The sequence below is a fragment of the Oxyura jamaicensis genome, chromosome 2, assembly GCF_011077185.1.
Source record: "Oxyura jamaicensis isolate SHBP4307 breed ruddy duck chromosome 2, BPBGC_Ojam_1.0, whole genome shotgun sequence".
NCBI lineage: Eukaryota > Metazoa > Chordata > Aves > Anseriformes > Anatidae > Oxyura > Oxyura jamaicensis.
The window spans coordinates 68,862,723-68,934,811 of NC_048894.1; the positions used below are offsets into that span (position 1 = coordinate 68,862,723).

Here is a 72,089-nt window from a genome sequence, read left to right on the forward strand (position 1 = left end):
TTTATTTACCGTGGCAAATGGACAGTTGATATTTTTCTTAACCAAGTCTTTTCCACTAAAAAATCTCAAAGAAACAGCCTGCATTATAAATAGTAGAGAAAAATGATAATTGCAATATAGTCTCTTGCTTCCAAATGATGATGTGCAAGGCATGTACATAACTTCTTGGCAAGGATTCACTTTTTAAAATAAAAGAAGCCAACTGCATAGGGGAAAGAGACAATAGATCTTGAAAAACTTGCAGATGCTAGCAAAAATGTAAACAAAAAGTTGCAATGACTGATGTATTCATGTAATGCTGCCAGAGTACTAGCTTCAAAAATTAACAACTGTTGATGCTTTTGTGACTAGTCAAAAGAGCAGGTGTCATGATTTCTGCTATGTTTGACATTTTCTATAGTTTCTACTCAATTTTAATCTGTGTAATACCCAATATTCAGCTTTCTACAGGAAAGACAGAATAAGTAAGATTCCCACAGATGGGATAATACATTTGAAGACAGCTGACCTAAGAAAAGAGATAGCAGAGATGAAAATTTCTTGACATTTTTATGAACTCATCATTTTTGCCATTTAATATATAAAAAGAAAAACCTATTTCCACTGATTGATTACTTTAATGAATAAATGTACTCAATGATTTGGTGGCTTGAGTGAATTAAATTTCCCTTGCTGGCAGGAACTGGCCTTAAATGAAAGTGTTTTGAGGGTTTATTCATTTTTCCCACACCAAAAAGAAAAAAAAAAAAGAAAAAAGAAAAAAGAAAATCAGTATGAATTTCAGACCACTTTGATCTCTGTGTATATTTTATAAACTATTGTCTTAACCTATGTGAGCTCCTGTGGAGTCAAACCCAATTACAGTCCCTCAGTCTCTCAGACTATGTGCTCAAATAATTCTAAACCAGATTTTTCACAATGTCGCTGATGTGTTGAACAACACCCAGCAGCTTATAATCATAACCTTCTTCTCATGCATTGTACTTCCTTGCTGTAATCAATTCAAATACTCATCATCTCATAAGCCTAGCTCCTTACCTCCACAAAATGCTTTCAAAAACACAGCAGCAAATAAACAGCTGGTAAAAAGAAAGGCTGCATTGCGAGGTATAGTTTTGAAAAGTTTTGGAGGCAGACAGGAGGCAAGGCTGAATATCACTGCAGGGAGCAACAGGGGAAAGGAGAAGAAGAGAATTTATTATTTTTTAAAAAATGTTTTGTTTTGTTTTGCTTTGAATTAGGAAAACGTGGAACGGTGTGATTTTGCAGAAGTGCTGGAGGACTGGATAATTTTCTGCTTGTGGCTCTGTTTTCTTACAGTAAATCGATTATCAAACTCATGAGTTACGGTACAGCATAACCTGAAGATCTTAAACTCATAAGTTTGGTGCATAATTCCTCCTGCAGTCCTGGGTGAAGCATCGTGAGTCTTTGTAGCAGAGCATCATGTGACAACTCCATGCTAATAGAGATTTGTGCTAATGTCAAACACACACACTTGCCAGAAGCTAAATGCAAATTTCTTCCCACAAAGGCAGAGTTGGAAGCAGCGCAGGGCTATAACATTCATTCCAAACATATTTTAGCTTTAAGAAAGTTGCTTTAATGGAAAAGAAATACATTAAAAAGTTATACAATGTACTACTTTAATCATAGTTTTATATTTTGAGTATGTTTGCTTACTTTGTAGATTTACGTCTCCCAGTGAAAAAGACTGAGAAGCAAAATAAAACTGAAGGAAAATAACATTTTCATTTTCACTAGCAATACTGGCTTCATTGTGCTTCAGTGCAGATGAACCTGGTGATTACATGTATAAGAAAAGAGACCTCAATCTATGATGTGTCATTTTCTCCATATTTTCATTTGTCTGTTTTTGTCCTGATACTTGCTGCAGTTGTCCCTGTGAAATGTATCACATGGTATTACAGGAGAAAGGGTTTTGTAAGCTTTCTTTTGAGAACGGTTGCCTCCCAGTGAAGGACCCTCTGCATTTTTCCTTTCTCTACCTGTCAGTGTTCATGCCTGTATACATACACCTGCCTATTTACTGTGTCAAGTCTGTATTACTTTTTTTTTTTTTTTTTTTCTAATTTTTCTATTCTGCAGCATTTCCCAGATTTATTGAGTGGTTCCTCATTGACTCAAGAATTTTAAACTAAAAACTTGCTTGTGCATAGTATTTGATCATTTCTGTCATATGTACAGATACTCTAATGTACAGAGGTAATGTACAGAAAATGTTCAGATAATCTAGAAGTGTCAGATGGTTAGATTAGCAACAACTGAAGGCTGATTTCTCTTTTTTGTTGTTGTTGCTACCAATTTAACTAGTGTATTATCTAAACTCTGCAAGATGCAGCACTGAAGACCACAAGGCCTTTCCATCTGGGGTAGAAGCACTAATGAGAGGCAGAATCCTTCACAACAATTAATGATCACAATGCATCTGACACATGGCAATATAAGCAATATCTGCCATGGAGAGCATTCATGCATGGGTGCTGTTTCTCAGATATGCCTCCAGAGCAAGGTGTTTCTCTGTGCAACTTCACATAACTGCAGTCTGTACAGAACTGATGGAATACATGGGGAGCGGGGGAGAGAATTTGCTGGGGTTGTCAACTAGTTGTGTACAATCACGTGCAGCGCAATCATATAGCATCCAAATGCGGTTTTAACCCAGGTCATTATCAATCTGTCTGGAACTCAAAAGACCACCATATTTAGAGGCACTTATAATCTGAAGTTTAAACTTCCTAGTTTCTAATTATGTTTGTTTAGTCAAACTGAGATTTTCCCATTACTTTTCGCGAGTCCTAGCTATTTTACTAGCTAACTGCAGTAGCTGTTTCTTGTACAGACAAGTCTAGGGAAAAAATAAAAAATAAAAAAAAAATAAAAAATAAAAAGCAGTTTCTCCACCAAGCTATGCCAAATAGGTTTAGATGAGCTGGCAACAAGATAAAGCAAACTCCCTCAATTTTATAGTGTATCCTTGTTTTAAACAAGATATATTAAACACATATATTAGCTAAAACCCATTAACCAAACACATATATTAGCATGAATCTTTCTATAGGGTAGATGTGTCCTGAAAATCTGGAGATTCTTTGGTAATAAAAATCAGAAGAGGCACACTAGCTCAGAAATTCACATACCACAGCAGGAATCCTAAATCCACCTCATCACAACTCAACCATGAGAAAACTTTTTGTCTGAGGGGAAAAAAAATGCAATGATGGCTACTTATGGTATTCCTAGAAATATCACTAATGGGGAAAAAAAATATTGGAAAAACTATTTTTAAAATGTGGTTTACTCTTAGAGCCCCATGAGACTCACTTATGACATTAGCATAATCTGATAGTGATGTGGCATCTCCTTTCAAATCCATCCTTTCTCTAAGTACATCAAGAGAAGTGAAAGCTGACAGCATTTGTCTTACACTGGCAGAGCTTTGGGTCAAGGTGGCATCATACCAGGTTGTGCAAGGACTGAATTTGAGCTGTGTCACTACAGTCTCCAAAGGATCCTACAGTAAGCACTGATGTATTCAAGGCTGTGTATGTTGGCATCACAACTAGATCTCCACTTTAAGGGCAACATTGAGGGCATCTTTCATCCTGGGGCAAGCACAGAGCATTGGAAAGATGTTCTGCTACAAAAATTTTGCGACAAGCTGCCATCATCTCCTGCAGGGCAAATACAGGAGTCTACTGCTGAAGACAAGCCATCAGAGCCTGCCTCAGGTGCTGACAGCACTTCTTTAACACGTCAGCTTCTCTAACACAAGTCTTATTCTCAAGAACAGCTGCTACTGATCGAGCTGTTACTGATCAGGCATCTTCTCCTTGTCGGCTGAAAGGCAAAAGCAAATCTGTCGGAAACAACATGGCCTAGCATCTCGTGGGCAGAGGGCGAGATCAGCTTCTAGTCTGCTGACTGCTTGCTCACATCCAGTATAGCGATCCAAACGTGCTTTTGGATGGGCCTGAGGAAGACCAATCAATCTTTTGGAAGCAGGAGGGAAGGCTATGTGAGACTGGCAAGACTTGGTTTCAGACACCTGAACCGCCTGCCATCTAGTGTATGTTCAGAGCACATTTCCAGCTGGAGAACAAAGAACAGAATTAATCTGAGCTAATGTGGCACACCACTGGGAGTGCATGCTGAAAATAGCTTAGCGTTTTCATAACGGGACTCTGCGTTGTGGCAGTAGGGCATAGCCCCCAAAAGAGCTCGCTAGCAGCAATTCAGCTACAGTGATTACGCCGCTTTTAAAAACACAACAGACAAAACCCAGCCTACTTATTTAGCTCCAAAAGAAGAAGCAGATTACATTTTTCACGACCAAATGTACCACACCAGTTACACCGGATAAGCTACAGAAGACCTGTGTTCCAGGTATACCACTTTTACCATGTCTGCTCCATCTATTTAGCTGTCTGTCTTGGACAGAGCTGCTTGTACTAGACATGCACAAACACTGAAACAAACAGTGGTCCTCTGCCACACAGAGCCCCAGTGTTCCAATATCATTGTATTAGACAACTGTTTGTTCCGTTCTGTGCCAAAGTATCAGCCGTTTTCCATAATCCTTTATTTCTGTACACCCATCATTTTCAAGACGATTTTTCTTTAATGAAATCCTCTAATTTAGAAGACACATGAATAAAAAAGGATAGCGAATGTGACTTGAGAAACAAGGACTGAACAGATAGAATATGCTTTGCACACCTCACAGTACATTGTCCACATTGGTCCATATTTTCTTGTCTCATTGTGACAATAGTTGCCTAAGAGTTGGTTCTTTCTTTATCGAACAATAAAATTACCTGAGCATTCTGACAAAAATACTTCAAAGAAACAATAAGACATTTTTTATAAATACTATGTGTGTGTGTGTGTGTATTTATATATACATATTCATTGTTGAATTGTCTCCAAACCCATGGAAAATAGTAAAAATGATTTTGGAATTATCAAACCCAAACTCACATCCATGTTCAAACAGATGCTTAATCTCAAAACCAAGTCACAATGTTTCTGAGATCCAAGCACAGACACATCTACAACAGAAAAAGGACAGGGGTCCCTGAGCTGTGAATGACCAAGTCACCTCTGGGAACACAATAAAAACAGGCACAGCAGTGTGGAGCTAATTGCCTCCTACCTGGGTTAATTAGCTTTTATGTAGCACTGCAGTGATGCAGTTATGCTGTCTCTGGATTTGGCCCTGCCTTACAACTAAGACAATGCTTTTAAAACCCTGTAGTGTTGGCACTGACAGGGTACCACTGTGACCTCCCGTCACCTTCCACCAAACAGAAGACAAAAAGAAATCAGTCATTTTTGTACTGGTCGGTGATGAACCTTCTTATTGCTCCAACTTCAATGAATATCTCAATGTTTACATATGCAATTTTTTGCTAAATTAAGACATACATGCGCATACGATCAGTCTTCTCAGGAGTATGACAAATCTCCCTTGCCCTACTTGTGGTGTTGCACTCTCACAGCAGTAATATCATGGCAAGTTTCCCTTCCCTGTTCCCTTCAATAGGTGCTTAGGCTGAAATCAACTGCTGGCTGCTGGAACAGGCACAGCTCTGAGTCATTGCCTGCAAAAAGGCTTCTGATTAGAAGTCCCTTTGTCAGTGTAACCTAGAGGAAATGAGACACAACATGCTTCTTAGGTTTAAAATATTTTTTGGTTGTTTTGTTTTTCTCTTTTTTTTCTGCCTGAAACATACAACAATGGTTAAATTTAAACATGGACTTGGGGCTCATGTTTCTGTTGTACAGCAAAGGGTTGCACAAAAGAAAAGTGAAAAGGTAGCTGTTGCACAAATCATTCTTTTTGTGTTTTTCATTTTCCAAACTTTATAAAAATCCAATTTCATCTTGTCTTCATATGGCCACCACAAGGGCCAGGAACAATTCTGGTGCTTTTAGTTGGGTTGCATGCATTTCCCTCATTTCCGTAAGTGGGAAAAACACCACTAAGTTCTCAGCCTCACTGAACTTTGCTAAAGGAATAGCTCTGCTCACACAGGCTGTAGATGCAGCAGTATAAAGGGTATCAGTCACAAACATTTAGCCAGTTTGTTACATGTATTTAAAAATTAATAGTGTAACTACAGCAATGAAAACTTGCTGCAGCGCTTCACTATAAAATCTTTGCTTGGGGAATTTTTATGAGGTTTGGATTAGGAAGGTCCTACTGGTCCTATTAGTGGGAACTACTGTGGTTTATTGATATTTTTATTTCAACAACTCTGTAGAAGTGTTCATAAGGCAAACCTGCCTTCTCCACTTCCCCAGGGGTACCCGTGAATAAATGAGTGTTAAGCTGAGTGTAGCTCATTGTGAAAAGCAGGGACAGAAAATGCAAACATTGAAAAAAGAAGACACTGCTTCTGGTTTGGGGCAGGAGGAGAAGGGTGTGCAAGAGGGGATCTCCATGGGTCGAGGCAGGAGGAGTGGTACATGTAGCTGTAACCTGGATCCGCCTGTAAAAAGGTATTGCAGGACTACAGCCACTGCTGAATTTAAGCAGGTGGAAGGAATTGTTACTGCAGTGGGTCCAAGGCACAGGGCAGAAAACATTCACCATTTGTATAAAAATAGATATGTAAATATTCAATAATATCTTCTCTAGTAATGAACAAGGAATAAATTGCTTATTTGATGTATGATAAAACCATTATTTTGCACAGATGAGACAGATGACACTTCATTTATATTGTCTTGCAAAAGCTTCAGACAATTTAGGGGAACACTATTCTGAGACTTATTACATTGACAAAATTCTGGTACAGCCAACAGCAATACGATTCACACAAGGATCTTCTGGCGTGTAAAGCTTGTTTTAACAGATACCAATGTGACACACATAAAGCTGTCAGGCTTTTTCTAAAGCACAGTCATCCACTTCGTGTTTCAAGTGCCAAATTAATTATATTTGACATTTAATTTATAACCTAGGGTATTTTAGATTCAGAACTTGACTATGATAACAGCAGATTAGAGCAGCATTCCATTTGACAGGATCGATTTTTCAAGTTATTTTAACTGTGAGCAAGGGTCTTGATTCAGACTTTTGTGTACCATGCCTGCGTACAGGACACTGATACCTCTAAGCAAAGTACACTTCATTCTCCTCCTCCTCCAGCCTTTCTGTGGTGAATTATTTTCACTTTGAAGCAAGTTTCTTTTTCAGTCTTAATCACAAAGCTCCACCTAATGGAGTGAGGAGAGAATTGTACACAGAAAAAGAACACAAATAGAATTATCAAGGGAAAACTGCTACAAAACTGTAAGCAGTTCAACTCCTCCACCTAATTTCTAAAGTTTTTACTTCCAAGGACTTTAAAATGTCAGGCTGGAGTGAAATCCAAAAATGTAATGTTATATTTTCATCTGACTGAAATTGGAGCTCTTTTCTTATTGTTACTGATAAATATTTCAATCCTCTGATACTAGTATTTCATGAAGATGTAACACCTTACCTTCTAGGTTCCAAAGCATTTAAAAATTATAAATATGTAAAGTAGCCTGTAAATGTGTGTGTACATATAATGATTGATGGACAATTTCTACATTATTCAAAGTGAAATTTGTCATTTCAGGAGTCTCGATTAACTAGCTTTAAAAGGAAAAAAAAAAAAAAAAAAAAAAAAAGACAAAATATTTGTATCAGTTTACCCACTGAGACGTATGGTATTTCATACAAATTTAGATCATTCTTTGATATCCCATTGGGACACAGCTGGCACAGCTGGAACCCTGGCAGTGCAAAATACCGCTGCAGGAAAGAAGATGAAGGGCTACACCAAAATGCACTGCCATTTTAAGGCAGAGCAGCTTTTTAAAACTTGAAGTGCTTTGCAGATGTTAATATAAAAGAGCAGATTTTTTCCGCAAAAGCTGAAAAATCCACTCATGGTTTCAGGCTTGCTACCCTTTTCAGATGAAGGCTCTATGGCCACTTTCAGAATTTTTCTGCAACAGAAGGTACAAATCTAAGTGTCGCCTTCTATCAAGACAAGTGTTTCAGTGAAGAACCAGGACACTTGTCAGGATCATCTTATTCAAGATGACTAACACAGCCATGAGCATGTATTTTGAAATTCTCCATACCAGGACAAGATTAGCTCATTGCTTTTAGTAAGAACACTAGCTTGGTATTTAATAGTCTTCTATCAAGAATTGCACTTTGGTATGCTGGACAAATAGGTCTACCAATTAAAAATTGTTTTAATTTCTAACATTTATGAGAGACATAGAGATATGGTATCTGCATCAGAATACCTTCAATTAAAAAGGTGATTAAAGCATGTCTTTAACCAATCTTAATCACAGAATCATTAAGGTTGGAAAAGACCCCCAAGATCATCTGGTCCAACCATTACCATACTACCACTGTCACCCACTAAAGCATGTCCCTAAGCACCACATCCAACCTTTCCTTGAACACCCCCAAGGACAGTGACTCCACCACCTCCCCGGGCAACCTGTTCCAATGCCTGACCGCTCTTTCTGAGAAGAAATGTTTCCTAATTTCCAACCTAAACCTCCCCTGGCGCAACTTGAGGCCGTTCCCTCTAGTCCTACTGCTAGTTATCTGTGAGAAGAGGCCAACCCCCAGTTCCCCACACCTTCCTTTCAGGTAGTTGTAGAGAGCAATAAGGTCTCCCCTGAGCCTCCTCTTCTCCAGGCTGAACAACCCCAGCTCTCTCAGCCGCTCCTCGCAGGACTTGTGTTCCAGTCTCTTCACCTGTTTCTCATCAGCCTCCTTTTTTAAGACACCTGACAGATGGGAGATACGTGTGGTGTGTCGTCTCTCAATATTCCCCAGATACAACACCGACACCACTCAACATGCTGTGGCTTTAATTTATTAAGAGCAATTATTTACTTATTGTGGTGGGGAAAGCTGCTACCACAGCAATGGATGGGACAAGGCATGATACTGACAGGAGGGAATTCTTGAACGTGTTATTGTCCTTTTATTGAGGTATCCAAGGCTCCGCAGGGCCAGCTGACGACACAACACCGTGAGCATGGGACGTTTCTCCCCAGCAAGATTCCACACAGGGGTCTGACAAACACATGAAGCGTCTGGAACCACCACTTCTACACGCGGCAGGGCGCGCTGACCCCCGGTCTCCCTGCATGTCCCTACTGCAAGGGAACAACGCCGAGGCCCGGGGCCGCCCCTCACCCCTTGCACCTCTTCTCCCCCCTCCCCGGGGCCGTCCCCCCGATAGCCGCCACAGCCGCCCAAAGACCGCGGAGACGTCGCGCCGGGAAGCGTGGCTTGAACCTCCCAGCGCGCACATGCGCAGAACACCAAGTGAGGGGAGGGCCTTCTCTGCGCATGCGCCCTCCGCAACCCGAAGAACATCCGCAATCCGGTAAACCCCTGCGCGTGCGTGGGCTGAGCCGAGCGTCTGATTGGCTAGCCCTCTCCCTCAGCCCAATAGTGGCGATGGTTGCTAAGGGGGCGTGGCGCCCGGCCGCCCAACGGTCTCGCTGGTTGTTGGCGGCGGCGGTTGCGAGGGAAGATGGCGGCGGCGGAGCTGGCGCTGCTGGAGGGGACGCTGGGCCTGCGGAAAGGGACCAAGTACGGCGCGCAGGGGGAGCGGCAGGTGAAGGGAGCCGGCGTGGGTCCCCGCGCCACGGCAGCCCCGTCCTGAGCCTTCCCCGGACGGTTCGGCCTCCTCCCACGCTCGCTTCGTGTCCCCCAGGCGAAGGACCGCGCGGCCTGTCCCCAGCCGTTCCCCTCATGTCCGTCCGTCAGGGGGCTGGCGGCTTGGAACAGGCTTGGTCTTGCTGCATCGCCCTACCTGTAGTCAGCACAGCTATGTCCGTGCTGGTGTGGTTAAATCCTGGGAAAGTGATCAGCTCTTAACATTAGAAATGCAGCTACAGCAAGGGGCTGTAGCTGTTAAATACCCTGTTGAAGTAGCTGGCTTGATGTTTTTGAAGCTCATAGGGAAGCACTGCCTTGTGAGATTTAAAAAGCAAACACACGACAAATAACGTGGGTCTGGGGAAGTCACAAACATGTAGTAGCCTTCACATTGCTCCCTCTCTGGGAGGCATAACAGAAACATTGCTGTTCATTTATGCTTTTATGTGTTTTTTGTTTTCATGTAAGAATTTTTTTGGTTTCAAATTTAGTAAGCTTCCATAACTATCTAACAGTCCAGCTGGTATTTTAATGCTATTGCTATAAAGTTTAAGTCTGAAGAAGTGGGTTATGAAATCTGTTCATGGTTTTTCCGACTTCATGTGCAGTGAAAAACAGAACAATCAAGGACTCTGCATAAAAATGCAAAATAAATAGCATGCTTCAAGCTTGCATTGCTTGTTAATTACATCTGAAGGTAGACAGTGTCCTGTGTAGTCATTTGATGCCATAAATGGCTGAATGGGTTTTAGGCTGCTGCATTGAGGTTCATTTCATTTGTAACTCTTAATGGTTCTGTTTCCTTTTCCACTCAAAAAGGCTGGCAGTACTTGTTGTGTTATTTCCTATATCTTCTGAAATAATTTCTTAAGACAAACTGACTTGTTCACTAGTGTACTCGTATACCCCAAAAGTCTGTATGGTGTGTTCAGTCAATTCTATGTGATTTTTTTTTTCTCTCTTTGAAGCAATATTTGTGATACAGTAGCAAGGATCCAGTTCCAAAGTCAACTTGTTTTGATGTGCTCTGAAGCATTTTGTAACTTAGTATGTTGCCTTCAGAAACTCTGTACATCTCACTTGTATTTGTTTCTTTGTAAAATACAAGAGATGTCTTTTCAAATCTTAATCAGTGTTTATGATAACAGGTATCTTTAACTTCAGCATTTAAATTTAAAAACTTTAAAACGCGTATTCTCGCATGCATTTTCGTTATAACAATTAAATTGCATTAAAATCACTTTAACATAGTAACATCATTAACAAAGATGTGATTAAAACTAGAGGCGTATGATACGCTGTTCTTCCCTGCGGTGGGTGAACAAATAACTTCTGTCTTGTTATTTTGTAATATAACAGTAAGTATGAATAAGCATTTCAGTAGATCTGGCTGCTATGACTGAAACTGGATGCTACTGACTTTATAACCTTTGGTCAGAGATCTGAATTTTAAAAATTAGTTAAAAGTTAGTTAATAGGTCTTCTGGCAGGGTCAGAACAAACAGTACTACTTCTTGGTAAGATCAGCATAACTGGATTGTTTTGTGCTGAAGGTGCCCTGAAAGAATAGGTGTCTTGTTTTGTCCACAGGCACGTTAAATGTGTCTCCAGTAAAAACTGAAAGTAAACCACCACAAAGAGTAAAAATACAACCCAAATGTTTTCCTTTTAATATTACTACCTTTTAGCATTAATATTTCTAAATTCTGGTCTCTCTTTAAAGGTCTTTTTGAATGACTGTAAAGAAACAATAGTTACAGTCAATAGAGTACATTTTGAATGAGTTAGAATATTATTATTTTTCTCTTCTAGATTCCTGTTCTGCAGACAAACAATGGTCCTGGTCTGACAGGATTAATTACTATAGCTGCCCACTTGGTCAAACAGGCTAAGAAAGAACAACTGCTTGGAAGCACTGCAGAGGAGAAGGCTGTCGTTCAGCAGTGGTTGGAATACAGAGTGACTCGAGTAGATAGATGTTCTAGTAAAGAAGATACTAGAACAATTCTAAAGGTAAGCAGTACTTAATTAACTTGGCAGTGAATTTTGGAGTGGTTAGACCTTAAAGATTATAGTACTAATGTGTGTAAAAAGAAGCAATTAATAAAAATGGGAAAATGCTGAAGAATTGCTGAAGAATAAAAGCTGCCTTTTATTGATCAACAAAACAAAACCTGAAAACAGGAGGGAAGACGCATTCTAAAATACATGAAGCTGAATTTTTACCATATTCTGTGGCTATAATGCTGTGAACTACTTAAAACATTCCAGATAGCGTAGAGATTATTCAATAGCTTAGTCTCTCTTTAGCCTTGTAAGATACCAGCTTCTTAATATTTCATTAAACCCCACTTACAAACAAGTTGTGTTGCATTTAGAGATAATTCCGCACTAATTTAAGAGCTCTTCTTCCTGATTTGATAATTATGGATGTTGTGACATTGTGGTATGTGCAATAGTAAAAAATGAAATCGTAAGGTAATTCCTGCCAAACTGCCCTTCACATTGAGCTACTTCATGTGGAGGCTTCAGTCCACTCTGCTCAACTTTTCTTGTACTCTGACGCTTCTTCCCCTAATATAGGTGGAAGCAAAAAAATCTCAAGGGTCACCCCATTATTTGAGTAGCCAGATGGCAGTGAGTAGATGGGGGGAAAAAAACTTGCTGTTCTCCTTTTTACTCCTTGTGACTGATAATTATTATCTTTGCAATCTTTTGGGAATAAAGTTTGAAGAGAGAAATCGCTTTATGCTGCTAAGTACTAAGAGCTATGTTTTATTAAGTGTGTATGAAACAGCAGTAAAATTCAGTCAATTATTTTTTTCTAATTTTAAAATATATCAGCTTTAGAATGTACAAAATGCTCAATACTACTAATTAGCCTATGCTGCAAAATAGCTTTGAGCTGCAAGGTATTAGAAAGATTAACTACACTTGTGGATAGAGGTGTCTTAATATTTCTGATTTTTGTTAGGAGCAGCAAAACTGCTTCATACAGAATTTATTTCAGCAAGCCAAAGACTGCTGAAGCAGCAGGCAAGACATAATTTAGGTTGCTTAAAATCAAGGGAAATCTGGATCTTGAAATGGTGCAAAACAAAATCTTGCCGGTAATCTGTTGTTCTTCTCAAACTGACAAGCCTCCTTGCTCTGTAAAAAGGCAGATTTGGTGAACACCCTAAAGAACCATTCCTTTCACTTATCTCAGATTATCTGTGATGTATATTGATCTCGTTTTATCTATGGAATGTCTTCTGCTGGTTAAGCATGAGCTTATTTGCATTGCTTCTTTTTGTGACATCATTGGTCTTACCTTCTATGTGTAGATGCTATCAAAACATTTATGGTCACAGTTATTCTACAAAAACCTCTCCAGAGTTCTCTTTGTCCTTTGAGAGTTTTAAGAAATCGGCTGAAGTAGGCATAGAGTAATCAGGATTTAACTTCTAGTTTAGCTGTACTTTGAACAGGAGATATGATTAGGTGGCCCTCAGATGTCCCTTTCAACCTGGATGTTTTTTTCTCGCTAATTTGATAGAAGGCAGTCCAACTGTGTAGAACTGTTGATTGTATAGGAAGCAATTTACCTTCCTAATCTGCTTGGTATCTTCCAAACAAATGAATTAACTTATTGCAAGGACTTCCATTTTGTCAAATTAACGATAAAAGAAAGGCTGAGGAAGAAATCTATTAAAGAGAATCACTTCAACTTTTTGTTATTCTAGTCAGTTGCTGGTCAGCTAGGTACCTGTCCTGATGTAAATCCTTTCCTTTTTTAAAAAAAGTATGGCAGATATGTAATAATTCCATTTGCTTTTTGTAGTTTTAGATAAACCACCTTCTGTTTAGTCCCAAACCGTAAGAAGGCTGTATGAGAATTACTAACTTTTATTTATCTTTGTTTACCATTTCATCATATAAAAACAAAGCAAATTTGTCTTGTTATGATAAAATATCTGCTCTGAATGCCCTAAGTGATGATACCTGCTTTGTTACCACAAGCATGAGTATTTGTAGAATTGCATTTGGGTAGGAATACCAGGCACGGAGGTGTGATGGCTTTGTGCTTATATCTTTTCAGTGTTAGCCTTATATCTTTATATCTAAGTTATATCTTTTTCAGTGTTAGCCTTAGGAGCACTAGTAGTATAGAAAAGAACTGAAATACAAATACATAATAAAATTGTTTCCAAACAGAACTTCCTAACTGAGAAAAAGATTTTCCCTAAAGTTATAGTGACTGCCTAAAAATATATAATATATCCTAAATACATCTTTAAAATTTTCCTACAGACTTTTTTTAGCAGATACTGAATGGCCAGAGTTTATGCAGGACTGTTGTGGAATTGTTCCAGCATTAATAATTTCATAGTGTAGCAATTAATTTTTTTTAATTTGTTCTCTTGCCACCATCATTAATCAGAAAAAGAGGCAGCCTACCATTAAAGTGTACTATGCCAAATGGGAGTATAAGGAGGGGGAAGAAAGGAGACGGGGGCGGGGGAGAACACTAAAATAGGGAGGCAAGTCTGAGATTGTAGTTTTACAACGTGTCTGGAATACACAATGGCAGTCTTGGGACGGTTGCAGCCTAGAGCCACAATTTATAATAAGCTGTGCCAAAAACAGTTCAGTTGCTTCTGCTATAAACGTCAGGCTGCCTCTACTTAACCCTTAAATGAGGTGATCTGTTTCTGAAGAACATCAGATAATAGCTAGGTTAATGTCTGTTCATTTGAACAGGAAAGTTTTTATTATTTTGTTGTTGTTGACCTTAAGAAAATTTCTTACTGGTGTGTTTACTAAAGCTGTTACCTGGCATGAAGACAATTGTCAGGTAGTCAGACCATCTTAACAAGGATTTTTAGTTACTTAGCAAATCCCATATGGTTCTGAACCTGTCAGCAAAAGTATTCTCAAATTTTTGTTCACTTCTGATTTGAGCTCCTGTGCTGGAAAAAAAGAAACAGGATTAATGCCTCTAGACTGTCCTTTGGCAGATAGGAGTAATGTAGGAACAATAAATGTCAGTAGTGGTGATTATATAATGGCCAGTGTATTACACGAACTTTCTTTTTCACAGGATGAGGCAGTATTCCCTTTGCTTTTGGTCAACTGAGTGATGCTTGGTTAGTGGGAAAGGAAGTTGCATGGAAGGCAGGGAGGTGGGTGTCTCTAAATCATTGAGTTGTTTTTCTTGATACGTTGTAGGATTTCTGCTCTTCTCAGGAGGAACTGAGAACCTTTGTATTCTCATGCCACCAAATTTCTACTTGAATATTAATGAAATCCATTCAGTAGATTTGAATGTCTCTGCTTTGTCAGTTTTAGGTATTCAGATGTTGAGGGTTCTAAAATATCTCCTATCCAAAATATTATTAGGAGCTTATACTAGATTTCACAGAAAAGCTTCCACAGAAATGGCAGAAGTACTCTGCAGGATTGTTATAACCAAGAAGTTCCACATAATACTTCCAGTATCTCATACAAAAATATTCCATGATTATGGCTAATTGTCCCAATTTCCTGTGTTATCTGGCTCTAATAATCAAGTTCAATTAGAGATTTAAATAAAAGAGCTTCAGTTATTGTTTAAAGTGCTTGTTTGAAAAATTAGTGTTTCTACCACTGTTTAAGTAGGTTAATCCATTCAGTTCTCTGTCTGTAGAGTTAATCCACAGTTCTTGTATGCTGTTTTTCAACAGACTTCTAAATGGGATGCCTAACCACTTTGGCAAGCTTGTACATCCAGTGTTCTTTAAACATCGTGTCTGTTTTCTCTCATTCCTTTTCTAACAGCACCAGGATATTGTTGCATGCTGACAGGCATAAAAGATTGCACTTTGATTATTTGAGCAACATTTTTAGTTAGAGCTGTTTTTCCTCTGTCCTTCACATGAAGTGCAATATAATGAGCGTAATATTCCTCCAAAACAGGTTTAGCTCATGGTTTCAGTTAGATAAGGGTCTTCCATTATAGTTAAAAATAAGGCTATACACTAGCCATGAAGTTATGCCTTTCTTGGATATGGCTGCAAAATCTTCATCTTGGGTTTTGTATTGCCCAAGGCTTTCCTGGGCTTTCTAAGGCTCTTTGCCTTTGTGTGCTGTCATAAAAAGGCAGTTAGGGTGGAAATGGTCTTGTGACTATTGCTGACTGAAAGCACATGGTTTTGTATGTAAAGGAAGTGTGTACACCAGCAGTGCATTCTTAGGGACAGAATATCCAGAACACAATTAGGGGATACATCGTAAGCTATGGAGCTGTTGTAAGAATCGACTGTTACTTATCTGAGCTACAGTGATGGGCAGTGTCTCAACTTGTGGTGTCTTAACAGATGAATTGAATTGCAGACAATTGTACTACATACCTATAGTATCCAATGCTGGGGGGTAGCCAGCTATGTGCTGTGGATGAGACGTGTTGAGCTCTTGCTCTAGATAAGGGCTATACATCACACATCTATTCGTAAAACAAGCAAACTGAAATCCATCAGATAGTACATGAGTAACATAACTTGCTTCTCTCCCGTATTCCCCTACTCCAAAATGGAATTTGAATTGCTGCAGTCATTCAGTGCATACAGCAAACTGCAGTTATGCCTTAAGGACTGACAGTTATTTAACACTAAATTGTATGTACGTAATCAGTCTAAGTAGTGACGTTAAGTACATGAAAGCTAACAGACCTGAATCTTCAGGATATCCTAGAAATTTTAATATAGTATTGTATTCATATTTCCAGTAAACTCTCCATGACAGAAAGACTGTTCCAATTTAATAGTGTGGTCACTTAAGAAAGCTTCACTTTCAGGAATTTTACCACAGTTGGCTATTAGCCAATAATATAACAATATATGGGAAGTATAGCCCATGAAGCAAGATCTTCTACATGTTCTAATGCACATGGAAAAAACTGTACTGTGATGTTTTTGAATTAGCTTGCCTTTTATGATATGAAATTGGAGTATCTTCTTATTCTTCCCTTATGGGTGTAATGTATATATTCAAAAACAGATTTACAAACTAATGCTCATTTATCCAAGACTCCACTACATTTGTCAGACTCCATTTGTTCAGTTAACTGACTTGATAAAATTTGATGAGCTAGAATAAATAATCGTTCAAACTGTAATAGCTTACTTTGCCTTAAGACTTGAATTTGTTCTTAGTGATAAATATTTTGAGGCTGCAAATATTCTGTGCAGGTATTGTGATGGTGTTAACCCATCCTGAACTATGAGCTATGCAAACCAATATTTCTGTGTACAAACTAGCCTACCTCTTGAAGATACGTAAAACTAAGAATCAGCATGCTGTAACTTCTTCAGCCAAAATTCTGGATTTTAACAGTGAAATAACTGCATTAACTGTACTCTCATAGTTAACAGGATGTTATAAAGTAAAAAGCTTATTTGTATAGCCAAGAATATGAAATAAGGTCATGGCAGAGGAGCAAAATTTCAGTGGCATTACTTTTCACAATAAAGTGTTATTTCCAATTAATCCAAGTAAAATGCTGGTCAGATAACTTGTGTCAGAAGGGGTTTATGATTTCTTCCTAGTATATTGACTTACAGATTTTCTTTTGTGAAAGCTGTTTTTTAACAATTTATTTGCCTTTGTGTTCTGTAAATAAAATCCCACAGAACGGTAGTTACAAGTTTAAAGTAATTTGAGACCTAACTAATATGAAGAAAGCAGCAACCAAGTGTAAAGGAAAAAGCTGCGTAGCCAGGGGCAGATGAACTTAGAGTCTTAAATGTGTAGGGGTTAATATTTTTCCCTGATTTGCTCTAATAAAAGAAAACCAAAGCAGACATTAAGATGTTTCAGTCTTAGAGAAGTACGGGAGTCCCGTAAAAATGCAAGGTCAGAGGCTGTAAAGTGTCAGTGTTTTGAGTTGTTTTTTTACAAACTAACTGCAGAATATGTCAATATATTTGAGACAGTAGAATTAGAAACCCACAGAAATTGTAATACACTACAGTCTAAATTATTTTTTAATTGTTCATTAATGAATAAACCCCTTTTCCTTGCCCTACCCTTTTTTTGAAAAATAAAGAGTTCTATTAAAATGAAATGTGCTGTAATTGAGACTGAATCGTTTTAGGGACATTTTGAAAAACATTATGTTTAAGCTGTTTACCAGTTTCCAGAAGGGAATAAATGGCCTAAGAAAACTGGCAGGAGTGCTCTGAGCAGAAACTTACTGTAAGCTTGTTTGTTTTTCTTGGGTGTTTGGTGGTATTTTTTTTTTTTTTCCAAACCAGTAGAGGAATATTAACTGGGAATTTCTACCATCAAGGAAAAGCTAGGAGAGACTTTTCCTACGCTTCAGAAAAGAATGTCATAAAACTAGAACTTGCTTATGCTGTAGTTTATCCCCAGGATTGAAGTAACTTTTGCTTGCTGTTACATTTTCCTCTTTAGCGTCAAGTAGGGGGCACAAAGGTGTTTGACTAAGATGAGGAGTAGGTAAGGTATTGAGGGAAGGAAGCGAGACCTGTCCATAAGCAATACCTGTGTTCTCAGGCATAATAGTTGACCAACAGTGAGTCTCTCTGCCTTCTGTTTTCCTGCAGAGAACAACTACATATGAAAAGTCTTCAGTAATGCAGACTTGAAATACTTATTCATTGAACCCAAATGGAAGTCTTCTACTACCCATCCTTATACCATCTGATATGGAGTTGTTGAGAGAGATGATCTTAGAGTGCTGAAACAGTGCTCCATATGATCTTAGGTAATGACTGAGTTGACTGTATCAGTCAGTAAGATTCGCTAGCAATGATTTCAACATTAATAAAAGCAGGTGTCAAATGGTACCAGTTGATGGGTATCAAATTTCAGGCATGAGTTAAGCATGTTTATCTCCTATGTCATTATCCCTTTATGTTTCTCTCCCTTCTTACAGATTTGCAGTTTGAGAACTTCTTGAAACACTGATGCTTTTATGAGTCATATGCACTAGTCAATAAAATGCAAGTTTCTTGCTTTTTTTATTTGAGTAACTTGAAGCCAGGAGAAGAGGGTTGAAAGTATATCTGTGGGGTCAGGTTAATATGTAAAATAATACTTGTATTTACAAAAACTTGAGTGGATGTCAGTAAATAGGGGAATGATGGAAAATTGTGGGACAGCAACAAATTGTCTCGCACTTTGTTTAGAGACGAACACTTAAATTTTGTTGAAAACTCACTGTCAAGGAACAATGACTGAAGTAATTATCTTGATGCTTTTAAGAAACTTTTCTTTTAGTGTTTTTCTCCTACACTGAGTTTAGCTAAATTAAAGGTGGCACTTATTTAAATACCTGGTCTCCAGAGGAAGGTCTCAATCTTACAAAGTCCGTATTACAATGGTATAATAACTTTTTCCTTTTTAGGATCTTAACACACACCTCGAAGATAAAGTCTACCTTGTAGGAAACAGTTTTACCTTAGCAGATATTTTGATGTACTATGGATTGCATCATGTCATGGTAAGTGCTATTTGAATTTCTTTTATGCATAGAGCTATCATAATTGTTTATTTATCTCAAGGGCAGTTTATTGTTGTAGAAGCTAAACTATAGGATCAGTGATAATTGCAGAACAAAAAAAAAAGTGAGATTTCTTATGAGGAACTTCATATATAACTTGCCTATAAGTGTATATTTTACTTTTTTAATGTTTAGCTATGGACCTGTGAAAATGAAAATAAGTGTATTATCTGTAGTACTCAGAGTACTTCAGTTGCCTGTATGGACAGTAACATAAGGATGATACCTGTCCCTCTGTTTCTAGAGCTTACCTGTTCAAGTTTGAAATGTGACTGCTTACAAAACTACAGGGGAAATAGATAAATGAAACTCAAAGAATGTGTCAGAACTGGACATACTAAAATTGTTAGAATAGAAGTGCTACTGGTGCTATAAAAGTTGCCCATAAATAAAGTTCCTGAAGGATAAATGCATATAAGTGTCAGCTATAATGACATGTCATTCTTGTTTCAAGGTTTAGTGATAAGGCTTGATAACATACAGAATATGAAAATAACACGTGAAGGCTGATGCTTAAGGGGAAAAAGGTTGTACTGAATAGAAGTGATGTTGAGATTCTTCATACGTAGCTCAGGGTTTACTGCAAAGTGCTTATAGATCACTGCACATCAATTTTGAACCCCAAGAGGTAATTTGAAAATAAAACAATAGCAGTTATTTGTATTTGGGTGGCTGGAACGTGGTTGTGAATGAGCGTTCATTCTTTGGAGTGAGTGTTTCTAAACAAACCAAACCAAATGGTCTGCTGAAATCTTGGTGGAGGATAAAATCATGGAGTTTGCCAACAGAAAATGGCAGGGAAACAAATATCTAAAAAAGTGCCTCTGATTAAATGCCTGTGTCTGATCTGTGAATTCAGTCAGCTGGTAAACTGTTAGTTTATACAATTAAAAGCAGAGTACCAGGAGAAGAGTGCAACAGGACTTGTGCTTCAAAAGGGAATATGAAGAGGAAGGGCAAGAGATCAGGTAATGAAATATTACTAAAAATTAGAGATCTTATGTATCTCTTGACTGTCCAGGAATAAATCTTCGAATAAGACAGTGCAAGTAGTGGAGAGGAAAAGAAAGCTTCATTTCAGGTTTTTGAAAACACGTTAAAATCACTTAGAATTAATTATGTTGAGAAGTTATACTTAAATCATGTTTTCCTTGTAGGGGATGGATGTGTTGACTGGAACGTCAAATGGGTTACTTTTCACTCATTATATGAAAACATGCATATAAACATTTTTTTTCAATATGGCTATGTACTGTGAGACAATAGAAGTTCAAATAAGACTTTTTTTTTTAAATTAAGCAGGGGAAACTCAAGCATATTTTATATTTAGTTTGCTCTAGAGTAGGCCACCTAATCAAGAAGAAAAGATACAAGTTGTTGCTTTGGGAAATAGAACAGATGGTAAAAACAAATGACTTAGTGCTCCTGGGTGCCTGCAACCATCTAGACACTACTTGGGACAAGTTTATAGTACAACATCTGTTTCTGAAATGCTTGATTTTGGCAGAAGATAATTTTCTGACTCAGAAAAGTATAAAGGGCAAATAATGGGGTTGCTATCCTAAACAGAAGAAAATCTAGAAACTGCTAGTTAAGAATTACATATTTTTAAGGTTTCAGAATTTGTTAATGTTGTTATTTAACTTGAGAGGTAAGATCTTGAACTGGCATTTTTTTTTACTCCAGTAATGAGAGCAGAGTACTTTGAGCTGCTTCTCTGCCCCAAGCATTAGGCAGGAGGGAAAGATGCTCTAATATGATGCAGTTGAGAGAAGCAGTTTGTCATATCTACCACTGTTTCAGCTAAGCCTGAAAAATGTGCAAAATGTCAGTAAGGTTTTCTTCCTATAATCATTCCAGAGAAAAGGTGGGGAGGATGGGAGAAGGGGATCCACAGTTGCTGTCTAGAAAATGAATGTGAAAATAGTACTGATAAGGGCCTTTAGGATTAATCTATGCTTTTGATGGGCTAACAACTACATACAAATACAGTCATCACTAATAGAATACTATAAATAGTAGTGACATACCATGATTGTCCTGAATGAGCCAAGTATTACTAAAACTTTTCAGACCTTCTGATGAACTAGAAAAGTTTTTAAGACCACATGCCCTTACTGCTTGCTGTTTCACCTTCCTTCATTGGTGTTTCTGAGAATATATGATAAACTTTAGAATATATGATAAACTTTTGTATTCCTCCCCACCTCTAATTTGCGCGCACACACCCCACATTATCCAGGTGGAATTCTGCAACCTGATTCTTCACTGTTCAATAGTCAAACTGTAATTCAGATAGACTAACAGTAACTCTTCATTTTGTAGTTGAATGCTTTTTATTTGTTCTTCATTTCTATCCTAGTTATCTTAATAAGGATGATAGTGATAAATGTTTAAAAATCCATACCGTGGCAAAAGAATTAGTATTTTAATGAGTGAAGGTATTCAGAGGTAGCATTTGGGGTTTCATGCCAGGGTTGTAGGAAAAAAAAAACAGTTTATTAATTAGAAATACACATAATGATGAGGCAGTAACTAAATTATGTACATTGTTCTGCATCACAGTGTAGGTCACAAACACCCAAAAAGCGTAATGCTTGATGCTGGCTGTCTAAATGGACTTTCAAGCTGGTGTTACTTACAGTCATGTAATTCTGGGTCTCTGTGTGTCTAGTATAAATATTGTTGTTTTGTCTTTTGACATTTTGATTACTTAAATACATATGTAAATGGTTTTGATGAACAATGAAGTTCTGCTAGGCTAAAGCATGGATTGCAGAGAAAACATGAATTTGGAAGCATTGCTTGAGGATAACTCAGGCAATCAGTAAGCACTAAATTCCTCTGTGGTAATGAACTTGTTTTCATATCAGAGCTAATATATTTTTTTTCGCATTATTTTTTTTCATAAATAGAACTAAACTAGTAAAGTGATGTTTGAAAATATTTAAGAGATATAATCAATACAAAGCTTGATCTAACTTTACTTTGTAGACTTTGGTAGAACTGAAATGGTAGTCTCAAGTCTATATGTTTGAGTTTAAAATTTCTGTAATAAGCACTGGAATATAACTTACGGGTGAAGTGTATATCTACAAATAGAAGAAATCTCAGTCTAAATTTTGGAGTCAAATTAAATGTAATCTAGTACAAAAATTAAGTTAATTAAGCTACTAATACTGATGTGCGAGACTGCAGTAATATTTTTTTTCCTGTATGAATGTTTCCAGTAATAAACAAATTGTTTTTTTTTGATATTCATTGATACACTGCTTATCTTAGTACTGGGGTAATGGGCTTTCCTTTTAAAGAATAATGCTAGGAGTGGTTCTTAGACTAAATTTAGAAGAAATGGCTTTACGTTAAAGGTTTCTTAATTCTTAACATGTTACTTTAAACCAAAGATGCCTCAAAACCATGTGAAAGTATTTTACAAAACACAGCATTCAGCTGTTGTTTTCCACTTGTATGTAAAAGCTAAATTAAAAGGTGAAATAGTATCTGTTCTTCTCTTGATGCTGAAGAGCTTTAGACATACACAGGTAATTTTAGACTTCCCATGTACATGTAGGGATATAGGCATGGGAATTTATGCCCGCATTCCCAGTGCTACTGAAAGCAAATATAATTAAAGCTTGTGTATTTATATCCCTTCTAGAAACTCTTCTAGTATGCATTGTGTGATGAACACCTTTGTTATCCTTCATGAGCTGTGTGGTGGAAAGCTAAGACTTTTTTTCATAATTTAAAAAAAAAATCAAATTGAACGTCTGCTTCTTTGCTGTTGAAATAATTGCTTTAATAGCAAATAATTATTTTATCAGTAGAATAGCAGCCTTCCTTAACTTGGGGGAATTGTCTAATTTAATGAGGAAGAATAGAAAATACCCATCTAACAAAATGTTGTAAAAATGCCATGGAAGTGATCTCTAAACAATTAACCTAAGAGTTATGTTCTGAGTAAAAAGTAGAGCATGCCACAGAGTGCTTTTTAATATATTTCACTGATAGAGTACATTATGTAAATAAGCAAAAAATATCTTGCTTGTTCTGCCTGGAGTACAAAGAAGGGTTTTATTATTAGAGTACTGCCTATTTTGCCCTTCAGATGTTTTTCCACTATGCTAACAGGATGGAGAAGGACTCATTTTCCAAACCTTATTTTTGATTTACTTCAGAAATGTATTTTTGAGACTGTAAATCATAATTTTATTGTAATTAAAATTAACTGTAATTGTAATGTTAAAAAATGAAATTGAGTATTATCAATATAAAATTACAGGGAGAGGAAATAGCTGCAAAATCTGAAGTTCAGTTCAGGATTTTCATAACCAAGCGCTTACCCAGTAAAGATGTTAGGGAAAAGGGGTATTGTAATTCTGTCAGTGTACAATAATCACTGAAGTTATAGTATTTTTAGTACCTGCTCATACTTTACTGAAAATTGGGATAAGTATTAATCGTAGATAGTCTTTAGGGTGTATGTTGTTTTTTACGTACTCTGGTATGAAGCTGTAGAGCCATTTACAAACACCAACTTCAAATTGCAATTAATTGTAACAAACTGCATGTGATCAAAAGCACCTTCTGGTAAATGGAGTTGCATGTTTTTGTCTGTCCTGTATTACTGTCTGAAGAACCTCAGGCAGTTTACGAAGTATCTTAATTTAAAAAAAAAAAAAAAAGTTTTTAATACCTTCCACTACCTTTTGCTTGTAATGCCTAATACAACTTTAGAGTTTTTCTTCTTACAAATGTTTTTTCTCCACTTGACTAATGTTGGTTAGCCATGTTAATTTTAATTTTAGAGCTCTGTGACTATATGTCTGTGCTTTAATTGATTTGGCTGTACACTTTGATCGGACTGTATACAGCTGTAGGAACAGTGTTTACATCTCCTGCCAGCAGCAAGGAGGAGGATGCAACAGCTTTTCTCATACTGCCTGAACTGGGGTACATAACAGTTTAAAACTGCACATGTTTTGTGGAAATGTGTGCAGTAGTATGCTTATGTTTTGGCAAGTGAGTTCTATAGGAAGAAGAGCATCTTCTTGTGGGGAGCAGCTGAAAGATCCCCACTTCTCGGTTTTTGCTGCAGTTACTTGTGCAGCAAGTGCTCCTTGCTGTTAATACAGCTTTATTCTCATAGAGAACAGAAAATTATGTGACATTGGTTTAGAATTCTTTCCTGTAATTCTTCAAAATTCTTTCTCTTTTTGTTCCTCTAGCCAGTTCATTGTAGTAGATATCCTTATGGTGTGGGGATTTTTTTGTTTGGATTTTTTTTTTTACCTCTACATGTTTAAAGCTTTCTGATTCTAAGCCAAGTGCTGGCCTGTGTGAGAGAATAGTAAGGGGAACCAGTGGCTGTTATAGCCAACTCTTAAAATCCAAAAGGCTGGTTTGTCACAAGGTAAAATTCACCATGAGGCTTAGTTTTGAACACTGGCTTTTCATTTGTACAGCTGAATTAAATGAATTCATATAGTTTTTATTGTAATTTAAAGTCTATTCGAACATACTTGTGTCCAGCTGTCCTGTGCCCATGATGAAACTGGCAATGACCTTGCATTACCCATGAAATCTGGTGTTTGTAGAACAAGGCATAAGGAGTATTCTATCTGTTTAGCTGTTGAGGAGGGGATTAACCTTGTTTGGCTGTAGGAGTCTAAGCATGAAAAAAGCAGGCATGTCTACCTAGTGATTTGTCTGTTAAGACTATCCTCTACAGGTGTGCTCCCTTTTTGTTTATTGCAGGTGTTGTCAAAGTGAATCAGTGAAGCTTGATGGCTGACTGAAGTGAGATGAGTCCTACACTGCATGGGTTAAATATTAGGGAGATGAGAAAGAGGAGTTCACATGAAGATGATGGTTTTTTTTCCTGATAGTTTTAGTAGTTTGTTTTGAGGCTTACCTATTTCTAAATAGTTTTTGTTGTAGGTTAACATGAGGAAGCAGGTTATTGTCTAAATTGATACACTAACTTGGTTCCAGAGGAATGAAGACTTAGAACTGGTTATCAGGGAAAGGTAATACAGGTGATACAGTATGGAGGTAGTTATATTACTGCTGGCTTTAAAGAGACTGAGGTTATAAAAAGACTTTATTGAAAATATTTAAGGATGTTGCTGACTTTAACGTAGAAGACTCTGAAAGGTATAGCTGACATGTAGTTATAGATGACTGCATTTGATCTAGTTGTACAGTAAAAGCAGAGGTAGACTAGAGCTATTGCAGTAGGTATATAACACTTGGAAGCTTCTCCCTGGCTGCTCTTGTTGCTATTCAGGTAACTATTGTATGACTATTGATCAAAATGGAATATAGTCAGTTTTACTAACCAGTCTGAAATGGCCTGAAAAAATGTATTCCTGCACTTTTAATATACGTTACACGTTGCCTGTGAAGCAGGACTTCCTGCTGGGTTAGAGGAGCGTGTAAGACTTGTGCATAATTAGGAACTCTTCCCTGTATCTTGACACTATATGTTAACCATGAGTAGATAAAAGTTTTAAAGCATGCTGACAACCTTTCTTCCCACCCCCAAGTATAATATAAAAATGTATAATCCACCTTCCAGATTTCTTCATTTGAATAAATGAAGAACGCATACATAATTTAGACTGTGAAATTAAGGTATTAAGGAAATTCTATTGCTCTGTAACAACTCCCTGTGAGTTGAAATTGTCTATAAAACTATACACTTCTAATTTGTCTTACCACATATGATACTAATAATGCGACCTTGTGTTTCTTCTCCATGCAGGTGGACCTCACAGTGCAAGAAAAGGAGAAATACCTTAACGTGTCTCGCTGGTTCAACCACATTCAACATTATCCAGGTGTCCGACAACAGCTGTCTAATGTCGTCTTTATCAAGAACAGATTATATACTAATGTTCCTTAAGGAAAATTTTAATGTCATGTTGGAATGATGTTGAGAGTCTAGAAGTTATGTCCAAAACCACTAAGTTGAAAATACTGGTTTGTAACCTTCTATATGTGAACCAAAACTGGCAATGCCTCAAATAATACTTGCATTGAATCGCTATTGCTTGTTCAAGAATTTGAACTAGTTACAGAATTGTATCATGTATCTGATTAAATGGAACAATGGCAGAAAGATGGAAATTGAGTTTTAATTCACTATTTTTAAAAAAAAAAGTTCTTTCAATTAAACATTCAACTGTAATTGCATGGCCTTTGTAGGAACAAATTACTTAATTTCCTTTCATTTTTCACTCCTATTTATTGAATTTATGCATATGTCCCCCTTTTCCATTTTATTTTCCATGAATGTTTACACTAGTTTTGTAAAAGTTAAGAGCTATATTATGTGCCAAGGATGTGAAAAAGGGAACATGCAAATGTTACAAAGTATTTAAGTGACTGAATAAATTATTTTGAAACTGTAGTCTTAATTTGGCTGTGAAACTTTTTAGTTTATTTAAAAGGCACATAAAATCTTAGTTGACTTCTTACTTCATTTTATGATATTATGGACCTCTGCTGAGACTCTAGAAGCATTTTATTTCAAAGATTCTGCATGTCTTGCTTCTATGCTATTTACATGTAAGTAAAATAACAAGATCCTAAAAAGAAAGTTGGGGGAAAAACATGCAAGATCATGAGTAGTAAATTCAATTTGCAAAAGTTTATTTTAAAACCAAGGACACTTGCTGAATCAAACACTTCACAGGTCACTTCACCCTAGAACCATGGTCTTTTTTTCATAATGAATTTCAAAATGGTAACAATGGTCTAAGGTGTGTATCTGGGTTTGGTAACTACATTTTCCACAATTCAGTTAACATTTCCTTTAAAGCACCGGAAAAATAGAAAAGTATTTAATCGATAAACTTGTATGTTAGTTTCTACAACAGTGTTCAGCAAACACCTTCTGCAACTAGTATGCAGTCTGTTGTACATTCTTTTCTCTTAATTTGTGTGCTACACACAATAAAGTAGAGACACATCTGAATTATTCAAGGTTTTAAGAAATAAGTAGTTAATGAGGCAAGATAATTAAAATATATCCTAATAGATGAGGACAAAAGAAAGTTGCACAAATCAGCAGTAAGCTTAACCTGAACAATGTCAGGCTCTCTTACAGGTATTTTCTATATATATATATACACACACGACTTCTTATAAAGGGTTTTTACAGGCACATAGTGTTACTTTTAGGAATGTTTTATATTGATTAAAAAAAATCATTTGCTTTGAAAAGGCTATAAGTTTACAGGAAGCTTAATTCCCAGCTTCTACAGTTTCTGTTGATAGTTACTTTTGTCCCTTGCTATCTAGAAGCAGGCCTTCTATGCTTAAGTTTTCAGTGAGATCTTCATAATTAAGATCTGTCTGAGGATTGTGCAGACATGTACACTGAAATAAGATGCAGTTATTAGAAGCTTCATATGCTCATCTTTTTATAGTTTGCTGCCTGGGGGCTTCAGGTTTTTACTGTCATTTCTTGTGCCATTGATTCCCAGTTCATTCAAACTATTGTGAGCTTGCCTTTTTTTTTTGTTTCCAACTTATAACTGGAAGCAATACTGTCATCTTTTCAGATAAGTTTTGTAGGGATGGTGTGTAGAGAATGAGGTGGCTTTTTGTTTTTGTTTTATTCCAAACAGCTGCTGTTTCCAAGTGTTAAGATTTCTCAAGGTAGCTACATGCTGTGACTCCAGTATCCCCTAGCCTCTTGTGCCAATTTTATTTTCTCTGGTTTAGAATGGAAGTGTTGATTGAAGTCATTGTGTGTTTGGGGGGGGGGGGGTGATCAAGTAACATTAAAAGTTTAGAAGTCATTAGTAAAATTTAACTATATACCATCTAAAAGGCACTTGGTCATTGTCATATTGTGAACTTGAACACTAACTCTATGTAGAGGACAAAAGTTGTTAAGAGGCATAGAGGTTTAAAAGCAAAGAAGGTGAATTGAGACTTTGCTACAGAGAGGAGACTGGGAAAACCAGATTATAGTGATTATTTTTCCACGCTTCCACTTTCTGTTTAATACCTTATGTTCATTAAGGGCAACTAAATATATTTTTAAAATGAAAAATCAATATAAATGTACCTCAGCCTGAGATGCAAGGTACATTTTTAAAGATGAAACTTCATATTATTTACAGATCAGAGACAGTGTACTTTGCTCTGTCAAATTAATGATGATGGTCTGTTTAAAGAGTACATGCGTAAATATCCTTCTATTTTGTTTAAAAACAAACAAAAAGCTCAATTCTCTGTTTCTGTATTTTCTGTTTACTGTTACAGGTGGGTGGCCAAGCTCCACCACAGCCTCCACCCCTCGCCTCTGTGAAAAGCATATTCAAGAACAATCACGCTATATTCTTACTTTACAATCATCAGTCTTCACAAACTTCACTTACAGCAAAAAGAAAAAGAATTCCCCACATCAAAATAAACATAACATCACGACAACACCAAAGTGGACAATTTACACACACCACCCCTCCTCCCTTCACAACACTAACATGAAATATATTCCTCACAATTACGACTTTATTGAATTCTTCACAACAGTTACATTCATTAAAAAAAAATAAAATAATAATAATAAAAAAAATCCAGTCCATGTTTTGTCCATTACTTCTCTCAACTATCATTCTTATCTCAAATTCCTTGAGCACTATGTTGGGCTCCAAAAAGGACTGTGGTGGTTTTACTCAGGTGTGCGGCCAAGCTCCACCACAACTGCTCTCACTCCCCCTCCTCAAAGAGGAAGGGGGAGAAAATCCTATGAAAAGAGTTAAGGACGGGGAGATCGTGACAGGCAAAAATTATCATGATGGGCAAAACAGACTCAGCGTAGGGAGATGGTAAGATTTATTGCCTATTGCTAACAAGTTAGAGAAGTGAGAAACAAAGGGGAAAAAAAACAAAAACACCTTCCCCCCATCCGCCCTCTTCCACCTCCTCCCCCCAAGCAGCACGGGGGAATGGGGGCTGTGGTCAGTCTACGGCACTTCGTCTCTGCCGCTTCTTCTCAGTCACTCTCTTCCCCTTCTCCAACATGGGGTCCCTCCCATGGGATGCAGTCCTTGCTGAACTGATCCGGCGTGGGCTTCCCACAGACAGCAGCAGCTCTTCAAGAACTGCTCCAGATATGGGTCCGTACCACGGGGTCCATCCATCAGGAGGAAACTGCTCCAGCACAAGTCCCCCACGGGCAGCAGCTCCTGCCAGGTCACCTGCTCCTGCGTGGTCTCCTTTCCACAGGCTACAGGTCTGGGCTGGAATCTGCTCCGGCAGGGGTCTTCCACAGGCCACGGTCTCCATTGGTGCAGGCCCACCTGCTCCATCGTGGTCTCCGCCACGGGCTGCAGCGTGGATCCCTGCTCCACCGTGGTACTCCATGGGCTGCAGGGGGACAGCCTGCTTCACCATGGTCCTCACCACAGGCCACCCCTGGTCTGACTTCTGGTCTGGCACCTGGAGCACCTCTCCCCCTCCTTCTTCACTGACCTTGGCACCTGCAAGGCTGTTCCTCACTCCTCTTACTCTCCCAGCTGCTGTGTAACTGCCCTTTTTTCCCAGCTGCTGTGTAACAGTGCCTCTTTCTTTCTTTCTTTCTTTCTTTCTTTCTTTCTTTCTTTCTTTCTTTCTTTCTTTCTTTCTTTCTTTCTTTCTTTCTTTCTTTCTTTCTTTCTTTCTTTCTTTCTTTCTTTTTCTTTCTTTTCCCATTTTTAAATATGCTCTCACAGAGGTGCAAACAGCTCGGCTCTGGTCAGCAGCGGGGCCCTTACCTAACATGGGGCAGCTTCTGGATTCTTCTCACAGAAGCCACCCCTATGGGCCCCTGCTACCAAAACCTTGCCACATAAACCCATGACATACTTCCACTGGATATTAGTAAAAAGTGACTTGCTTCACTTGCAACCCCTTCTCCTTTCAGAAAATTCCAGTTGCTGAAGGGCACAGTAAATGCTGTGATGTTGTTTTACTTTTGTTGTTTTGCAGTTTGATGATGATGATGGCCACGGTGATGTGTGGAATTTGTTTTCATGGCATTTCATGAGAAATGACACTCTCATTTGTTAATGTATCCCATCATTGCAGTATTATTATTTTGCATAATTGTTCTATCTAATTTATTCAAGGGGCCTGACATGTTATGGTCTTTTAAGTATGTGCCTCTAGGACTTGAGGTTGTTGCCATATGGTGAGATAGTACTGCATGACAACCTTTCAGCAGCAAGAAGAATTCAACAGCAAAATAAATATGATAATTGTAAGTGTTCAGTGAAAACTTACACTTAGCTCTTTGTCTTGTCTTTCTCCCCTTCATCCCAAGATGACCACCGCTTGCTGACATGCCAGGTTGAAACATGTTCAAGTGTGAATATATTAGAAATGTGCTGATGATTTTTAGCTGTCTTTGGATGATTAACTTCACTTTCAAGTGAGATGTCAGACTTCAGTTTGGCTTCAGAAGCCTCTAGGGGCAGCTCTTGCACAGACTCACAATTGGGCAACAGTGATTTATAGAGAAGTCCAGATTTAATATAGGAAGATCAGAGAAGAGTGTGTAGGACTGAGAAATTCAAAGTCTGTGTTACACTGAACAAAAAAAAAAAAAAAAAAGTTTCAGTTTCAGTTTAGACCAGGGTACTAAGAAAACCTGAGCATTCAGACGTAACAGAAATGTAAACTTTACAGCATCATAACTCTAAAGAAATTTTTGGTAATAGCTTGAATGTGTGACATGCTTTTTGTTAAGTTCTTTTTGTGTCATAAATGGTCTACCTACCAGCATCCCAGTTTTCCACACAGAATCCTATTTATGTAAGTATCACTTCTGGTTAACAGCAGGAACAGCCAACGCAAACAAATCTTGTTAACTTTCTTTGCTGCCCACCACTAGTAGACAGTTGCTTTCAAGAGCCAGTGAATTGTTGAATTGCCAGTGATTCTTTGGGTAGAAGGGTAGAAAGTACAATTACTGAACTCTGACATGTCCTAGCTGTTTGCCTGTAAGAGGTGATATTTTCAAATCCTTTTCATCTTTTTTTTTTCTTTTTTTTTTTTTTTTTTTTTTGCTTGTAGCCCTTCTCTATAGTCTACCTACTCCCCCGTCTTCTAAGTATTTTTAAAATGAGGTAGATCCCAGGAATTTCTTAATAGCATCTGGTACTTTGAAAGAATATAGCCCTAGAAATGGGTAAATTAAGTATGAGCAAATTTTGTATAAGCAGGCAATACATTGATTATCATGATTTTTCTCCAGGTAAATGTGATTGGTATGACTATAAATCGATTTTTAATTTTATATGTGTACAGAACTTATTTTAAGTATGTAAGATACATTCTAACCAACAGATATCATAACTCATTGGTGTATCTTGACAAAATAATTCTTTGACCTCCCTTTCTGTCTCTCTCACACAGAGAGAGAAAGATTAAAGTGGTTTATTTTAATTATAGCTGATAGAAGAGTAATCTAGACACATCAGCATGGGTGTGGATCCTGAATTAGTAGCAGGGAGTTGAAACTAAGGTTTAAGATGAACGTGAGTGTTTTGCAATTCGAAGAGGATGGTTGTGTGTACTAGCTATTTTAAATGAAAATGTGATTTTGAAGTGTTAACGTGGTTCCATCCATGAAATAAAATACACTTAAGTAACACCATAGCAAAGATTGATCTAAAACTTGGGCATCTTTATTCTCTTGGTTAGAAAGCAATAGATAATCAAAATTGCTCCTCAGTGCTGTGGCTTTGGAAAGGAGTGGGATGAGGTACTTGCAAAGGCATTAGCTGAGAGAGATAAGGAATAGATAAACCTGTAAAATTATTATCAAGGAATCCAGTGTAAATTCTTGTATTAGAGATCCAGTTTATACGTTGTTGTCTAGCATCATCTGTTTGCATCTCTTTAGTTTGCAACAGGAATGCTGAAGCAGGCAATAGAGAGATTATCATGATTTTTTCTTCAAGTAAATTTCCTTGGTATGACTATAAATTGATTTTATAATTATACATGTGTACAAAACCTATTTAGCAATGCAATAACAACAAAAATCCTTGAGTTGAAATTGAGGGGGGATCTTTAGGGCTATTGGTGTCTTTTTTCCTTTTGGTTTTAAATTTCATCTTTTCTTTTAATTTTTGGTATATTTCATGGTCTTTAACTTCAATGTATGATTGCAGTACATTGTATGGAGCTGTTTAATGGATTACTACATTTAATATTTTCCCCCAAAGAGTGCTATTGCTTCTTTGAATCTATAATTAGACTGTGCTGCTGCTATTCCTAATGGAAACACCAGGTTTCATTTACACCATACACCTGAGCACATGCTTATGCACTTGGTAATCTTATTTTTTGTTCTTGATTCATTGAAACTGAACTGCATTCCTCACACTTTTGTCCATGAATATTATTGCAAAAGAAGTGCAGGGGGATTTGCCATCATGTGCCTCTGTTGCACTGAGCTTTTAGAGTCAGACTGGGTCTTTGTATCCCTCTGCTGCGTGTCTTGAATATTTTGAGTATTAGATTTATAGTACTTTAGACCCCAGCTCTAGGGTGACATATAGAGATATCACAGATTTGGGAGGGAATTTGATTTTGTAGAAATGGTTACTTGTTGCTGCTGTATGCACGTTCCAGCAGGCATCGCCCTTTTTTCCTGTGCTGGTAGTGACTACAGTAATTCCCGCTGCTGTATAATGCAGCCAACCTCATCTTTCCTTGTGCAGGCAGGAGGGAAGCTAGTAATTTTTCATTGTTGTTGCATGTTAAGGATTCCCCCTTCCCCTCCCACATTACCTTGGCCCCTTTAGGAAGATTTTCGTCTATTAAACTTTCCATCTTCTGTTGGAAGAACTAAATCTCTTTCAGCGTTTCCAGGCTGGTGATCTAATTTGACAGCTCGTCGGTGATGTCTCTTCCACTTCAAAGAGGCAGGTAGCCTAGGGCTAGCCAGCTGTATTGTGGATTCTGCAGATTTGGCTCGCTGTTCCTGCTGGGTGTCATCTGTATTCTTAGTCTTGCAGTGGATAATTTTTGTCCTCCCCAGCATCATCTGCCTGAGCAGTTTCTGCCTGGCAGGCCTGTCTGTCCAGGTTGAGCATCACATACAGTAGCCGTGTGGCTAATGTGACAAGGCACCGCTCCAAAGAGCGCAGCCCCAGGCCTGCTCTGACCAGGATCAGCATCACAGCCCACAAACTTCCAGCTATCACGATCACGGTCGCGGTCTTCCATCACAGGCACAGCCCATGGACTTGCTCTGCTCAGGCAGAGTGTGTCTCCGCCTCCCGCCCCTACGGGCTGTCGCTCCAATTCCTCGCGTCTCAGCAGAAGTCTGCCTCAACAGGTTTGGGTTTCCCTGCCTGTTGCCAGCGTTTGACTTGGATACCGCCACTCGGATGAAACAATCCTTTCATGGATTATCATCGCCAGACAGCCTGTGGGAAAAATGACAAGATACGGCATGTTAATCTAAAGATTTTGCAATTCGGAGCACTGCTAACACTAATAGGAAATGGCATGGTGATCCCTAAAAGAGAAAGCGGGTTCTAGTGCAAGGCAAAAGTGTCAGAGTTTGTTTAGTCTATCTTCCAGAAAAACACATGATGACTGCATATGTTGATTTTCATGCTCCAAGCCATAGATATTTCCATATTTTTGTGAATTGATGACTACTTCCTGCAAACTGACAGGTTAGGAGCTCCACAAGTATTGTCTTTTCATAGTCATTGCCTCTTTAAGTCCTCCTTAATTTTTTAAAATATGTTTGAGAATAAGCTTGATGGGGCAGTAAGAGTAAGCAAGGGAAAGAAAGAAAAAAAAAAAAAAAAAGGAAGAAAGAAAGAAAAAAAGCATAAGTGCAGCAAATAAAGCATATTCTTAAAAACAAACAAACAAGCAGCATTATTCAAACAAAAAGGAAAAATAGTTTCAGGACAGTGGACCTAGAAACCAAGGCATTTATCTGTCACAGGATTTGCCCTTGTAGCAGTCCTGTAATTCTGAACTTGACATTATACATGATGTAAAAAAAGAGTATTTCCTAGAAATGTAGCAGTTATAAATCCCCTTAGCTAAGGATTTCCTCCATAGCAAATTTTTAAAAATAGCATTTGGCTTGGAGGGTTAAATAACTTGTCTGAGGGACAGACTAGCCCTTGGGGAGGACTGCAGATAGGCTGGACAGGGATAAAATCAACATCTGAATGATTCTACCCCTAATCATCAGTGATCATTAAGCCATCTGGAATATCCTACAGATATTTTTAAAATGTGAGCTCTCGTAATTTATTGGTGGTTGTCAAGCATTGAAGTGTTTAAGATCCAAGTGGAAAAATCTAAATACTAATATATAGATTGCAAGAGATGGTTACTTTGGGAGGGGAAAAAAAAAAAAAAGTATGTGAAAGGGAACAGAATTTTGTTTTAATGATTCTTATCTCTGCTAATTATTGTCTATTTAACATGTCATATTTACAGACTATGCAACAGTGAAGGAGTGAGAAAGTATTTTAGTCTACATATTTATGCTGAACTTAAGTATAACTTTTGTTGAAGTATTCACCACCTCCCAATGTAAGATTCATTTTATTATTTAAGCAGATTTTACCCATAGTGGATAACAGATTTTTGGGGAGAGAATGATTCTAGTTCACTCATTTTCAAGGCTGACTTTGGAAGATTCTAAATATTATTATTATTATATTTTTTTTTTTTTTTCAGTGAGCAATTTCTGAGCTTTGATGATGGGATACAGAAATGAGTAATGGGATATTTTTGTTTATTGTAATGGCTTCATACATCAACGAAGTCCTAATTTTTCTCACTCAGGCAATTGTTCCTACTTACAAATGCTAGGCAGAATAGAATGTGGGCAAAAGTAAATTCTAAAAGCAACAAAAAGGCTATTTGTTTTCTACTAATAAAATAATAACCATGGCAGCGAAACTGGCTCCTTTCATGCACTCCAAGTCTGAATGTTGTATGTGGCAGCTGCTTTAGCAGAATTTGTGGTTCAGTTCTACCTTCATAACAAAAACATGTTTATAAGTATATTAATGGCAAGAGGAGGGCCAAAGAGAATCTTCATTCTCTACTGAACACAGTGGGGAACATGACTACAGAGGATAAGGAAAAGGCTGAGGTTCTTGATGCCTTCTTTGCATCTGCCTTTACTAGCCAGACCACTTATCCTCGGGGTACTCAGCCTCCCGACCTGGAAGTCTGGGATGAGGAGCAGAAGAACCCCCCCAAGGTTCAGGTGGAAACAGTCAGAGACCTGCTGCTCCACCTGGACAGCCACAAGTCCATGGGGCCAGATGAGATCCACCCAAGGGTGCTGAGGAAGTTGGCAGATGTAATTGCCAGGCCACCTTCCATCATCTATCAATGGTTGTGGTCATCTGGAGAGATGCCGGATGACTGAAGACTTGCCCATCTATAAGAAGGGTTGTAAGGAGGACCTGAGGAACTACAGGCCTGTCAGCCCAACCTCAGTGCCAGGAAAGGTGATAGAACAGGTCATCTTGAATGCAATCACACAATGTATGTGGGACCACCGGGGGATCAGGCCCAGCCAGCATGCGTTCATGAAAGGCAAGTCCTGCCTGATCAACCTCATCTCCTTCTATGACTGGGTGACCCACCTGGTGGATGAGGGAAAGCCTGTTGACATAGTCTACCTAGACTTCAGCAAGGCCTTTGACATGGTCTCTCACAGTATTGTCCTGGAGAAGCTGGCAGCCCATGGCTTGGACAGGTACACTCTTTGCTGGGTTAAAAAGTGGCTGAACAGCTGGGCTAAGAGAGTGGTGGTGAACAGGGGGAAATCCAGCTGGCGACCTATCACCAGCGGTGTTCCCCTGGGGTCAGTGTTGGGGCCCATTTTCTTTAATATCTTTATTGATGAGGGAATTGGGTGCACCCTCAGTAAGTTTGCAGACACCAAGTTGGGGGGAAGTGTCGATATGCAGGAGTGTAGGAAGGCCTCGCAGAGGGACCTGGACAGGATGGGTAGAAAAATAAAATAAATATAGATGCAATGAACACTATAGATGCAATGACCTAAGGATATTGGATCATGCTATTGAAAAGAATCATGCTATTCCATAAGTTATTGAGCATATATAGTACAAATCAGAAAGGATAACAAGAAAAACTGTAGTTAATATCTTGTAATTTTTAAGGGTGGTATACAGAACATTTCCTGATGGGTACAAGGAACATATGGGGACTTTAAGTCATTTTTTTCTTTGTTTACGAAGTAGACTACTAGTCTTAATTTTCATAAACCACGACTAATGATTGTTTGGAAGCAAATTGATTTATGCGAATTCGTGCCTTATCTATTAAAACTAGCAACTGCACCTTGTGGTGGTGGTGGTGGGGTTTTTGTTGTTGTTGTTGTTGTTTGTTTGTTATTTTAATTTCGTTTCCAGAACAGCGCGGGGTGCCAGAAGCGAGCAGGACTGCCGAGAAGACCCCCCTGGGAGCCCTCCTTCGGCCCGGCCCGGCAGCTTCAGGCCCCCCACCTGGGCCAGGCCCTACGGTTGCCACAGCAACGGCGGCGGGCGCACGGTGATGGCGTCACGGGGAGGCGTGGCGCCGGGCGCCATGAGCAGGGCAGGCCCCGCGTACCCCGGCCGGAGCGGGGCGGCTCTGCCCCTGCCCTTACCCCTGCCCCTGCCCGGCGATAGGAAGCGGGAGGCGCTGTCTGCCGGGGCCCTCCTTCAGCCTATCATCAAGGGTAGGCCCGCGGGGGTGGTGCGTTTCTTGCTGGGGTGTGGCTCGGGCTGTGGGACAAATGCAGGGGGGTGCAATGGAGAGGGAGAGCCCCAAGGTAGGAAGAGGAAGCGCAGGAGCGTGCCTCTGGGAGGCACTAGCCGCTTGGCATCCTTCTGAAGTGCTTCTTCAAACTGGTGTTGTTTGCCGTGTCACCAAAGTTCTTTAAATGAAGCAGTCTTTTTTTTTTTTTTTTTTTTTTTTCCCTGTTTGAGAGCCCAGCCTACTTCTCATACACACACATATTGTAAATACGTGCATTTTTATGAGTATGTTTCAAATCCTTAGCCCTGAAACACAGCAGACAGTTTTGCTGTATGGTGGGCTTTCCACTTGTCTCTCGCTACAGGAGGCTCCCACATCTCAAGCTGTGAATTTCTGTTGAACAGCAGCCTTTAGTTCTTCTGTGTATCAATTCTTTACTGCCATTAACAGTAAGATCTGGAAGCCATGTACTGAGGAGGAGGTTGAAAACAGGGTGACAGAAGGCTGAGGAGAACGTTCACCTTCACAGCAAGGTGTCTGTGGCACCTGGTCTGTTGACTCGTATTTTATTTAAATCAGTGGTTTGCTGCATAAATAGGATAGCTAACTAACAGAATTCTGCTATTCTTTTGGTTTTGTATGTTTTTGGTGAGCGGAAGTGCCCCTTGCATTTAAGTATGTTGTGTCAGCATGTGTTGTGTAGCCAAGTATGAAACATGAGAGGAAAAACTAACTTTCATTAATCTTCTAGATGTCGGGGAAATCTATTCAAGACTGCTGGATCACAGACCAGTAATTCAGGGAGAAATACGATACTTTGTTAAAGAATTTGAAGTAGGTATTTGTGTCTTACTGGGTGTTGTTAACTGAGACTTCATGCAGTTTTAGCATCTTTTTAGAGCTTTGAATACATATGTAATTTGCTTCAGAAAGACTTGGCATGCATTTCTTGCCCAAAATGGTTACTGCACCTGTAGTATGTGTTTGCATCTTTGGTAAAGAAGGATAAATTTAGGTCTCTGCGTATAATGTATGCCCTGTTCAAAACTTTTTATTTTCTGCAAAAGACTGGTAGGAATATCGATGGAGGGGAATTATGTAGTTCTCATGTCTTAAACAAGCCTCTTAGGTTCAACGAAAATGTTGTTGGTAGGTATATGCTTATGTCTGATAAAGGAACTGGCTTGTACTTCAGATAGATTCAGCTTGCACAGTTGCAATTTAATTTTGCTTTTCTTACCTTCGTGGAACAAAAATTAATGTTTCTGGAAGAGAAGAGGAACACATTATGCTAAGTGAGAAAATCATTAAAAATTGAATGAATGTTGCCTGATTGTCTGAATAAAGCTGAAGTACTGAAGGTATAAAAGTTGTTCTAATACACATTTGCTTTAAAGCTTAATACAGTGTCCACAAGATGGCAGCAAAAGTTTAGAAAAGTTTAATCTTGTGTCAACAGGCTATTTGTAAGAATATATTCTTATTCTTTAAAAGGTTGGGTTTTAAAATCTTAAATTTAATGCTGAAAAATATAGTTATGCTTTAGACTTCTTGTCTGCAGAAATTATTTTTTTAATAAATGACATTAATTTATTTATTTTTTCATCAAGGTTGTAGCTAATATTTCAACCAGACCTAATTTCTCCCAGTACTGGTTTAGCAAAATAAGTATGTGAACTAAGCTCTCATCAGATGTGTGTTGTACAGGTCTGAAAGTCTCAAAGAATGATTTTTCTTTGACTTTCCTGAATAGGATGCACTGAATACATTTGTATATCTTTTCATAGGAAGGGAATTTTGAAACCCAATTACAGAATTGTAACTAAATAAGTTAACTTATTTCTCTCATTGCACCTGATGTCTTGTTCTATTTTTTCCCACAAAACTTATTTTAACAATTGTGCTAAGTAAGCAGAGTAACACTTTAGTAAACAGTGGTACAATTCTTGAGATAAAAGCTATTAGTTTATCAACTGGGAAACTGTCTTAGTTTGGAAAGTGGAATTTCTTGTTAGCCATTCATTGTCTTTCAATTCTTCTGGCAGGAAAAACGTGGCCTCCGAGAACTACGAGTACTTGAAAATCTAAAGAGCACCATATTTGAAGCAAATGAAAACATTCTTCCCAAGTGTGAGCAATCAATGCATGACAATCTGAATGAAGTACTCAAGAGATGTAAGCAAGTTGTTTCTTATTTCCATTGTTGTATCATTTTGAGGAATAATAAATAGTTTGGATTCAAAATATGATTTGTGGAAAGATTACCATCCTTAGGTAAATTTTCTACCACTTACATACTTCGTTCTCATTACTCTGAAAATTTAAAAGGAAAATAACAGACGTTTTTGCTATGTATTGGTCCTGGCCAATTAAAATTACATTAAAGTTTTTGGCTGACTTTAGTCCAACCTATTTCAGGTCAAACTTACGCTATTCACTTAAAAGCAGGATAGTATTTGTTCCATGTTGTCTAAAGCCGCAGACAGAACCTCAAGTTTCTGGTGTGGTGTTGTTGTTGTTTTTTTCTTTTTTGTTTTTTTTGGAAACGTGCTGTGATGTGACCTCCGAGTTTCTTAATTTTTCCATGGGAAAGCATAATCCTGGCTCCTCCCACAATTTAAAACAAATCTTGCTGGTATGTAGATATGAGATATGAAATGTGCTATTATTATTATCTTCAGACACAAATGTGGTAGTTATAATAATTCTTGTTTGCTAATCCTGGTTTCAAAGTTATAAGCATTTATTAAACTTTTTATTGCTTAGATTTTTAGAAGGAAATTTAAAATTCGTTGTAATAAATTTTCAGCATTTTTTTCTTGGATCATTCAGCTTCTGAACAAGATACTCTAAGGGACTGTGGTCATAAAGCTTTAATTACCAAATTTTTGCTGTTGAAACTTATCAGTGTGGCTTTTTCATTTTATGTATAGCTCTTTGTAAACGTTTAATTTCATATAGCTTACTTGTGCAGCATCTGGAATACGTAGAATAGCAAGCGGCAATGATGCTATACACATAACAAGGCTGCATGAAAATATTTGAAAGTTAAAATTTAGTCATGTACATAAGTCATACGTTCTATGACTTCTAAATGGAATGAACTGATGATATTACTCCCTGACTTTCCAATGTATATCTGCACAATACATAGTTCATAATAATGAATGACAGATTGGTTGAGGTTGCAGGGGACCTCTGGAGGTCATTTTGTCCAACTTCCCTGCTCAAGCAGGTTATAGCAGGTTGTTCAGAGCTGTGGCCAGCTGGGTTTTGAATATCTCTACAGATGGAGACTCCACAACCTCCCTGGGCAAGCTGTTCCAGTGTTCAACCACCCTCCCAGGAAAAAAAAAAAAAAAATAGTTTTCTTGTGTTTCTACAGAGAACTTCATGTGCTTCTACAAAGAAGATTCTGGCTCCGTCATCTTCATTCTCTACCATCAGATATTTATTCACATGTATAAGATCTCCTCTGAGCCTCCTTTTCTTCAGGCTGGTCATTCCCAGCTCTTCCAGCCTGCCCTCAAGAGAGGTGCACCAGTCTCTTAATCATCTTTTTGGTACTGCATTAGACTTGCTCCAGTAAGTCCATATCTTTCTTTCTTTCTCTCTGTATGGGGAGCCCAGAAGCAGACAGTAGCACAGGTGTGGCCTCACCAGTGCTGAGCAGAGGTGAAGGATCACCTCCCTTGCCCAGCTGGCAGTACTTTTCCTAATGGAGTCCAGGATGTTGGCCCTCAGTGGGTGGTGGTGCCTGGTGTTATTCCAACATAGATGCAGGACTTGTCATCTTCCCTTTGTGGAACTTTGTAATGCATCGTAGCCCTGTTCTTCAGCCTATTGAGGTCCCTCTGAATAGCAGCACAAGCATACTGTCCATCAGCCACTCCTCCCAATTGTGTATCATCTGCAAACCTGCTGCTGGTGCACTCTGCTCCAACATATTGGTCATTGATGGATATGAATGAGCCCTGCCTCATTCAGCACAGGGCTTGCATTTTCCCTAGTTTTCCATTTTTCTGTTTATGTTCTTTTAGAATGCTATCTTATACTTCACAGCCTTGGCCTTCCAAACCATGTGCCCACAAGATCCATGCTCTTCTTGGGTCCCCTGCCTGTGGTTCCACCTCTTACACACTTCCTTTTTATGGCTGAATTCAGTGAGAAGCAACTTGCTCATCCATTCAAGCCTCCTGCCGCCTTTGTTTGATTTCCTACTTGTTGGGATGGACCTTTCTGGAGCATGGAGGAAGTGGTCCTTGGAAATGAAGCTTTTGACTGGCTCCTGACCCATTCCATGGCAGAGAGCTCTGTGCATTCTTGCTGCTCACTCATATAAAGGGCAACTTCCCCTCCTCACCTTCCCAACCTGTCCTTCTGAAGTGCCTGTACCCACCCACTGCAGCACTCCAGTCACATCATATACCTCTGTGATCCCAGTGAGGTCATAGCCCTGTACACAGACTTCAAACTACTGTTCGTTCCTCATGCTATGTACATTAGCATAGAGACACTTCAGAGAGTCTCCCAAGTCTGACGTTACCCCTAGCACAGGCTTTCCCTGTAGACACTTCTTTAGGTGCCCACACTTGGAGTGGTTTCACTTCATCTCTGTTTTTGTGATTGCTGTGTCCCTTCTGTTATGATTGTCCCAGCCCCTTGGCTTGCCCACCCTGTTCCCAGTTTCCTTACACTTTTTTTTTTTTTTTTTTTTTTTTGAGGAATCACTTCATCTGCTGTCATTCCTAGTCCCAAGCTGTCCCTATCAGTTCGGCCAGCCTGTTGGCAGAGCTATTCTTGCCCTATTTAGTCATGTCAATCCTGTCTTTTTCAAGCGCTGTTGAAACCTCAGAGGAGGTCTTACACTTCTAGAAACAAAACCCTGATGCCAGCATCAGCTGCATAACCAGCTGTTAACCCACAGGATCTGTTAAGTCTCCATCACCAGGAAGGTTTAGGAGAACACGACCAGAATCCTCATGTCCTTGACCCAGAGTCCTGTAGTCATTCTCCCTATTTCGGAGCTCACCCCTGCAGTATCACTGGTATCTATCTGGAAGAGCAGCAGGCGGGGAGCCCAAAGGACAGTTGTGCCTTTGTGGCCTCTTCACAACATCCTGAGTGTGAGCCACCAGCAAGCTGCAAACCTCCCTAGATAACAAATTAGATTGACAAGTGGGAGCCTCTGTTGCTTGCAGTAGGGAGTCTGCCACCACTACCACTTGCTGCTTTATTGTAATGGGCCTGAGTGGCTCAGGCTTAGCCACCAGAGATGCTCCATTTCATGGCACTCCCAGCTCCTTTTCACCTGCAAGGGCAGTGAACCTATTTTGTAACTGCAAGTCCTTTTGGGGGCAGAAGCCTTCCAGCTGGGCTGAGAAGTCACCAGCTAATACGGCTTTAAGGTGATGATAAATGACTAATACACTTCTCATAACTAGGCTGTGTTAGTGAAAGAAATGATTGCTTTGGAGAAATTAGTTAATTTAATTCTGCATTAATTATTTGATGAGTTAGTGGGGAAAAACTATGTAGGAGTACAGTTTCTATTTCCATTGGCAAGTTCTCTTAGACTTAGTCTTAGGATAGAGGAGGCTGGCTCCAGCATAAAGATGTTCTCAGTGCAGATTGTTTTTACTCAATTACTTCTTATATTTGGTGAGGAAAAACAAGAAATGAAGAAAGAACTTAAACATAGTGCCTGGTCATCTGTTCCTACCTACTAACTTGCGAGTTTTTCTTTTGAGGTGCTGTTACACTCCAGCTCGTCAGCAACATTAAGGAATATGGGCACAAAAGGATTTGGCTGCCTTTCTCATTTTGGCTTCTAAAACATGCACAAGGGTTGAAGTCAGTTATATGCCTACATATAGTTAGTAATGTAATGCATTTTCTGCAAGTACTGACAAATCTTTTTTGCAGTGGTTAGTGACACGGTGTCTTACAATATTTGATGAGCAACAGCCTTACGTGTTTTAAGTCCCTTTCAGGCAGAATTATCGTTGATTTAGAACAGCAGACTGATCTACTGTGATTTGTTGTTTCAGTGCAAGCTTCCAACAGTATGATCCACAGACTCCAAGAGAGGGAACATGAAGAGAGGAAGGTAAAGGATGAATGGATAGGTTTTTATAGTGTGACATAAGCAAAAGTCTTATATGCTTCTACAGCAAGTCTACCTGCCTTCAGTATAGCAAATCAAAAATGTACTGTTCTATATTTCATATACTTGGAGTAAAAGATTTGGGGTTATTTTTACGCTTATGAAGTGCATACTGCAGCAGCATGTATGTTTTAGGACTGTAAGCTTAATGGATCACTAGTTCTTCCTACAATCTCCTGATGTGTGGAAACTATTTTTTATTTTACTTCCTTTGCTTTATTTTCCCTCCTTGCTCAGACTATAATATTTGTCACATATAGGGAAAGCTTAAATAAAAAAAAAAATAAAAAAATTCTGTGGAACAAGAAACACCTACTAACCTACCAGAATGGAAATGTAAATCTTTCCTAGTTAGTTGAGAACATTGAGCATATTATATGTATTGCTCCTTGAAAAGGAAGCATTTTTTTCACTTGTGGATGGGTTATTTAATGAAGGGTTGTATTATAGGAACATGCGAATCATTGGAATCTTTTGAGTTGGCTACACTTTGCTCATTTGAAATACATGTGCTGCGAATATAAAATTTGGAAAATTATACAAGAAATTAGTTTCATGTTTTCCCATTAGTCCTTCATGATTGTATTTCAATGTTATCTTTTTATAAATAAAACTTTGCAAGTAATCATGTAGTAGTTGAGAAAAACAGAAGACATTTCTGTGGCCATCACACAAAATAGGCTGTGCATTGATTTATGTAAGCCAATAGTCATGTTTTTCTTTCCTTTTTGTGATCAGTGAAGATGGGCAGTCCAGTTGCAGTTGAATACCAATACTGTGTGAATAGCACACTACTGAACCCTGACACTGGAACGGGCTGCCCAGGGAAGTGGTGGAGTCACCATCCCTGGAGGTCTTTAAAAGACGTTTAGATGTAGAGCTTAGGGATATGGTTTAGTGGGGACTGTTAGTGTTAGGTCAGAGGTTGGACTTGATGATCTTGAGGTCTCTTCCAACCTAGAAAATTCTGTGATTCTGTGAAAGTTTGCTTGTGCCCAGCACAAATGTAGATATTGGGAGAGGGCTGAAGTATAGTTCATATATAACTTCTTATAGTTCTACTCTCTGAAGTAAAACTTTAATGAAAAAAAAAAAAAAAAAACTTATTATAAAATGAACTCACTTAATAAGAACAGTAATTATTCTTTTTTTTTTTTTTTTAGAATATTAGCTCTATGTTTCCATTCAGAAAATTTATAACGCGCTAGAGCAATGCTAAAAGCTATTCAGAATTTGTAATGTTTCTTTTTAAGCTTGTATAGTAAGATTTTTTGGCTTTGAAACTTTCTAAATGTGAATAGTAGCAGGTAGATAAGTTTTTTTTTGAATTACAGATAACAAGCTGTCACCATAGTTCACCCACTCGAGGAGAAATTTTTTTTCCTTACTTTTCTTTCTGAAATCATATGTTTTGTGGAGAAAAAAAAAAAAAGGAGGTTTTTAGTTTGGTTGTTTGTGGTAAGATATGGTGTCAAGTGATTTGTGTTACAGCCCTCGGTGAAATGAATTTCATTTCTGCTGAACAGAATGAATTTGAAAATTATTTGCTTTACCAGCTTTTTTTTTTTTTTTCAGTTCCTTTCTGTTATTAGTATCAGCCAAGTAACAAAAGGGAAATGGTGTAAAATAACTTGTGATTACAGGATTGTCATTAGAAGAAACATTTGAGGAATCTCGTCTCATTGATTTTTTTTTTTTTGTAAACGTGTTTTTGAGTACTATATATTTTTTTTTTATTTATTTATTTCACTCATTTTATTTGGAAGATTGCAGGCTTATACTGGAAGCTGCCTAATGCTTCCGGTTCTAGCCTTACCTCTCATTGCTTGTAACACGAACTAGTATGGTAAGAAAGCTAGTCTGTGCCTCAAATGGTGTGGCATTTGGCTTGATTTTTTGTTTGTTTTCAGTTTCAACAAAAATAGCCTGAGTAATACTAAAAGCTACTGGAAAAAAATATCTGTTTTTACAAATTTTATTTTTTGCATAATCATTGACAGTAAAACAAAACCAGTAATAAATAAAACCAACTTGGGTGATTCAGTACAGCATACAAGAAATTATTACCATCTTTAATACTGAAGTAACATGCAATATTTATTTTGAAAATGGTTTTATAATCATTTGAATTTTTTCAAAAAAAATGCCTTATTTAAATTTATCTTTAAGATAGTTGGGTTAGTTTTGCAAAGTTATGAGTTAAAAAATACAGAAAATAACACTGAATCATTGCTCTTCATGAAATAATAATTTGATTATATATATATAAGTATATATAATAGGATAAAGAGTCTGTTTTCTCATGCAATTGTATCCACATTTTCGAACATTCAGGTGTTATTACCTTCTTCGTGACAGTAGAAACGACTGATTTTATCAAATCAGAAGATATTTATTTATTATTTCCACGAGTACTGTCTGGATTTTAGAAAAAAACATTCTACCTTCCTAAAATATGAATACCTATTTATCCATATATAAATATCCATATATAAATATGCATGCTTTATTTTTGTGCTGTGTGGTAAAGCAGAAGTGCTTCCTAACTGAACATGAGGATGCAAATGCCATTGAGTCTCTTAATGCTGTATGTCATTTAAGGGGTACAGCTACTGAAATTCTTTGGATTATTGTTGGATTTTGGATTATTGGTAAGATATTTGACGAGCGTCATTGATTTGATGAATTCAGATTTGTAAATACATGTAAGTATCTATAGAAATGACAGTGTTACTCTCTTCAACCTACACATAGATAAAGGGCATAGTAGAAAAATGGGAATCTATTAGTTCTGTATTTCTTTGAAATAACTGACATTAAAAAAGCACATAAGAATAAACAACTGTTCTAACATTCAGAATAGTTACAGGCATCACTTATCAAAAGCTTAATTATTCAGTGTATCAGGAACCGGAAATAGGTTCCCACCATCAGGGTTAATGCCATAACCAAAAAAGTTTTCAGTTCTGTCTCCTCACTTGCTCAGTGAATACATCTGGTTAAGGAAATGGTAGAGACTGAACCCGGACCGTTCTGTTGCTCTGTAATATTGAGACTGTCTTGTGAGTTGGTTTATGTGAATTAGATTCTGTAAGTAAAAAGATACTTTCTCAAACAATTCTAACATCTCAAAACAGACTACTCTGCATGTGGTTGGTGTCTTTCCCACATGCATACAGATCACAGTTTTGTACGGATGATAATTCGCTAAAATGTATTTAGAATCTTAGAAGTGAGATATTTTTTATTTTTTCAAACCTACACCAGTAGCATGTTTGAGGTTGCTTGGAATTCTGTTGAACATTTGCTGAATGCAAAAATTCTGACAACATGCAGAAGTCAGAGGGAGAATTATTAACAATTATTTCAGTCGTGATAAATTTTAATTCTAACTTAAGAAAGAATTATTGGAATTATATGTCAGTATCACTGATATATGACATAAATCTCTAGAAAGTGATCGTTCTTCTTACTGTTGTCATACTCAATGTCAGCGAACTGTAGGAGATACCTAGAGCCTTATCTTTGTTTTATTTTTTCAGTTCATTTTTAGCAAGAGAGCGTACGTATTTCAAAGATTTTACCTCTTAAATTATGTTCACTGAAGTTGTGTTCTTCTCTGCTTAGAGAGAATTTAAATGTGAATTGAATTAATTCTTCATAACTAGGGATCCTGAAGCTTGAGGAGATAGTGCCTATTTTTATTAATACTTAAATTTAATATTTCTTCAGGTTTGAGTGGTTAGTCTTTGAGGAGTGAGACATGTAATGCAGGGGCATTGGAAAGCTTCCTAAATAACAAACAGATTAAAAATAACCTGATTTTTTTTAGTCTTAAAATGAGGATGCTATTTTCCTCACCTTTATGAAATCGCCCTGTAAAGTTGTTTGCCAGGCATGTTATCAAAATGTACATGTATTGTTTTCTGGAAAATAAACTTTCCACAAATCTATGTGGAAATTACAAATTGATATTATAAAATGCTCAGTATTGTCTCTACAGATCACTGATTAACCTAATGGTGTTGATTTTTGGAAACTGCTTTTCGAAACTGGCCTTTTGACTTAACCAGTATGCATCCATGCCAAGATGTCTATACATTTGTATTTTAAGGATTTTTCATATCTATCAATGGCACAGTTAATGAGAGATTATTTCATCCACCTTTATGGATCTCAATGCTTTCTAGCTGTGCTTGAGCTACAGTTACAGCTAGAGCACAGTATTTTATAGAGGTGTCTTCATTTCATTAGATTTTCCTCCTTTGTGTTACAGTCAATTGAATAAAGCAGTGAAGTAAATAGCACTGAGTAAAAAGGGGATGTGGTAGGAGTGGAGAATGTTGTAGAAAGAAAACAAAAACAGGGCCAACGTGAAGGGAACTTGCAGAGCTACAATGTGAAAGTCATCTTGTGCTGAGAAACTGAATATTTTAGTGCTTATGTGCTGGAGTTAGCTGTTGGTGTCCTGCGCGGGAGCTCAGGTCCACAAGAGGCTGTTACTGGTGTTCTGAGCAAGAAGAGTCTGTACCACAGTAGCAGCTGCTACAAGACAGCAGTGAATGCGTGGATGATGGAAGGTGTGTAGTGCATTAGCTTCAGAGATAATGTCTGTTGCAGTTTGGGTCTTGCAGTCGGATGTGGGTGTAGGAGAAATCTGTCCTTGGTCACAATTTTTCTCTTTCATTCTTCTCTGATGTCTAACAAGATCGCAGCGCCACCTGAAGCTTTTCCACAGCTGTGGCATTCATAGGTCTCTCCTGCACAGATTCTTTACCTACTAGTAAGAAGCAAACTTACATTGCAGAATACACATCATTTGAAAAGACTGTACGCAAAGACACCCATCTGTTAGCAATTGCACTTGGTTGCACAGTGAATTTTGATAAAATGAACTTAGTTGTTTCATACTCTCTAAATCTCTTCAGTTGTTTTGCCTGGTAAATCATTTTATATCCTTAGGTAGAAGTGGTGCTGTGGAACTTGAAAATAATAAGCAGAAAAATAAGTTTCACGTTCCTTGCAAACTATTTATTTTTTTCCAGAGTGTGGTTTTGTCAAGAGTGTAGTTCAAGTAGCCTCTGTGTAATCCTGTCAGTAAGTGTGTAATGCATCGACAGTTTCAAAAAATAAACAGTGTGCTAGTGGAACTAGTAGTAAACATTAGTATATTTTGTTAGTAGGTGCTATCTGTGGCAGATAAAACAGAACTTGGTGTAATATCATTATAATGTATATGAAATGCTGTGTGTTTAACTTAAAATGGGTGATCTTGGACAGCAGTGCATAGAAGTGTTGAAGACTGTAGAAATAGGTTTCCACTGCATGTAGTTGACAATAATGTCAGATGTCCATTGAAGCCTATAACAGTATTTATTCCTGCTCAGAAGTGCTATACATAGAAAACAAACATTGCTGATATACTAAAAAGAAGAAAAATAAGGAAGATGAATCCTTTCTATTGCTAGAAGACAGTGCATATGTAAGAGCGACTGTCTAGATTTATTGTAACTCAAGCATAAGGAAGACAAACTATTGCATGCAAAAAGTCTGCAGAAGTACATGTCATTTTAACATGCATATTGGATGTGTGTATGATCTCTCTAGATAGCTGGATTTTTTTTCTTCTCTAAGACAAGAGAGTGAAAGGAATCAATCTTACCAGAAACCAAGCAGAATGAAATTCTGAGGGGGAAAATAATTTGTTTATAAAGGAAAACATTAATCGTAGTGAGAGAGAGCTGGCTAGAGCAGAAACACTAACTGCAAGTTTCAAAACATTGTATATTTATGTTGTTATATTGTATTTCGCTATGTTCCTCTTGTGTTAGAGGATTTTTTTAATCAATACTTTCTTTGATCTGATGGCTGTGCTGAACCTCATCATTCTGGTATAACAGAAATGTGGTGTGCTTCTAGTTTTAAAAATGTATTCAGGAATGTGAAAAATGCTTTTGTTTCAACAAATGAGAATGGAGTGGTTGGGGAATGTTTTTTTTTTTTGTTTTCTTTTGTTATTTGATAATGAAGGGGCTAAATACCATGCTTCCAAGATAAAAAATTCGTCTTAAAATCAAGTCTTTGTGAAATAATCCAGGTTTATATCAGATGCTTACAGTGCTTCTAACTTTGTCTGAAGTCAGAAGAGGAAATAATGCAACAAGTATCATCTTTTTAGAAACTAACAAAATTGGACTAGTAATTCTGAAGTGTCTGTTTATTTAGTTAATTTTCACCAGGCTGCAGAAGAAGTGCTGTTGCTGATGCTATCATTAAAAGTATCAAATATTTAACCATTTCTTTTGCATTGACTGTGTTTTATGAATTTTTTTTCCCTTTTTTTTTTTTGTATTATTTTTGTTACTTTCACTTCTACTGAAGTAAAAGCCCAGTTTCTCTGATGAATTAAGATTAGATTTCATTTCATTAGATTTCTATCTGGAAATGATTGCTAAATATTCCCATTTTTCTCTTCAGCTTCAGAATGACAAGCTAATGGCTGATGAAGAAAATCGCATAGCCCACTGGGAGTCATTCATGAAAGAACAACAGAATAAACAAGCAGAGGTGGATGAAGAGCACAGAAAAGCTATGGAGCGCCTCAAAGAGCAGTATTCTGAGATGGAGAAGGAATTGGCCAAATATGTTTCTTTTTAAGACCTTTTTTTTTTTTTTTTTTTAGTAGCACTGGTTTTATGCCATTACGCAATTGCTTCTGACTTAAATTGAAATTCTTTTGGAAAGATGAAACAAGTAAGATAAAGGAAGAATCTCCTCTACATGTTTGGTATGGGAAGAAAAGTTTTGCATACTTTCAACTTAAGTGCCTATCTTTGTTCAGGGCAAGTGGAATGCCAGTATTTCTTAGTTTGTTGGAAGGTGGAATTGAAAATTACGTTGTTACTACATCAGCTCAGGGAGTTGCAAATTGGAATTCTCTTCCATTTGCAGAGTGTATAATATCTTTTGGGAAAGTAGAGCTTAATGTAACATTAACCATCCCAGTGTGCAACCACAGCCCTTTTCCACAAAAGAGTAGGTGTAACAGCCTCCATCCATAGTTAGATGAGAACTCACTGGGAAATCTATAAATCCTGTTTATAAATTTCAGGAAAACCAACTTATTTTGCAGAATAGACTTCGAAACTTCAGTGATGAGAGATCCCAGCAAAGCTGTAAATCCAGTTATAATTCCAACTTCAGATTCCTATAGTCAGTATTATGAAGTAAAATTGAGATTTAAATGTTTTTTCCTTATGTAGAAATGGTGAGTTTTGACAAGAAACACTTTCCTCCCTGTAAATATCTCAGAACTCTGTTTTTAAGTTTTAATGTTCTACACAAAGTTAAAACAAGCTCAAGAGTAATAATGAGAAACATATTGGTCTTGTACTAGCTACATAGCTAATTCAAGTATCTACCTTAAATATTTGACATGCTGTTGGTTTACTTAAGATAAACTTATCAGAACTTTATAAACCAGCTGAGGAAACTTTTGTTTCTTTTTCAGTCTAACAAATGATCACATTAGTGGTAAAATGCTTGTAGTACTGATTTTTTTCTTACTAACCATGACTCATACAGGGTATGTGAAGCTCCTGTATTGCTTTCCTTTATTTAAAACTTTTATTTAACAGCACTGTAACTGAAGAAGTTAACACAATCAGTTCATTAACCAAGCAAAACAAGACATAGTACCTTAATGAAATCTGCTGCAAGCTAACCGGTAATACAGGAAATATGTTTCCATAATTTAACTGGCGTCCAATGTGTAGAATGGAAACAGGTAAAAATAAACTGAATTTACCCTTTACCTGTATTGCAATAGTAATACGGTGACAATGGTTACTTGTGTAAATTTATGGCTTGGTGTCACGGCTCCATCCTGGCAGCATGTTGATAGTGTGATTAAAGTTAGTAGAAGAGATGGAATAAGTATTTGAGATTTCTTTCAGTAACACTGAATTCCTGCCAAGCTGCTCTGCCCGCTACTGTAGGTCTGACAGCTTCATCAATCATCATCATGCATCTGGACTGAAAAAGAGAACTTACCGACACTGGGGCATGCTGGAATGTTGTTAATTCTCTGTTGTGGATGGAAAAAACATAGATGTCTCACAGGTATCTCACACATGAAAAACAGGGAAGCTTCATTTTTAACAACCCCTGTCTGAACAGAAGGTGATCTCTGTTATATTTCTCAGCTTATGCATCTACTTATGAATGTCATAATTAAACTCAGTATTCAACTTAGAAGTTCTTGCCTGTCTGTATAATTGGGTGTGGAATGACTTTGTTTTAAGGACAAACTCAAAAAGGCTTCTGTCTAACCAGATTCTTTTAATGTATATGTGCTCAAAGCCCAAATGTCTTTATAACAAAATGCATTTAACAGTGTAATTAATTTTATTTTTGCACTGATCAATTTTATTAAGACTTCAATACTTAATTAACTGCACTGGAGCTGTACATTTTCGTACTTTGTCAATTTGAGGGCTCTTAAGCAATGATACACTTGTTGCAAGTTGGGTATCCACTGGAAAATAAAGAGATATTTCCAAAAACTTCTGGACTGTGTGCTGTGGATTCTTTGAAAAGCTTCTTCTAAATATTAACATTGAAAATGTGTTTGTCTTTTAGAATCTCACAGAATTTTTTATGCTGAAGATCATTTGAAAACACTTTACTTCATAGTCTGTATCTGCCTATTGGCAAACTTATTTGTTGCAGGACTACCCAAAGACCATCTGTTGCCATGTTATTTTATTCAGTATTTATTCAGTAATTTTCATTTTTTATATGATATGTCTTAGTTCTTGATTTAACTGGAAGTGCATAAATTGTCTTTGAAGGCACTTTCTAACACTTAAAGAAAAACATTTTTTCTCTTCAAATGCTAAAAAAAAAAGTCAAATCAAATCTTAGCATGTCTGATTTTCTCAAAACAGAACATATCTGATAGATACAATTCTTATCTTCATCAGTATTCTAGCAAGGTGATATTATGGGCTGTCTGGGCACAACCATGTTCCACAGAGGGATTTTGTAATATTAAAATTCTTATTCAGTAGCTTCTACCATTTGGGAAGAATAGAAAAAGGAATACTTTCAAAGCTGTTTTATGTCGTTGGTACATGAAGAAAGTGTTTTAGCTTATACTTGCAATATTTACATGATTAAATTGAATAACAGCTTTAAAATTGTTGAGGATTGATTTAATACCTGTCAAACTCGATAGAAGTTTGTACTGGATTCCGATAGGAGCTGCAATGAGTTCTCAACATTCAAGTAAAAGAGAAGTTAGTTCTCCTTGGAATGATTTATATTCAATGAATGCCTATCATATATTTTAATATTAGGAAGGAAGGGAGAAAGATTTATTTGTTCCTAGCCAGCTTCTTTTTTGCTAACATCAGGTAACACTTTTTATAGACTAATTCTGTAATTGCAGCTGGAATATTGCATCTTCTGATATTTTAGTTTATGGCTTGTTAAATTTTTCATGGAAAACCATGTGTTCTCATTAGACAAATTAAATTGCAAATAAATGGAATAATGAACCAATAAATTAATTAATATATAGTTCACTCCTGAGTTGAAAAGCTTTCCATGTCTCACGGCTATGGATTTTGATTTACAAATATTTCCCAGTAGGTGTCAGTACAAGCTTGTCAAGGAAGGTTAGACATCCTGTCATTGTATGAAGTAGAGAATGTAAATATTTGTCTTCAGTTGCAGTTCAGTATTTTGTGTAAGTATGAGATGTTTAGTCAATGAAAGCACACATTTTTAAGTTAAACAAACAAACAGAAAAGGCACTACTTAGCAGTATTCTCCTCCATTACTCCTTAAAAAGTTTAAAACAGGTCACTCTTAAAATGATTTAGGTACAGTATTCTGATCTGAACAATGCTGTCAGCAATATGTATGCATCCTAACTAAGATTTATTAGACATTGAGACTGTGTCAGAGATTAAAAACTTCAAGAGTTGTAAACTTATACTGCTGTCCAATGTAGTGGATATGATTTTCTGAAGTGGATTGAGACAAAACTTTATGCCTAGTGGTAGAGATTGTGCCTCTTCTTAAAAAAAATAAAAGGGAGATGGGGAGTAGGCTGCTACAAAAAAGTTGTGAACAAAATCATCTGTCACTCCACCAACTTTTAAACATGTCAATTACTTTAATTGTTTAAAATTAAATGCACTTCTCAAAGTAGCAAGGACACTAGTATTTTTCTAGTTTATGCCATTTGTTAAATCCAGTATAATTTGTAGAAAGATGCAGTTGCGGCTGTTGTAGTAGAATTTTAATGAGGAAAATAAGTAGTTTTCAAAAGTAGTTTAGTCATATGATTATTCAGAAATTCCAAATAACAGACCTGTAAAAGAGAAGGGAAAAGTCAAAAAGGCTTAAAATCTGTTTTGGGACAATTAACAAAGGGAGCTTTATAGAAGACTTATTTCAACCCACAGAAATACGGGGCTCTATATATATCTAACTTCTAAAAAGTATACAGAATTAGCTACCTTTGCAGTTTTATAGATGGCAGTTTTATATTTAGTGAGCAAAGTAGAAATAAACTTATTCAAGATAATGGTGAGCATATATGTTCCTCCACTACTGTTCCTCCACTACTGTTGTAAAGTTTTATATTATTCAAAATGTCAACTTGCTTTCTAAAACCTTTACTAAATCTGCGTGAATTAAATGGACACACAGGTATCTGTGTTATTTGTCTGAAACAGGAACTTCTTGTGCAGAAAGAGAAGTAGAAAGAAGAACAGCCACTGTACACTTTTATGTTCTTGTATTCTGGTAATGTTATTCTGCATTTGGAATAATTAGGAGTCTTGTAGAGGTATTCGCTTAGGTTTCAGTGTACCTTTTGAAATGCTTTATCAGGACAAAATCTGTACTTTTAGATTTTATTTAATGTAATTTTATAGACAGTGAAGAAAAAGCTGACATTTTCAGTATGATCTTTCAAGACAATTGCACTGAAGAATGGATAATACTGTATTTTAAAACTGACGCTTATCAATGTAATTTTAAGTAAAACTTTGCATTTCAGTCTTCTCCCCTAATGACAGGGTCTATACAGAGAGAGGCCTGCAACTGAGTACCATTGATGGTTTGTTTGTTTTGTATCTGTTTTTTGTTTGTTTTGGTTGGTTGGTTTTGTTTTTTATTGTTTTTAATGGAAGTTGTATTTAACATAGGATTTGGGGGTGGTAGGGTCCTGTGCGGAGGAGCCAAGAGTTGGACTCAGGGATCCATGTGGGTCCCTTCCAAAGTAGGATATTCTGTGATTCTAATGTAATGGCATTTGGTGAAAACTGAAGCATTATTTATGACCTTGCTTGTTCCTCATTACTATCATTCTGAGACAGACGCAATCTAGAAATTTATCCATAGCATTTTATAGTTTATAGTCTCTATATTCTGTAATCTGAAAGAAAAAAATTAAAAAATAAATACAAAATAAATTTGCAAGCTTGCTTTGCAATGCCTATAGGATGGTACATAGCCAAACAAAGGCATGCAAAAGAGCCTCTTGCCACAGTGTGTGTTCTAGAACATGCTCTGTGCTTTTCAGTAGCTTTAGCTTCTGAAAAATTAATTCCGGATTGCTTGAGGTCATAGGAAGCCCTTTATGAGTGGACCCAAGTTTGTCCTTTCCAGATGTTTTTAGCCCTCATTAAAGAAATTCCGGTTCCTGAAAATCCCCTCTCCAGATGGCTTTAAATGTGTTCCAATATTTACTATGTCACCTAGAAAGCTTCTAAGCTGAATTATATAAATAGGAAATACTGCGCATCGCTCCAATGTACTGATCTAAGAGATTTCTAAATGTAATTTAGAAAAATAAATATTTTCTCAACAACATTAAAAATCATAAAATAGAATTACCATAGTACACCTAGTTAGCAGTATGGTTTTTAAAACCCTTAATTATTGTCTGGAATCCTAAGGAGGAATTTTCCTTTAAACTATCAAAACCTAAATTATTCAAAAAATTCTTCAAAATAAACATCCACCAATACTTTGCAACACAAACTTTCCAAAGTTTTGTGGAAAAGTTTCCTGTAATCAAGAAGCACTTGGAGGCAGTAGGACTTTGACATTTGTGTCCTGAGCAAGCACTCATAGTATTAGACAAATGTGTTAAATTTATCATCTGGGATGTTCTGAGCGTAGAAACTGGTGCAGAGAGACAATGTAGTACAGATGACTTTGGGTTCATTTTGTGTGTGGAAGGCCTTTTTTCATATTCATATATCCAGGAGAAATGAGCACAAGCACAGGCTGCTGTTTTTCACCTTAAAAATTTGTATATGGGGGTAGTGGGGAGGACACAGGATGGGAAAAAGATGTATTGTGTTTTCAAATGTTGTGCAAATGTGCATATCTAAAACACGGAGCTGTGACTTGTGGGTGGTGCTGCAAATGTAATTTACTTTAAGACATCCATGAACAGGTAGAACTGTATGTAATAGGGCTGCTTAATTATTGACTTGCTGTTTCTTCGCCAGATGCTGAAGTAGGGAGGAAAGGGATGATGCACCATGTTGCCATCATCACAATGGCTGGTATTTTTCACTGAGGTGGCAGTCACTGTCACCAAAGGGTCACAAAATGCAAAAGCTTTCTTCAGTTTGTTTGTTTTTAGATGAATCAAGTCCCAGAGAAATGTGTCATGGTCAAAGCAGAGCATGAAAAGTCAAAGTACCCAAAAGTATGCTGTCCCTTTCTCCTAAAGAATAAATAGTGGTTCCCTCTTTATACTTTCTTGAGGCCCAGTTTTACTATTATCAAAAATTAAATTTAATCTCAACAGCTGTGTTGGATTTTTGCCATTGTCCTCAGTCAAAACCAAGTAAGATGCTCAGCATTAGCCTGAGTTGTTATGAGTTTCAGTGCTGATTATGTTTTCCATGTCAACACAGAACTGGACTAAGACCACATAACTCTTCAAGGAGGTTATCCAGCAGCTATTGTATTAGTGCTACTGTAGGTCATTGCCTCAGTATGCTCCCTTTGAAATGGCTGCCACAAAGACAAACTTTAGCTGAAAACTATTTCCAAATAATTTTCACACGGTAAGGAATTATTCTTCATATATGATGTGATTTCCACGTGCACGGTCCCTGTGCTTTCAAGTTCCCAGGCTAGTTTGTCCCACAGAATCCAATAAAAAAGTGTAATATCTCCCTAGGGCCTTTTCTGGTCATGTTTGATATCACTTAACATAATGAGCTTTTTACTCCCACATCATAAAGGGTTTTGTTTTAGATGTCTTTTCTTTTTCAATAAAAAGTGTTGCTTACATCCCTTCTAAAGAATGCTCTTAGTTATGTGAAATGTGGACAAGTTGTCTGGGCCAACCTCTTATCTGCACCAGATTCAAACAGTCTGGTTTGGTACAGTGGCTTAGACTGCATGTTTTTGTTGTGTTTTGTTTCTTTTAAAAATATATATGTATGTGTCTTGTTAAAAAACATTGCTGCCCCCATCTAGGAACAATGCAACACTCACATCATTTCCTGAAAGAATGGAGTTGGAAGGCAATTATCTACTCACCAAACAGGCTAAAACAACAGTTCCTGATATTCTTCTCAAATATTTCAACTTCCCAGGAATCCGGAAAAAATAATTCCATGAGACGGTGTTATGAATGAAGGTATGACATTCCAGTTTCCTTCACTTGGAATCAGACATCCAGAGGTAATAAATTACCGTGCACTTGGCACAGCTGGGAATGGGGTCTGGCGGTGGCAAATTGTTTTTCTGCAGAGCAGGAACAATGAAATGCTTTTACATCCTTCTTTGTTGGGTGACAGGCATGGTTTCTTTCTTAATGGGCTTTCAGCAGTAACTGCATGAATTACGTGTAGAAGAAGCAGGAACCTGACAGCAAAGCACCCCAAAACAAATTTTTTTAGAGATAGGAAACTATAATAGAGTTTTTTTTGTTTTGTTTTGTTGCCAATTTACCTCTGTGAAATATAAGCCAGTAAAATAGCCTCTGAAGTGCAATTTAGCAGAAAAGTAAATTGAAAAAGTTGAACTGAATAAGTAGTGAAAAAGCACCTTCACCTCTCTTGCTTCTCAACAAAAACAATTATTATGGACATTATCTTGGTCTCTTCTCTGACAGTCGGAAATGACTAGTTACATCTGCTGTCTGTATTTATTGTTTGCATTTTTTTGGTCAGGGTAGGGGAAAGAAAAGTAAATATACTGACGAGCTTTCACATATTGCTTTTGCAGATTCTGTATCATGTAATTTTCAGCTTACTCATTATTTAATACACTTTTGAGTGTCTTTTATGTATGATTGTAAATTTGAATTGTATACTAGACACTATATGGGCGTATAGGAAAGTGAAATGCTGCTCATGGGAAGAGGTGTTTTTGATCTTTGGAGAGCTCACTTTAAGTATTTATTAAACACATGAGAGATAGTTCAGAATAAACTGTATTTTTTGATCCATTTTAGCAAGGTACCACAGGGAACCCTGCACTATTAAATTCAATTTACATCTGCAAAACTGTAGGAAGAAAATGGCAACACAGTGCACATCAAAATCAAATACTATTAAACTCGAAGCTCTTAATGGCACTTGTTCGAATTCTTGCTTCTGGATGAAGTTTAAAGAAAGTGGTTGTTAATGGGATATATGGAAATTATATTTTATTGATTTAGAAGGGATATGGTTCTTATTTAATGAGACGACGCAAGTCATATAGCTTTTCTAGATGTTTTTATTCTGTTACTTGTGTAAAAGTCCATAACCAAGTAGTTCCTACCACCTTCTGGGATAGCTATGTAAGCACCAGCAGCATGGTAGCAGAAGTCCTGCTGGTTAACTCTGTACTTAGCATCTTCATCTGGATTCAGCATTTACAACAGAACACTTGGCCAGAAAGATCTACCTGTAAAGTGCGGCTAGTGGGACTATCTAAATGCCACAGGAGGCTTATTAGTTTTGTGGTAGTACAGTGAATTTTATATCAACCAAAAAATGATAAAGCTTAAACTTAGTTTACCATTTCTTTTCCCACCTGCCAGCCCTGGATGCATAAACAGGGATATATGAAGGTGTAGTACCTTTTTTTTTTTTTTTTTTTTTCTGTTTTCTGTACTCAGCCACAGTGAGCAGGCTATATACCTCCTCAATACTTTCCAGAGCTGTATTGGTGAAGCATGACTAGCTTTGACCACATTCTTTTCAAATGGCCTCATAGTTACAACTTCTGACAGGATTCAACTCTGCCGTAGGACTTTGTGTTCTGCTTCTCACAGGTACTGTCCCTTTGGCTTCATTTCAGCTCCTTGCTGAGCAGGCAATGTAAAGGTTACAGGAGGAGTTAAAAGTAGTATACTATTTCTATTGCTAAAACGCATTCAGTGACCATTAAGCTGGTAACAGATGCTTAACTGAAAGGTCAGATAATTTACAATGTGGAACATGAGTTCAGTTACCACCTTTAACAATTACAAGTATATAGTTCACCTACATAATTTCTCTGCATGTGCATGGGCTCATGCAATTAGGCATGCACAAAGCGAAAACTCAGGCTGAGAAGCAGAGCCTCACTCTAATACAGAATCATAAAGAAGAGGAAAAAACAGACCTAGAGTGTTGGGTAATTAGCGCCTATTTTGATACTTTGCTAAGGCTTTTGATCAGAAGGAATTGAACCTAGTGGTAGATAGCTCAAGATTGGATCAGATGACTCAAGTGTTAACCTGCTTGAAAATAAGCATATTGTGGGATACATGGTTCTGAAACCACATGCAATCTTCTTTTTCTTTTCTTTCTTTTTTCTTTTTAATTGTGAGTTATTAGAGGAGAATGGAATTTATTATGTGTTGAGGATATTTTAATATCTGTGGAAACCAGAATTTTCACCTTTTCTTCCACAACAAATAATTGAGTGAAGAAGCCTCAAAATTTATTTTCTGTAATATTAAAAAAAAAAAAAAAAAAAAAAAAAAAAGCTGTTGAATCATACTTCTTTCCAATGGCTAACTCTACTCTGCCTCCAAGGATGGTGGATTTATTTGTTTGTTTCCTGAATATCTCAGGATTGGCTGTGTTTTGTGACAAGTATAACTTGCTCTTAGGGTCTGTGTAATTTATAATACTAAGGAAAAAAATAAAACCAAAGCTGTAGATACTCTCCCTGTGTTTCTTACTGTTAAAAGCTGTAAATAGAGATGTGATGAAAGCTAATGCACATTCAGAAAATAATTTTCTTTTGCCCTTCCAAATGCGTATTCAGTTTTTTTATATGAGAGGTTCAGCAAGTATATAAATAATAAAAAATGGAAATAAAATTTGACTTTATGGGGGCTGTTGTGTTGTCAACCAGTGGCCGGATCCTAGGGCAGACTTTCCCCAATTAGCAGGTTGTGTGCCCCATCTGGTTGGCCAACTTCACTGTTTATGCATCCTACACATTACCGCAGTCGAGACTCAAAACAGTAAACACCTCAGAACACCAAAAATGCCAGAAGCCACCTTATTTTTGTTGTTATTTTCTGTAATTATACCTGGGAGGACTGGAGAGTTCTAGCTTTTTTTTTTCTTTTTTTTTTTTTTTCTTTTTTTTTTTTTTTCGTCTCCTCCATTTTTTGTGACTTGTTTTTTGCATTTCAAGAGCTCCTTGGCAATGGGAGCGACCTTTTCATGTAGATGAGAGGAGATCCTGTAGGACATGTTGGCTCACAGTGATGGTCAGTCCTCTCTGCCACTGTGTGATGTGGCAGTGGTAGAGCCAAGAAATGGAGCACCAGACGTGGACTCCTTGCATGTGGTAGGACTTCCTCCTGGGATTTGTACCCAAAGGGGTGTGATCACGCTCGGTATTTCCCCTCTTTCACTTCTCTCCTGTGCTGGACTCCCTAGAGAACAAGGATGCCCTCTGAGCTCAAACATTCCTCTTTCACCCTCCTCACCCTGGGCTGTGCTTTTCCTCAACAAGGATAAACCTGGGGTTGCAGAGCTGAGCTCTGATTTTTTTTTTTTTTTTTCTCTAGTATGAAAAGATCATTTTGTTTTACTTTATGGTAGAAGGTCTAAGATTTTAATGGAAAAGATAGATGTGTTGTTTTCATAGAGTTTAAGTAAGGTTAAGCAGACTTCCCTGAGGTTTGCACTAGTGCTGGCTCTGTCTAATATTTGATTTGGAGGAAGGCACACGCAGTGGGGTGGCAAAATCAACACACAACAAAAAAATATTTGGTTGCATTTAGAAAGGATGAGAAAGACCTAACAAAGGCATGGTAATGGACCTGTGATTTCAGAGTAAAGTGATTTAGAGAACAATTTTGACTATTTATGTATCCTAAATTTTAAATTTACTGAAGCCACTCAGGGAAAAAGAGATCCATGTTGCTGTGGAAAGCTGAGAGAAAACATCTCTTCAGTGTTTGGCTGAAGGGCAAAAAGATTTATGAGAAATTAGTTAGTATTAAGAGAAGAATGGAGAACAATACTTAAAATAACACCATGATTTGTACTCAAATAAGTTGCTACATACAGTTTGCTTGATCTTAGAAGAGATAGAATTGAGACAGAAAAAGGACAGTGAAAATAAATGAAAGTGTGGAGTATGTAGGGAGAAACCTTGGGAGGTCTAATTGGAGAGTAAGGAATGAGGAATATAGTAAATGATGCAGTAAATCATATCTATTCACATTTCTTTATTACCCAAGAGAGTTGAGGAAAAAAAAAAAAGCTTTTTTTTTTTTTTTTTTTTTTTTTAAATAATGTACAATAGATTAGTCTACACTATGGGTTGCTATTGACTGCTTCTTTCTAGGTGAAACATTCTGTGAAAATTGCCCACGCTTCATTTGAAGGGCTCCATTTAGGAAACTTTCCTTTGGCTTTTTTTAGATTTCATCATGACCTTCCCTAATTTTTTTCAGTACTATCCATTTGCACAACACCATCTAACATAGAAGAAGGCATCTCATCAGACTCTTAGCTTTAGGTTTGAGGATTCCATGGATCTTACTGAATCAAACAATATCTGTCACACCATGTGTAACAGTTGCTATGTTATTCACAATTAGTTAGGTACCTCTAGGAATGCATTAACAACAAACAAACAATGTTTAACCAAAAGTCTGCTGCTGCATTCTTTTGTCTTTAATAAGCACCCTTCCTATTCCAGCTTGCTGTTTTTCTGGGTAAATACAGATGTATTTCACAAAACATTAAATGAGAGGAACACATATTGCTAGTCATCTGTGGCTTGTTTCCAGAGTTACACTTGTCCATGAATATTGGACAAGAAGAATAGGAACAATCCAAGATAGTGCTGTTTGTTAGAAATACCTTGTGGGAGGTAAGGTGACTTTGGATCTTGCATGGGTATGAAAGGTAGTAGAAGGGGTAATTATATGCCATGATGATTTGGGAGAGAGAGTACTTCTGCTAGGAAAATTCAAAAAAATCCCTTTTTTCCTGTAAAGAAAATAGGTCAACACCATTAGACAGACTTTCTGGGGCCTTGAAGTAAATTTTCCTTGCAAAGGTACTGAAAGACAAGGTGGCTTCTGTCTATGCCAAACTTGAAGTACTTTGTTGCTCTTTCTTATGAGAAGTTCGCTGTAAATAAGCTTTCTATCTAGCTGGTTTTGCTTTTTTGTGGAACTTAAATTGTGAGGTTTTACCAATGCGGCTTTAAGAAAAGTGGAAGTATGAGAATTTAATATTTCAAGTTTGAGCTTCCTGAAGAGCAGTTGGCTTGGACTCCTTCATGGAAATAGGGTAAGCAATAGATTTACGATAGGTTTTTCAGTTACTAGTGGTGCTTTCTGCAAAGCTGAGAAGCTACAGAAAGAGAGAAAAAGATATAAAGGAATAATTAAAAATAACCCACCTTCACCAGTAACAACACAGAAAATACTTTCCATGCTATGTAAGTAATACATCAACGTTTAAGCTGATTAAAATTTGATAAACTACTAACTTCCCCATTTTTTGATAGGAAGGCTGGAGCCCAAGATAAAACACTGTCATGCTGGGGAGGACAAACACCACAGCATCCAATAAACTTTTTATGCATTTATTTTGCTTAGACCGATTCACATTTCCTTTGTAACTCTTTGTTTATTAATGAGTTGACTCATCCAGCGTCCAGCAGCTTGTTTCCACACCAGAGAGATGGATTTGCACCTCTGCCAAGTGGAGTCAGAGGCAGAGATAACAGCCAGCAACAACAATAGTCTTCCCTGGTCCATTTGCCAAGAACAATTAGCAGAAAGGACTCAGGGAGTAACTTATCACCAGCACACCGCACGGCTCCGAAGCTCTGGAAGCAGAGGGCTGCTGTTTGCCTGCCACAGACAAACAGCAGGATGCAACCAAGAGCCAAGCTGGCATTGTGGGCCTCACCTGGTTGGGGAGGCAGAGGCGGGAGGCAACGGGCACACATCGGTGATCATAACGCAACGCTCCATGATTACGATGAATTACCTCTGGCCGGTGACACAGAAGAGTGATGCAGCAGGTTCTTCCCAAGTGCCAAGCCCACAGCAATAAAAAACCCAGGGGTAATTTGGTGCTGAGGTGTGTTTTATTCATGAATGCAGACATGCCCTTGAATTAGTTGAGCTCTTCTTCTTGCATGAAATGCTGTTATTTTTGAGTGAGAGCAAGTTGTCACATTCTGCGTTATGGGTGATGAGAAAACTGCTCACAACAGTTTGTGTTTGCTATTTGGGACTCGCTTCTCTTGCAAAACATTATACACCTGCTCATATCAAGCCATCTCTGCTTGAATTTGATGGCTCGCTTGCTTGAGAGAAAAAAAAAAAAATAAGAAAACTTGAGGCAAATTCTGTTACAGAAATGCTGTCAAATTTTGACCTTGCAACCATATTGTGGTTCTCTCTGAGAGAAGATCCCCCTGCTACTAGTCAAATAAATTCATATTCCACAACTGTGATGGCATTCCTGGCAGTTACAAGTGTACAGTGATTATTTGCATAGCTTTTTGGACAAAGCAGACATCTTGATAAATAGGATTTTGAAGCTAATTAAAAAACAATTAAGATAGAATTCAAATGACACAAAATTTGTTATGGGTAATGAAATATGACTCAATACATTTGATTTAACAAAAGAATATGGCAAACTTTTGTATTTAGGGTGGTAAGCAGCATGAGATGGTGTATTGTGGATTGTCTACTCCAGCTGGCCTTCATGCCGCTAAACTCCCTTCAGATTAAGGAGAAAATGGAGCATGTTAATTTGTTCTGTGTTTCTTTATATCCCTTACCCAAATTTTCTTCATATTCTGGCTCAATGTTAGAAACCATCTTTCCAGTCTGGCTTCGTAGAGACTATTTTTTTGTTATTCTTTTCTCTCCTTGGTCTATACAGCTAGATCTTATTGAGATCCTTGAGATCCTTTTTTTTTTTTTCCTTTTTTTTTTTTTCTTTTCCTTAAATTCTCTTTTTTCCATTACTTCAGCCAAATCTCTCATATGAACTTTTATTGTACCATGTGTTGCTCTTCAGCTCTTGCAACATTCTCTTTGCAAGTGTCACAGAGACACATGCTTCCCCCCTCCAAAACAAAACAAAAAATCCACCAGGTGTTAAATTCAAACTCCACTTTTATTTTTTTGATGCTGCTGCTTCTCCCTTCAGATTTCAGAGCTGGTTTCCATGTAGCGTTGTACCTAGATTAAGACTTTATCCCTGTTGAGGGACACAAAATTACTGTTTCTTTTTAAACATCAGATTTCCTGGTATTTTGAATTCTAAAGTTAGGATTTACTGAGCCTTTGACATTTTTGTTTCACAATAGAAAGGAGAAGGACAAAAAACAGCACAAAGATGGCATGCAATAATTTTTTTTCCAGAACTGCTGGACCAAGAGATGAGAAAGTTGCTGATTTTGGAGGTATATCTGAGTTTAGGATAGCCAAGTAATGGTTTCCTGTGAATCAACAAGATTATTATAAAATTTTGCACATCTATAATGTATTTATGCTGTAATCTCTCCATGAGTCCATCTCAGCCTCCTCTACTCTCACTCCCACTTTATCTCATCACATCTAAAGTTAGACTGTTAGCACTAGAGGAAGAGACCACACCTTTCCCATATCTTTTTTTTTTTTTTTTTTTTTTTAAATGCTTGGCCCATTTTTACTTGCTCTATAAATAAGCAATAGCCAGTGTGGTGCCAGGGAAGGAGAGGAAAAAGCTACATTAGATAACAGGGCAAAATAAGAATTCATAAACTTAAAAATAAATTGTTTTCTTACAAAATGGAACCACTGTTATTATGAGAAATCAATGATTTCAGTGTTCTGTGAATGAAACTCATCTCTTTGCTGTAGAACCCCTGTCCTTGGCTAAAGGCCTGTTGGGCTGCAAAAAGACATTTGGAGCACCTAAATGACCAGGGAGATGCTCGTTGCTGGCACCACCCTGCACACTGCTGGCAGGCAGTGGGTAGATGCAGGGACAAGGCTGTAGATGCACCGTGGGCTGCCAAAATGCCAGGTGAGGACCAGGAATTTGGTTGTTTTCCAGCAGGATTAGTGCCCTAATCCAGCCTGCTGGGTGGAAGCTAGGTCAGCACAAGAGAAAAGGGAGGAACAGAGGGGAAAGCAGGCCTGGAGCTGCTCACATCTGCATGGCTTTTTACTTGAGCATGGTAAGTGGTGTTTGAGTGCCTATCCCTGGTGTTAGACCAGAATCAGCATGGCTTAAAAATAGCACTAATATTAATTTCCCTTAAGGCATTGGGGTTTTCAGCACATAATCTTGGCCCCTGTGTTTATAATCCTTCGGTCAAATAAGCATTAGTAGTACTGCAACTTTTTTTGGCATTCGGTGTGAAACTACTTGTATTTAATGAAGGGTTATTGAATGGCTTTGCTTGTTGAATTTTCACACAATCCCAGAATGGTTGATGTTGGAGGGGTGCTCTGGAGGCCATCTGGTCCAAGACCCTGCTCAAGCAGGGCCACCTAGAGCAGGCTGTCCGGGACCATGTCCTCGTGGCTTTTGAATATCTCCAGGGAGGGAGAGACCACAAACTCTCTGGGTAGCCTGTGCCAGGGCTCCATCACCTGCAAGCACATAAGTGCTGCCTGGTGCTCAGAGGGAGCCTCCAGTGCTCCAGTCTGTGCCCATAGCCTCCCGTCCTGGCACTGGGCACCACTGAAAAGAGCCTGGCTCCATCCTCATTGCATCCTTCCTTCAGGTATTTATAGATATTCTTTTCATTGTGCCTCCATCCTTCCCATCTAATATCTTCTCAAACCTCCTTTTTGTGGTTGTGTGTTAAACTTGCCGAAGACTCAGTTCTGCTTTTCTTTAGGATTCTGTTTTTAACAAAGTTTTGAGGATGCTGTAACACAGTTCTCCAGCCATCTGATACTGTAGGAAATAGAAGGCTGGTCATTTTCTAATTCTTTAAGTTGTTGTAGATTTCTTGTCTTATCTGTAAGATAATATATATAAGAAACACAAATGGTGTTGGATTTCAAGAAGAAATCTAGGGAATGAGAAAGTTAAACACCTTCTAATGAGATAAGAAGGAAGTGTTGTCAGAAATGTCTTTCTAAAATGAGACCAACGCATGTGGCCACTTCAGGTGCAGTGTGACTCTGGCTGTGGAGGAGTGTGCTTGGAGCTCCTAAAGGCTTTGGTAGCTGTCTGACCTGGAAAGGCCAAGAAATGCCAGTTGGTCCTGAGTAACAGCAGCAAAGAGTCCATGAGTTATGGTTCAGGATGGAACAGTCTGCGGTACACTGACAAGACTGTTAGCTGTTTCCACTGCAGCCAGGGTTAGCAGACATATTGGACTGTAATTTATCACTAAGAATGTTCTCTGTCTGTCTATACCCTCAGGATACATTTGGCAGCTGATAGCACTTTTTATCCTCGCACAGATTACTGTACTATATTCACACACCCAGCAACAGAGTTTTCTCAAAGAGCTTGAGGGACTCTTCCTATTGTTACTGGCATTGGTTACTGGTACTTCATTTTTGGGTGGATACCACCAGTGAAACTTCCACTTGGGCCCTCAGCCTCATGCTCTTCCCACCACTCTTCTGTAAGGGTTGCTCCTTCATGTACAGCAGTAACATTGGCTCAAAGAGGACTCTGAGCAGTCAGATCAGCCTTCTCAAAGCTCTTTCTCACCACATATTAGTTGAGACTACACCCAAAATGCGTGTCTGGTAGCTATGCCAGTAGGAGCTTTTCTTTTCTATCGAATAAAGGACTCTAGAAGTTCTGTAACACTGGCAACTGCCTTCTCACTTCCTTTCCACATAGACAGATGCAGCTGCTTGTGGTTTTTCTCCCCTCCCTAGTGCATTGATCTGCTAACATTCAGCAAGTGCACCTGACACATGTTGCTGAGCCTGAGGAGCCTGAGGAGTGAGTACTGAATGTGCTCAGCACACTGGCGGAAAAAGAGCACCTGATGTTATTTCAAAATAGCATTTGAAAGTGGCAAAGGCAAATAACCCTTCCTCCAACTACGTGTCAAGTTGGGACCTAGTCTAATGTAATCCAGTTCTGTGGGTTTAGTGGAATTTGTCCCCTGATGCATCTAAGCAGATCAGGGACCTAGAGACCTAGCAGATCTCTTAACTTTTCCACAAATACAGCTTACTGAGCTGTCTGTGGGTGACGCCTTCCTCCTCCCAAAATTTATTAATAATTAAATACACTTGTGAAATAGCAATTTTCTTTCTTGATGCAGAGGATTCTGAAGGTTTTCCAGAGCACGAAATTGCAGGTAAGGTGCATACACAGCACCAGGACAGGTCCCAGCAAAAGCAAGCAGTGTGTGGGATGGCAGTTTGGTTCTGAGGAAAGTTTCAGGAGGCTGGAAGCTGCTGAAAAGTCAGCCGGAACTAAGCTTTATCTCACAGAGCTTTGTCCGTGTTCATGGAAGGCTCCTCTTCGTAAACTGTAAGCAGTCAAACATCAGAAAAGTACTGTTTTAGAGCAGTAAAAGGTGTAATTACCATTGACTGTGCAGGACTCAGCAAAAGAATAACCTGTCTATGTTGAAGTAATGTTCCAAGAAATAGCATGATCCCCAAGAAGATGGTGGGGAGGCCAATGTCACAGTTGCATTTCTGATACAGGCCTAAAACAAGTTGCTGTGTTTCAGTAGCACATGTGCATACAAGGAGAAGAGATGCAAAATACAAATGTTTCCCTCACCTCTGAATAGATGAGACCCCAACTGCCAAGGCTGTATTTATGCAGTACTCTTGAAAATGCCCTCCATAGGTAGGGCAGGGCTATTTGTCTCTTCTCCGCTGTCTAGCAGGGAGGACGGGGAAAAGGCTGCCATGGGTGAAGCAGAAGACATGACTGATTTTTCTGCAGGTGTTCTTCTGGGATGCTGGTGCAAAGTACAGCATCTGATGGAGTTTTCCTGGGACTCAACAAACCAGCCTTATCCTTCATCTCATTTTCCCAGGGTATAAACAGAGAGAATGATTTGCCTCCCCCTTGATGCATATATTTATAGTATGAAGAATGGTTGGGGTTGGAACGGACCTTAAAGACCGTTCAGTTCCAACCTCCCTGCCATGGGCAGGGACACCTCCCAGGTTGCTCAAAGCCCCATCCAGCCTTGCCTTGAACGCCTCCAAGGATGGACCATCTGCAGCTTCTCTTGGCACCCTGTTCCAGTGCCTTACCACCCACCCTTTGAGTAAAGAATTTCCTCCTGACATCTAATGTAAATCTCCTCTCTTTTAGTTTGAAAATATTCCTCCTTGTCTTTTCACTATCTGCCTGTGTAAAAAATCGCACTCCATCTTTATATAAGCCCCCTTTAAGTATCGAAAGGCTGCAAGGACAACTTCCTGGATCCTTCTCTTCTTCAGGCTGAATAGCCCCAGCTCTCTCAACCTTTCCTGATAGGAGAGGTGCTCCAGTCCTCCGATCAACTTCATGACCCTTCTCTGGACCCACTCTAAGAGATCCACATCTTTCTTGTGCTAGGGCCCTAGACCTGGATGTAGCACTCCAGGTGGGGCCTCATGAGGGCAGAGCAAAGGGGCACAATCATCTCCCTTGCCCTGCTGCCCACCCCTCTGTTGCTGCAGCCCAGGATGTTGTTGGCCTTTTGGGCTGCAAGTATGCTCTGCTGCTCATGTCAAGCTTTTTGTCCACCAGAACCCCCAAGTCCCTTTCTGCATGGCTGCTCTCAGTGGGTTCTTCTCCCAGTCTGTGCTTTTGTCTGGGATTGCCCCAACCCAGTTGCAGCACCTTGTACAGAACTTTCAGCCTTGTTGAACCACATTAGGTTCACATGGGCCCACTTCTCAAGCTTGTCCAGGCCTCTTTGGATGGCATCCCTTCCTTCTGTTGTATTGACTGCACTGCTCAGCTTGGTGTCATCTGCAAACTTGCTGAGGGTGTACTCGATCCCACTGTATATGTCATGGATATAGATATTAAACAGCACCAGTCCCAAGGCAGACCCCTGAGGGACACTGCTTGTCACTGGCCTCCACCTGGGCAAAGAGCCATTGACCACCACTTTCTGGGTGTGACCTTCAAGCCAATACCTTACCCAGTGAATGGTCCACCCTTCAAATCCATCTCTCTCCAATTTAGAGATAAGGATGTCATGTGGGACCACGTCAAAGGCCTTACAGAAGACCAGGTAGATGACATCAGTTGGTCTTCCCTTGTCAACTGATGCAGTCTCTCCATCACAGAAGGCCACCAGATTGGTCAGGCACAATCTGTCATTGGTGAAGCTATGCTGGCTGTTTGGGAATAATTCCTTGCCTTGCATGTGCCTTGACATGGCTTCCAGGAGGATCTGTTCCATGATCTTCCCAGACACATAGGTGAGGCTCACCGTGCTGTAGTTCTGCGGGTCTTTCTTTCTACCCTTTTTAAAAGTACTCCAACAGTAGCAATTGTAAAATTAGAGTATCTAAAATGGTAATTCTTCTTTCACCATCAGAGGTTGAGCAAATGAAGGCTATTGAAAGAGTGACTCAGTGTAATAAATTCATTGACATATATTGACTCATGGAGTTGTATCAAGGAACTGTACTTCCTTCTTCTGGTACCTGAACTATATGAGCAAACAGAGCTCCCAAACCAGATGTCGTTGTGACGACAGATATTAATAGTAATAACAGACATTAAAAAGCTTGTTTTTCAGCTTTGATTTCTCATTGTTATATTTTTAAAATCCCTTTGATCTTTTCCTGCAAAGTAGTGAGTTCCAAGCAGAGTAGTGTGATAGCTGTAACCCCATTGTAGAAAGAGTGAATATGTTGTAACAAACAGGAAACAACAAACTTAGAGGAAGGATAAAGCAAATTTAAAGTTAAGTATATGCTTGAACTTGTTCATATATTTGCTAGTTGGACTGCTCAGTAGAGCATTTACTACTTATGGTATTGTTTTTGTTTGTTTGCATTTTGATTTCAAAGTGATTTGCAAGTATTAGAAAACTAATCACTTTTGCAAATTATGTAAAATAATATTTTCTAGTGCTAGTGAATTATTTTCTAGGGCTAGTGAAGTAAAAGTACAGATTTGACACTGTGCCATGAATCATCAGAAAGGTTTTACAGTTATTGTGTCCCTCTAAACCTGATATCATCAGGAGCTCCAGGTGGGTTACTTCAGCTGATGGCAACTGGAAGAGACTCAGGCAGCCCGTGCCTGTGCCTGTCCACCAAGGGCATAGGATGTTTCAATCAGCTGCCTGATGGAGACTATATGCCAGCACATTATGCAGGCAATAAAAGGTCCAGTCTGAAAGCAGGATCTTCTGTTAAAAAATAACTTCAGTTTCTAAAGAAGTGACATGTATACAGCCTTATCTAGAGCCCTATATTGCCTTACCCATCTGGAGATAATGGAGGAGTAAGCACATCTCTGTGGATGAGCTGAGTGCCTGCATTGCAGGTGCTGCCTGCTCAAGGCAGATCTGCTGCACATCAAACAGGATCCAGACCCGTAAGCATTCAGGACTGATGCATTCCCTGAGGTACAATCAAAACATTTTCCAGTTCTTCTGGTAGTTATTTCAGCCTGCTGATATTATGGTCAAAACAATTTTTTTCAGGCAGCCTCCAGTCAAATGCACCTCATTCACACGTGGAGGAAGAAGGCTGTTCCGTTGATTGTTTTGATTTTTTTTTTTCACTTTAATGAAGTTAGTCCAAAGTCTGAGATTGCTTTTTGCTGAAAGGTTCTGCAAAATGCAGTACATATTTCTAAGCAAATAAAGGTCATTGCCTGGATCCTTTAAGCAAAAATAAGCCATGTAATATAAGCCTAGATGGTGAATGTTATCAGTACTTACAGTATTTTAAAGTATGGGTACTCCGTAGCCAGGAGACCCAGTTCTGTTCTTTGCTTGGGTTATTTCAAACGTACACTAGAACTGGAATAAAATATAGGCAGAATAGATTCATTATGTTCAAATTGTGTCACACTGACTAAATGGCAAGTGAACAAGAGCTACAACTTAACCCTAACTTTATCTTCTTTCTGCCCTCTTCATCCAAAACATGCTTGTCCCTTCATGTTATTTTTGTCATTATCCCTTATTCCATTATTGTCCCGATGTTTGTAGAATGCCATGTTACACGCCAAGATACAGTTTGAAAGTTGAGGCAGCCTTTCCAGAGCATTTCAAATTTCTTGAAGAAAATATTGTAATTTAGATAAAACATCCACTTTGCAGGGTGTTTGGCCAAGGTTCTTTCCTTTTTTTTTTTTTTTTTTTTTTTTTTTCTAGAGGGTGAGATGCATGCTTATCTTATACTGGCTGATGTGCCCTCTGCAGTGGCAATGACTGCTAATTGCCTCTGTTGTATTATTGACTTAGTGACGTGATCTGTTTGCCATCACAGACTCCATATAGTGTTTTGTAGACATGAAAAGTGAGACATTATGGCTCAGTTTCTGTTGTCTGCAGAGTTTAAAGTTCCTGTTGTGTGAAAGAAAATCAGATCCTGAGCCACCTGCCAGTTTTGAGTACACTAATCATGGATCAGCATAAATAACACAAGTTCAGTAAGCAATATGTGAGGAAAGATATATTTTGAATATTGTACAGAGTAAGATTTTGCCTTCAGCAGGAAGGTGAGTAGAAGAATACATGGAATAAATGGTGCTTTATTTACATGAGAATTTGGAAAAGTGTGATGCTTCAGAGTGGTGTTTGTTGGTGACTGGTTAACTTTAAGAAAAATCTTAGGACCTGAAGAGCCGACAGTAGTCCTTGGTGAATGCTTTTCTGTTAATCCAGGCTTGCTAGACACAGGATCTGTGGTGGGATGTGATGCTGACTGCAAATTCCCTGGTTGCTATTGGCACCTTGCTGTGTCAGAGTGGTGGATCCAGAGACATTTTCTTCTGCTTGATACAGAGGAAGAAAACAGATTGATCTCAGAGCAGGCTGTTCAAAGGTCAGTGGTACGATGCTCTGAGCCAGTGGTGACTGCTGCAGCTTCCACCTCCATGAAGGTGACTGCTGCCTTCCTGCAGGATGCCACACTGGTGTCTGTACCTCTCGGTGACCTGCCCTGAGTCGTCCCCAGCTGAATGACTGTCCTTTGTTTCCAGAAGATTTCTCATGTCTCCTGAGGCAGAATTCGTTGCCGTGGATCACTCTGGGAGGAGTGAAAGAAGACAAATCCACTATTACAGAGTAGCTGGCCTTGTGCGGTTGGTGGCTTAGAGCTGCTGTGAAAGTAAGTTCAAAATGTACTGAGCCATAACTGGCTAACTATATTATTTTTTAATTGTAATATACATGCAGAGCTTAATCAAATTGTGTTCAAGATCATGCCAAGGGAAAAAAAAAATATTTATTTAATACATTTTAGTAGTAGGCATAGACACAGTCAATAT

At 38.2% G+C, this 72,089-nt stretch overlaps 2 protein-coding genes across 2 annotated transcripts; both read left to right on the forward strand.

Annotated features, from left to right (window-relative positions):
• Window positions 1–9,496: 9,496 nt before the first annotated feature.
• Window positions 9,497–26,692, forward strand: EEF1E1 (eukaryotic translation elongation factor 1 epsilon 1). The gene is made up of 4 exons (XM_035317492.1): window positions 9,497–9,656; window positions 11,513–11,713; window positions 19,089–19,184; window positions 26,011–26,692. Exons 1-4 carry the CDS (start codon window positions 9,573–9,575, stop codon window positions 26,149–26,151), a joined length of 522 nt encoding a protein of 173 aa, XP_035173383.1. The 5' UTR covers window positions 9,497–9,572; the 3' UTR covers window positions 26,152–26,692.
• Window positions 26,693–36,809: 10,117 nt separating this feature from the next.
• Window positions 36,810–51,740, forward strand: BLOC1S5 (biogenesis of lysosomal organelles complex 1 subunit 5). Its single transcript, XM_035317491.1, has 5 exons — window positions 36,810–36,990; window positions 37,762–37,844; window positions 39,056–39,185; window positions 43,061–43,119; window positions 49,654–51,740. Exons 1-5 carry the CDS (start codon window positions 36,825–36,827, stop codon window positions 49,831–49,833), a joined length of 618 nt encoding a protein of 205 aa, XP_035173382.1. The 5' UTR covers window positions 36,810–36,824; the 3' UTR covers window positions 49,834–51,740.
• Window positions 51,741–72,089: the final 20,349 nt, after the last annotated feature.

Bases quoted from the DNA above. Each gene is read 5' to 3' on its own strand.
- EEF1E1 (XM_035317492.1), top strand. From the start codon at position 9,573: ATGGCGGCGGCGGAGCTGGCGCTGCTGGAGGGGACGCTGGGCCTGCGG. The intron at 11,714-19,088 runs GTAAGCAGTACT...TTTCCTTTTTAG, and splicing joins ATACTAGAACAATTCTAAAG to GATCTTAACACACACCTCGA. The intron at 19,185-26,010 runs GTAAGTGCTATT...TTCTCCATGCAG, and splicing joins ATGGATTGCATCATGTCATG to GTGGACCTCACAGTGCAAGA.
- BLOC1S5 (XM_035317491.1), top strand. From the start codon at position 36,825: ATGGCGTCACGGGGAGGCGTGGCGCCGGGCGCCATGAGCAGGGCAGGC. The intron at 39,186-43,060 runs GTAAGCAAGTTG...TTGTTGTTTCAG, and splicing joins GAATGAAGTACTCAAGAGAT to TGCAAGCTTCCAACAGTATG. The intron at 43,120-49,653 runs GTAAAGGATGAA...TTTTCTCTTCAG, and splicing joins GGGAACATGAAGAGAGGAAG to CTTCAGAATGACAAGCTAAT.